The sequence below is a fragment of the Grus americana genome, chromosome 3 (assembly GCF_028858705.1).
Source record: "Grus americana isolate bGruAme1 chromosome 3, bGruAme1.mat, whole genome shotgun sequence".
NCBI lineage: Eukaryota > Metazoa > Chordata > Aves > Gruiformes > Gruidae > Grus > Grus americana.
This window is the reverse complement of record NC_072854.1, coordinates 19,838,853-19,900,160: the sequence shown is the minus strand read 5'-3', so window position 1 is coordinate 19,900,160 and position 61,308 is coordinate 19,838,853. Positions and strand designations below refer to the sequence as shown.

At 40.8% G+C, this 61,308-nt stretch overlaps 1 protein-coding gene across 3 annotated transcripts; it reads left to right on the top strand.

Moving 5' to 3' along the window:
• The first annotated feature begins 2,788 nt into the window (after positions 1 to 2,788).
• COLEC11 (collectin subfamily member 11) lies at positions 2,789 to 54,557 on the top strand. 3 transcript variants are annotated; one of them, XM_054819259.1, is made up of 7 exons: positions 2,789 to 3,256; positions 19,055 to 19,210; positions 25,128 to 25,199; positions 37,643 to 37,714; positions 38,444 to 38,497; positions 39,842 to 39,937; positions 54,050 to 54,557. In XM_054819259.1, exons 2-7 carry the CDS (start codon positions 19,081 to 19,083, stop codon positions 54,289 to 54,291), a joined length of 666 nt encoding a protein of 221 aa, XP_054675234.1. In that variant the 5' UTR covers positions 2,789 to 3,256; positions 19,055 to 19,080; the 3' UTR covers positions 54,292 to 54,557. The 3 variants fall into 3 exon arrangements, with proteins under 3 accessions (XP_054675234.1, XP_054675232.1, XP_054675233.1); XM_054819257.1 differs by lacking the exon at positions 54,050 to 54,557 and adding an exon at positions 40,094 to 43,090 and having other exon boundaries at positions 2,808 to 3,256; XM_054819258.1 differs by lacking the exon at positions 54,050 to 54,557 and adding an exon at positions 40,112 to 43,089 and having other exon boundaries at positions 2,819 to 3,256.
• Positions 54,558 to 61,308: the final 6,751 nt, after the last annotated feature.

Below are 61,308 nucleotides of genomic sequence, written 5' to 3'. Positions count from 1 at the left end.
CAAGACCACTAATGAAGTTGAAGGCCACATTTTACACAGCTACAAACAAAGCTAAACCCATGTTGCTGTTTGTGCACTGACCTTTCCCACCAAACGTCTTGTGTTTTGCACAGAAGAGGTGGTAAGGACAGCTTCTGGTGTCTCCCTGTCCATAGCAGCAGAGTGGTGCTGTCTGTCCTCTGGGGCTGTGCTGGGGGAACAGGGTTCAAATGGGTATCTTCACAAGGACAGCTGTAGAGAGTGGGTTTTCCCAGGTGTATTTTGATGTTTAATGTTATTTCCTATTTTCTTGGCTAAACAATTAGGTGAAGCCAAAGGGAGTGGGACACATCATTACGTTGTCTTGGGAGCAGAGGAGGGGATGCACACGGCGTGCTGGTGTGCCGATCTGAACCATGGAGGACTTGGGCATCCGCTGCATCTCCTTGCCTCGTTTTGGGAGTTTGCCTTGGGAGACTTTCTAAGGGCTGGCGAGCAAGGCAGCCCTTACTTTCAAGAACTGGAACAGCATTTGTGATGGCCTGTGATAAGCTGAGCTCCAGCAGTTAAGCTCAGATATTGATTAAGGAATTTGGGTATTGGCAATTTTCATCCCCTGGGAAAATCTGATGGGGAATGTTGCTGATACTATTGGATGTTTTGCCAATGGGAGAATTAGGGCCTTGTCATCCTCTCATAACAACATTTTTAAATAGCCATTGTGGTTTTAAATAGGTATCATGTTTAATGCTTTTACAGACACAAAGATGATGCCAACTGACTATGTGGAGAGTAGAAAAATTTGCCTGAAGGCTCCTAAAATGTATAAACATTTTTTCCTGTTTTCTAGCAGATGACTTGTTATTGTCCTTTTACAGCAAATTTGCTTTTGTCTGTGTGGTTTTGGTTGGTTTCTTCTATCTGTAGTTGTGTCAACATGGTGTTTAACCTGAGCTTAAAGGCTGGGTGAATGTTGGGTTGTGGGTCAGGCTGAGGTAGCTGGTCTGGCTGGTGTGTCTTGCTGTGTGCCTGAGCCTGTGAAGGCTGTCCCTCTGCATCTGGCAAGGGTGGCTGAAAGGTTTGTGAATCAACTCTTGAAGTGCTAGTTTCTCAGACAGGCATATTAGCATAATGAAAAACTTTAGTTTAATAGCCAACAGCTGTTGTGACCTGGTGATGGCTTAAGCTGCTCCTGTGTAGTCCATGCATCAGTAGCCCGGTTTGCACATACTAGCCTGATTTAGATAATGCCCCAGTGTGGCTACACAGCTTTCCAGTTGGCTTTCTGGGTGGGCGAAGGATGCTTATGCCTTTCTGTAAGGGGACTGCACCCTTTTCTCTCTCTTAGGTGAAAGAAAACCATGTACTTGCTTATTTTGCCTTTTCCTAGAGAAAACACTTCCACCGCATTTATAGCATTTGCCCTTTCCTTTTGAACTCTGGTCATTTATGTTTATTTTTCACTTCTGTTTCCCCAGTGTTTAATCCTACCTTTTCTACTAACTTTCCCTGAAGTGGCTCTATTTCTCCCTTGAATTCTGTTTCTGGCCTCAAAGTTATTTGCCTGTGTTTACAGGGAGAGCAGATATGTATGTAAATGGACGTTGCCTTTGCCATCGTAATATGATCTTCAAAGGCTTGGACTGCAGTCACTTTGCTGCATTCTTTACATCAAACATTTCTCTTGGCAAGTTGCTGCCAACAGAGTGCTGCAAGGGCCCAATCCTGCTAATTGCCTTCTGCCTCCACTGAACTAATAGGGCTTGTATGCATAAAACTGAACTTTCAAATTAGAGTTTGTGTGGTTCATACACAGTTACATTCATGTTCTACCATTTTGTCCTTTCTTTACTGGTGTAATCTGGAAGCAATCATCAGTTCTTAACTTTTCATGATTATTTGGTGTGTGTTTAAAATACAGGAGTTTATAGCAATGGAGGAGGGTAGCTAGGTTCCAGCCCAACATGGAAGCAGAGCGGTTTAGGAAAGGTCTGACTTTATGAAGGTAGCCCACAGTGAGTCCTGAGTATGAGGCAGCACTACCTCTTCAGTGCTGTGATACCTGCGGTACCTGTTTTTGTTGTCTTCACCAGCAAAGCTGCTCAGCCTGTGTGGCGCTGTGAGCTGGCAAAGCGGGAGCTGCGGTGGGGAAGGAGGCTGCACACCTCAGGGCCAGGGAGAGGACACGACAGGTTGTGAGGAAAGCAGGAAAAAGAGTGCATCAGTACCATGTGTCATCAACTTGTATTGCAACCCCCACCACAGCTATTCATTAGAGGGTATTAATTAGTATAGTCATAAGTAGTACTGTGTATTTGCCCTGGAAGTTGAGTGAAGCTGGTAATATCTGTTGAAGTATAAACTGCTGTAACAACAAGAGGGAGATGTTCTCAAAGTCCTGCTTCCCACAATTGGCTGCCCCCAGTTTTTTCCTGCCTGAAGATATGTGCAGTACTGCAGTTTACCCGGGGCTCAAACTAGTCTAGGTGTTTAAGATGAAAACCAGAATTGTATAACTATTTGGAAGCTATAGTGAAGGATTCCTATCTCCTTTTTTTCCCCTTCCGATTGACATAGAAAGTGATATCAAAAGGTGTTAAAAAAACCCACAAACAACACTCCAAAAATCCAACCCCCAAAATTTCATGAAGAAGCCTGCCATATGGATAATTTAGCATTTATCTTACTTTGGAGCATTGAGACTCAGCTCTGAAATAGTTGCATGTTTTACTCGAGTCAAGAATGCTGCAGCCAATTGCAAGAATGGAGAGAATTTCAGTAAGGGGAGAGTGTGTGAATTACCCACGCAAGATGCTCACATTTGGTGCTGCATTTTGTGTGGTTTTATGTTCACTGAAGCAAAGCAAGAAAAGTGCTGTGCTGAGGCAGTGTGCGCGTATGGCTTAGAGCTGAATAGATGTAAATGGTTAAAAAGGGGTTCTCTGCTAGAGAGGAGGAGGGGAGAGTAAGAGTGCATTCCCAAAAAAGTACATTCCCAAAATAAAAAGCTTACATCATGGACCTCTTCAGCTTTCCCACACTTCTTTCCTAATTATTGTCCTGCAGGACAGCTGATCTATTTCAAACAGGAAGCTGTTTACAGATAACACTTGCAACTGTTTTGTCTGATTTGTTGAACTGTCGAAAAGCAAAAGACAACCTCTTTTCAAATTAAAAACTGTCAGACTTCTGTAAACAGCAGCAATGAGGTTCATCTGTGCAGTGTCCCTGCAGGCACAGAGCGTTCTGCAGTTCCCGTTTTCTCAGCAACCATAAGGTAAGAGACTTTTATACTTTCACTCTGTAGAAGCACGTAGAGGAAAAAGCCTGGGTGTTTGTTAGGGGGTGCCTTGTAAGTGGCAGAATATGACTGATGATCCCCACGTAGTAGGGGAAGGTAAGGGAAATAAGAGCTCACTCGAATCTATCAGATAACGTTGGACTGTTCTGCTGAGAGGCGCCCATGTGGGTTAGATCACTGAATTCCTGTTTAGTGTGGGGTTTGTATTTAAAACGTACAAATGCCATTGGAAGAGCTTGCTTTCCTTTGAGCAGGGAAGGACAAAGCAGTATATGAACTTTAATTTTTCCCACAATTGGAACTCGTTGCAGTTCATTAATCAGTTGTGATTCCTAGTAACAGATAATCAATATCTCAGTTTAATTTTGGAAATGCTAAGTGCTTTTATCCATCCCTCTACTTTTATACCTAAGCGGCTGGTTGTTTTCTACTTTAAAAAGTGAGCTTTTTAATACAGCTGCTAAGCAGGGAATGAAGACTGACATTGCAGAAATGAAGTGGATGACAGAAGATCCAGAAAGGGCTAGAATTACACCACTGATTAATTAAGAGTAAACTCAGTGTAAACCAAATCAAGTTGGAAGTAATGGTATACAGGAAGGTTTAATGAAATTTAAGGATGTGTAAAGTTATAAAATCTTGTCTAAATGAGCTGGAATATGAGCATAAGCCATACTTTAGTAACCAGAAGGCCACATGCCTGCTTTTCAGTCATGGGGTATGAAAAGCAGGATTCATAAAGGGAGTGAGTTTCCATGCAGACCTCTGTGCATTCATACATATGTGCTTGATGTGGAGGGGGGTGAAATTTAGGAAGGGGGTTATCTTCTAGGAAAATCAAATTTCTGGGAAGAACTGAAGTACCCGACTTCACACTTGTACAGTGAAACAGAAAGAGCCTCTGGACTGGAAATACTACAACTTTGATCCTTGGGTATCGAAAGATTTGAAAAATATAGCAGGAAACTATTGCCCGATTTTTTTTTTTCCCTCTCTGTAGCTGAGATCTTTCATATTTTATATCTATACAATTGTTTACACGATCATGATCATTTAAGGCATAGTAATCAGAGAATAGAAAGCAAACACTGGTTTAAAGGTCTCATGACAATGGCATTAAGATCTTTTAATCTGTGACAACTTGTTAGACATATCCTTAAATTTTATTAGTGCTTCTACTGATGCAGCATAAATAAGGTATGCAGATATTGTAGACAAGGAGTAATACTTCCAAGTATTCCTTTTAAAAATGTTTGGACCATCTTTCAGAAAATTCTTAGATGTATCTGTTAAAATGAAATGGATGGGTTTTATACATGAAAGAGAATATGTAGCTTAAATTCATGGTAAAAATGGCATTTTAAACATGGCATAGTACTACAGTCAGCAGAGAATTGCAGTGTGGAAGCAGCAGAAATCTACTGTGTAATTTCTAAGTTGTACATTATGTTGAAGGACATTTTTTCTGATTACTTTTGAGTGATTTTACACTTTCTAAAGCTTTGTTTAGTCAGCTTTAGGGCTGTCCAAATACTCTTGAACGAGAATCCTTTTGAAGGCTTTTGGCAAAGTAGCTTTTTTTAAGAAAAGCATCAGTTTTCTGGGGTAGTTTAGTTCTTTTGTCAAAGTATTTTGGCTGAAAACCAGAAGAGTTGAGCCAAAAATATTCTCATGGTGTCTCCTGGGAAGTGTAGTTTGTGCTTTGCATTGCATTTCACTACTGGCTGGACTTCGCAGCTGAACCATGTTTCCCGTAAGGCCGCGCGGTCAGGGGCTCACGTTCTGCTTTCCGTTGATGAGAGGAGCATTAGGATGTATTTTGGGAAAAGTAGTCCAGTGAAAGAGGCACAGACTGGGCTTGTAAGTCATCAAATGTAGGAAAAGCCTATCGATAATTAGCTAGCAGCTTCTTAAAGTTCGAATGCTTCCTTCTGGTTTGCATGTGAGCCACAGACCATCCTGCTTATGGACCTTGACAGTAGGACCTTTCAAGAGAGTTTGATGTGTCAATAGAAAGCTTAAAGCCTTCTAATGTTTTTAGCCATGCAAACACCAGTACAAGGGAGAGAACTTTTCAAAATATTTCTAAGACTTTGTTAGTGCTTCTGTCAACTTCCATGCTAAAAATATATGTATTTTATATATTTGGAACTGAAAGCTGCAAGGGAGTGTAGCTGGATTTTAAGAGCTAGATAAACTCTTAAGAGAAAAACAACCTACTAGGAGCATGAAGCTTTAGAAAGAGGTGATTTTGAAAATCAAGGTCTCACCTGTCTAAGTGCCTCTTCAAAAAAAAAAAAAAAAAACCCAACAAAACCAACTAGTCCTAGGTGATTTGCCTAGTTGTGTAAGTCTGCGGGCAAGAAGAGAATTGAAGCTGGTCTGTTCAAGCTCTTCATTGCTGGACCAGTCTTTTACTTGTTTATTAAGATCCAAGGATTTATTAAGATCCTTAGCTACTGTGACTGGATGCTGCTCCTTAAAACTGTATCAGAAAATTGGTTAGAAGGTCCATAAGGTGTCCTGGAGGCCAGAACAGAGCAATAAGGCAGAGAGTGAGGAGTTTCAGGGTTTACATTGGTTTCCTTCTGCACTGAATCATAGAATGGTTTGGGTTGGAATGGCCCTTTAAAGACCATCTAGTCCAACAATAAAGCACTTGAATGAAACGTGGAAGTGAATAAATTGTTTCACAATGCTGCAAGTTAGATACCTGGCTCCAGACCAAGAATCCACAATGTTTATGTGCTATATGGAGCGAATGGAGGAGAGCTGAGCGCTGAAGAAAATGACTCTCCACAGCCAGCAAAGCATGTGATGGCCACAGCAGCCGGCTGGAAAATGCTTGTGAGGGGGATGCTTCGGGATTCCCTTTGGATGCAGGAGCGGGTAAATGCACCACTTTTAGTGCCAAGGGCCTGCAGAAGTTGAGTTCCAGAAGCTGGAACCTCGCCTTGAATGTGTGTGCCCAGTTGTTCTTCAGGCATGGAGTCTTTGAAAACTGTCTCTGAAAACAGTTTTCTACAGTTCTCTTTGAAAAATGGACTACTACCACCCACCTGTCATGTAATAATCTACTGGCTGGGGGCACTTACCTGGGAAGCAGGAGATCTGCATCCAGTTCATTGCACTGCTTCAAACCCACACCTCCCGTCTGCTGGATAGGTGCCATCGTCACTAACCGACACAGTAATATGGAAGTGGGACCACTGAACATCCAAGATTGTGTCCACAGCTCCCAAGACAGTTTCTGATGTTGATACTGCTTTGACTTTAGAAAAGAAAAAAGACCCTGAACAGTCCAGGGAAGTCTATTCCTTTGGCATGAGCACTCCTATAAGAAGCTAGTCTGCAACAGAAAGGCATCTCCCCACCATGTTTTGAAGGGAGTGGCAGTGTTTTCCGTTAACCTTCCTGTTTACGGTGTGCTTACAGGAGACTGAAGGAGTTTGGATGCATTTCCTTAACGGGCATAAGCGGGTTAGGTGGGGGAATAGTGTCTTGTTACCCTCTTCAGGCAAGATGTTGGCTCTCTGGTCTGTGCAGTAAGAAGAGCTTAGGCACCCAGGTAAGTTTTCTGACAAAACCTCAGGAACCTCCTGCCTCTTAAGGTGGTTGAATTGTTAGGAGAAGGTTTTGGATGCTTTGTTTGGACTTGGGAAGAGGCCACAGGTACAGATTCAGTGGCAGAGTTTCCAGTGTTGACTTAAGCAGCTCTCATCTGGAGGTTTAGGGCTGAAGAATGGGGGCAAAGGATGGAGAGTGGAAAGAGAAACTGCTTCAACTCTGGCTGTTTTTTGAGTGGGGACCTTGAAGAATGAAACTGTGTCAGGTTCATGATGCCCATCTTTGGTCTTAAGCATGGCTTGCTTTGTGTTTTGGTTGTTTTTTGTCCTATTAGTATGATTCACTAACTGTGTAATAAGCATAAATAATAACAAGAAATCCTACAGATAGCACTCTAAGATTTTTGGTTTGAGTGATTTTCGGGCTTAGTTGTAGATCCTGGCAAATTTTCCTGTCATGGTGCTGATGATTTTAGCAGATATTGAGACTTGCTGGTAACAGGCATGCATTTATTCATCTTCAGTGGACTCCTTAGAAATAGTCTGTGGGCCTCCAAGAGACCATGGATCAGGAGTTGATTTGGTCTCCATCTGGTCTGAATGCTGGGGGCAGTCTGCTCATTTCCATGCTGTAAGGGCTGGACAATGAAGCTTAGTGAAGGTAATGCTTGGCTGCCTAAAGAATGCACTGTGCAGAGACTGAAGGATTCATAAATCATTCACCTTTACTAAAGGTGGCACCAAAATAACTCGCATCAATTTTAAAAGGCTTCACAACACTTCTTTCTTTAAATGAATCTTGTACACCAAAGGCTGTTGATTATATTGGAGTTAAGGGGAGACAAGAAAGCGTGGAAGTTTTTTGTAAGGACATTATTTAATATAAGTAGAATTTTATTATCATCAGAGAAGGATTTATAAGAGATCATCTAATGTTTGGGAATTAAAACACAGAGCTTTGGAAAAAAAAAAAAAGTAAAGGAACTGGCAATGTTAGATGGCATGGTAATTACAGCCAACCAAAATAAAAACATCAGACAAGAATGTAATGAAGGCTTAGCACAGGAAACAGCAAAAAATGTCTTATTACATAGGAAAAGAAAAATGTCTCTCAATGAACTGTCTCGTCAGAAGGGTGTTAACGAGAAAACCAGTCTCTGATGGCTGACTGGTAGTGGAGTTATGTACAAGAAATGTTAAGGAAACGGGCACTGAGACCATGGCAGAGCAAGAGAAGCACTGCTCCTGCATGCTGCAGAGAATCCAGGGTGGTGGATTTGTCACCAGCATCCACAGATGCGTTTGCAACATTTCTCTCCAGTTGTGCAATGAACTTGCAGTTTAAAGCCAATGCAGGGATGAGGTGAGATGGTGTAATGAGAGCCATGTTATGAGCTGCAGCTGAAAAACATCTTTATTGGGGGTTTTCTTCCTTTGCTGTTTAATACCTTCATGTCAGAATTGCCTTTCATATAATTGTGACGTGCCAAAACCTCTATAGTCACTCTCTACTTTCCTTTCTTTTTTATTAATGTTATATAAAACTTTCATGAGTGCATGAACATATAACAGTAATATATAATTAAATAGTTCAAAATTAGTTTAAAATCCTTAAACAACATACATAGCTAATTCCTTATGTCTGCTCCATTTAAATAATTCTGAACATAATCCTAAATCTTAAATCTTCAAGGGAGAATTATAGATTTTTTTTTTTCACTACCATCTTTCTTGTGAATTTTCAAAGGCAGTCTTTGAAAGGACAAGACATATGTCTTCACAGAGCATTCACAGATAATCTTTGCTTGTTTTGTAGAGGAAGTAGAAAAGAGGAACCTGATTTGTCTAAAGAAGTCCTTGTGACATTCTTCTTAGAATGTGAGAATTTCTACCGGTTTCCAAATATCTTCATGGCTTGAGTATCATGTCTCCAGAATTATTCAGGTTAGACTATTTAAGTTTAAACTGTGAAGACAATAAATACAGTTGCCTCTGCATATGACACACAAGTTTTGTGGAGGTAGGTAAATCATTTATGTACCAGAAGTGCTTTAAATGCCCATTGACTTTCAAATAGACCGTGCCCACTGCTACATCTACTTCCACAGTGCTATGGGTATGATGGGAACTTAGTACACTGTTGAAAGAGAGTGCTGTCTATAGAAGCTGGAGCAGTTTTACTATAAACTTGAAGCCTTCTCATCTGAAAAGAGACCAGCTGGACATCCCATGTCTTGCAAATCCTGAGTTTATTTTCTGGATGGCATGTGTCAAGCTTGAGTAAGCAACACCAGCTTGATATGCCCACGGAAGTTGCTGTATCAGCTACAACAGTGCATGTGCATGCTTTTGTGTAAAACAAGTCTGTTGGCACTTGATGCCAGGGTCTGTCAGGTGCTTTGTTAAGTGGTTCTGGTCATACTAGTTTTTACTCTGTCTTCTAAGCAAATCTCTATTTAAACATGCATTTGCCCATTTAGACTTAGTTTGCACGTAATTGCATTCACATTGTTCCTTGATTTTAGGGAAGATGATGTTAAATGTTGCAAATACAGTGTTGAATACATGGAGTTTCTGATATGTTCAGAGTTGATTCCTCGTACCTTTTTGGCAGCACTGAGTAACGATGGCAAGTCTCGTTTTTGTTGTTGTTCATTCTTCCTTTGTTTAAGTCAATGGGCAAATGCTGGGATTTCAGCCAGGCCAAGGTCAGTGTAGTCTTTATCACCTCTAAAACCTTTTCTTTTATTAGTAGCTGCAAAATCAGAGCAGTAGCATGAGGTTTTGTTCCTGTAAGTGCCCTATAAATGCTGAACAGATACACACAGAGGTTCAAGAGATCGCTGTTTAGCTGGTGTGCAGCCTCTTAATTTGTGTGCAACTAGTCTCCAGCCATGTTCTAGCTGTGTGAAAAATGCATCTGCTGCTATTGTTAGAGAATTTGCTGAGTGCCAAAGCAGGTGGAGATGCCAGTAGTTATCACTTACTTAACATAGCTTGTTATATTCTTCCCTAGAAATGTGCATTATTAAAATAAAGAAATCAGGGCAGTTGGTTAGATGGAAGGACTTTAATGAAAAACTCCCAAAGGGAGTTGTCACTCTCCAGAATCTTTTGGTAGCAGAAGCATCGTGGTATACGGATAAAGGAAGTAACACCTTCAGTTTATATGAATCCAGATAAATGCCCTTGTCTGCAAATTGTGTTGTACACATTCTCTCTCTTTCTAAATTCACATTTCTTTTTCCAAATGAGATGAGATTGTCAAAAGCATCTCAAACCTGAATGCAATCTTGTTGTACTTATTCTCAGTTTTTTAAAATATTTGTAGACCAGTCCATTGTACATGGCAAAAGATTTCAAATGCACATGTTGTGATATATGTAAGAGCTGCTCTGGGAAATGTTTTGCCACTGAACAATATTCTTTCAGCCGGCTTTCATTTGGCATATGTTATTAGTGGGATCATGACTATTGCCAAAGATACAGACTGATTAGTGTAAAGTCTGCTGTGGCATACTAGTGTAAGAATACTTTGACTTCTGAGAACTTCTTTAATGTCTAGGCATCTGCAGGAATTGCATATCATTGCCTGTGCTTTTACTAAGTCAGACCCACACAAACTTTTTTTTACTGTGTTTTGCTTCTACAACCATTTCTATGTACCAACCATCTACTTTCTCTTAATCTGGGGAGCAGTTTTGGTAGGTTCCCGTTCCTTTTGGTTTCTTTCCCTTTTGTGCCCTTGGAAAGGTGTTTCAGGGCTCTAGGAGTGAAAGGACATTGAACAGCACTATTGCTATCAAGTTCACCCTTCACTTGCCCCGTGAAGATATGTGGCTGCATTTCCTGTGAGGCTTGCTTTTTGCTCCAATGCTCTTAAGTTTTCTCTTGTGTTGAGGCTTGGCCGTTTTACTGAAGGTGTTGCTGGTCTTTATGTTGCCAATAAAATTTATTTGCCCCCTTTTCCAAGGCTCCTGGGAGCTCATATGAAAAGTTCAGCACAGGATCACATGGAGAGTGTTACTTGGTCTCTGCAGATCCCCAGCTTGAGAATAAAAATAACTTTTTGTTGAAATTGCATTGACACTGCCTCAGTTCAAATGCAAGATTTTGATCATGCATGCTTATGTACCATGGCGTTTTGTTATACTGAGGATATCATTCCGAGAAGTATGTCCCTGTCATATGAGGATAACACTCTTGGATCATTTCCATGACTCTTGGTGGCTTGAATGCTATTGCAAAATGTCTCATCTTGTTGTATCTCCTACAGTCTGTACCTTTTGCTGGATATTATTTTCCATTGCAGCCTGGTATTTTTCCATCTCTTTTCTCCTTTTAAAATGTTCCCACTCTAATTATGTTCTGTTGGGTGTGTTGTGTTTTGTTTTTTTTTTTTCCTTTGGTGAATTTAATCCCTTTACTTCTTTCACTTATGCATCTTTCTGTTTTCTGTATGCTGCTGGCATGCAGGGGCACAGTTTTGCAATGTGCTGAAGGCCATCTCAGCTGCTGCCAAGGGCATTTCTTTCCCTGGCTGGCAACATTTTTCACAGCAATGGATGGCCATTTTTTCCTCACCAGGAACCAAGGAACTAAATCAACTGAAAAATAACATTACAAAAAGAGGAATAGCTTTCTGCTGGCGTAGCAGCTGGTGGTAGCTCACGATGGGATCAGCTGGCGGCCGGTGACAGTACAGAGAAGGGGAGGGTAATGTGTGACTGCAGCGGGGGAGCCAGGCTGCTGGCAGCCCTCCCATAGATTGGCGTAGCTAATTAGTGATAGTGGGACTCTCCTCACCTAACTTTACATATGTATAAGGCCAAGTAAGTCACATTGAGCAAAGAATAGGTATCTCCAGAGTCAATTATCTGTCCTGTTTTAGGATGAAATGAATCCCCACACCAAGGTGCCTTTCTCTGACTTATTGTACAGGGAGCTCAGGGTGATTTTCTCAGACTGGGCACCTAAACCAGAACAGTTGATTCCCACCCACAGGTCTGTTTATAACTTCTGCTAGCTCGAGATCTGGATCTAAGCAACATCGTCCTGATAAATAGGCCTCTCCTAATGCCAGCCGTGCTCTGTCTTGTGGCTCACTTTTTGAGGTGCGAGACCTGCAGCATTGGGTAGGACTGGGTAGCAGCCAAGCGGCTTCCCTTTATTCTTAGAACCTCCTTTAAATTTGATCTGACATATATCAAGAATGACACCCAAAATCACAAACTATTTCTGTAAATTATATCTGCAAAGAAGGCTATGGCAGAAATCTTGTCATCTGATAGGAACTTTGATTAAAACATTGTGGGAGAAATTTTGTTTAGTATTTCTAGTTATGTCTGACAGATACACAGACAAAGATAAAATTCTACTTGAGTTATTGTGAGAGATTTGGCACTCAGGGCAAGAAGTCACCTGGGTCCCACCTACCTCTAGTTACAGGTTTTGAACACATATTTACCCCTTTCTGGCACTATTTTTGTCTCACCTTTGCTGAAGCTCTGATTTTATATTTTCAGCACAGAGGACAGTAAGTTAATTCTGACATAAACTCATTGACTTCAGCAGAACTACATCAGGAAGAAATTTGTCTCAATTTTAGAAAACATTCTTCTCGATGAAAAGTGAGGCTACTATTCCTATGTATGACAAGGGCACCTACGTTGTACAGTCAGAACTAATAGTCCCTTACACCTCACAACCATTGGCTGAGGAAATAACTCTACTGAGCCAGAATGAAGTGTACTTTGGGGAGTAGTAACCAATGACTTCCTATCAGTTAGGCTTTTAGGTAACGTTAGCTTCCCATCAGCTTAGACTCACTCTCTTGTCCTCTGCAGCAAACCTTGCTGTGCTTCAGCATCATCAGGACCTGAAATGTGTTACGTCTCTGCTTTATGCTGCTCCATGCTCCATAGGTTTCACAGAGGCTTCTTAGTCATGGCAGTTATGGTCCTCATTTTTGCAATTCTATGGTATTAACATTTTGGTTTTTTTTTAATCTTTCAAGCTGTTGCTTTAACCTTTAAATCAACACATAGAATTTAACTTGAGTGTTGCAATGTTATGAAAATGATCACCCATTGTTTAAGCAGCTTTATCATTGACTCTGATTTTTATATTCTGACTAAATGGTGAACTCTTGATTACCTAAGGTAATGCACGAGGGAGCCGGGAGGACAAATGAGAAAACGCTTTGATAAAGTAAAAGCATAGCTACACAAAACATCTGTAGGTTAGGATGATCAGCAAGGCTGTAATGGAGAAAGAAGAGGTCAGTGACACAGGTTTCATCTCCAGTGTGAAAGACATCCTCTCCAGGGAGTGATCCACAGCCCCCGGGGCCAAGGGCTGAAAAGCAGCTTGCATGCATGGCACTGGAGGGTTGTCCCTTCTGCCTCTCCCCACTTCCCCCAGAAACATATCCCTGATCTGCTCTGGGGCCTTGTAGCCCTGGGACTTAATTGCTGGGTTTTTTGGTTTGTTTTTTTTTTTTTTTCTTTAATCTGTTCAAAATGTTTGAAATAATAGTGTGAGGTCTGTGTCGCAGCCTGACAGCCTGGCATTTCACTGGCATGATTTTGTGGGCATGTGTCTGTTACGATGCAGCTTAGGGCCTGCCGGGGTGTCTGAGGATACACAGGCTGCCAGATAGTTCTGGGAGGTGTTGGGATGTAGATGATGAGGACTTGAAAAGTCAGGGGAGTGAAAACTGTTGAAAGCTGTTGATGTATCTGTAGTGCTGACTCAAACCTGCTTGGGAAAATCACCCACCAAATGTGGCTGTGGCTCTGCAGATTCATGTGCCTGTCTGTACCAGGGACATACTCAATTCAGAATATAGAAAATTCAGCTCATCTCTGAGAATGAAATATAGTTTTAAAAATAATAAAAAATCATAATAAAGAGTGAAACCAACTCAGTAATGGTGAAATAAAAACAGCTCGAAGAAGACTCCCATAGGATTGTACAGAGGATTACAGCCACTCTGTAGCTGTTGGCTGGCTGAGCATTAATGCCAGTGAGCACCATTTTCCTTCCACATTTCTCAGCCATTTGGATTCAGCTAGGCAGATCATCTGTGTTGTTGCTTCTAGGTCCAAAATAATGTGCAATAAGCCACCGGCCCTTGTGGAGCAGCTGCTGGCAGATACAGGGTCTTCATGCACGAGGTGTTTGCTGGCTGAAGTGATCTCCAAGGTTTCCATCTACAGCTGGGGGGGAGTGGGGGAGCTCAAGGAGTGCTTGGTGCCAGCTGGCCTGGCCGGTCCCACAGGAGTTTTGAGTGAGCCTGTGGTCCCTTCAGGATTCTCTGATGACCTCTCAAGGACTTGTCACCTGAAGCCTCGCTTAACAAACCTCTTCTCTCTTGGAAACTGAGGCAGATTCTCTAAAGCTTAAAGGAAAGGGCGTGTTAAATGTTGCCTTTTCCTCCTCCTCTTCATTTTTTTCCAAAGCTTTCAGCTTACGCTGATTTAATGGCCACCATTATAAGTGCTGCAAATTTGATTCCTGACCCCTGCATAGACAGTGAGAAAATACTAATACTTCTACAAGTGCTGAACATCTCTACATTTCTCTCTGGCATTGGTCTTACCAATGCTGTAGATACTCCAAATACCAGGGCGAAGATAGTGTTTGAAAAAACAGGCTGGCACCTGTATCCAAGGACCAATTTCAGTGGGACTTAGTTTTCTAAATGTCTTTATGAATCTGGGTCTGAAAGGACTCGAAGGTAGGTCAGAAAGGCAAGGAATTTTCCGGGATTTTAAAATGAAAGGTACTGCTGTAGCACATACCTGGATATCAAACTCTTACTTCAGTCATATAAGGCAATTTTAGCTGCAGAAGAGAAGGTTTCTTTTTAAAGCAGGAAAAGGTGGAGAAAGTGATATCCAAAGTGCTTTTGGTTTGATTTCTACTACTAATGTGTCCTTTTACTGCAGCTGCAGACTCTGTAAAGTGTTTAATCTGCAACCTCTTCAGAGATTTCCTCTGTTAGTGGCTCTTCTCAGACCAAGGTAACTTCCTGAGTATTCACACGAGTCTGGGTGTTATGACCTGACAGACACTAAGAAGCTCCGTTTTCTAGAACGAGTCCATTTTCTCTGTGAGTTGAGCTATTGTGAGGTAGTGTGAAGTGTATCCCCCATGTCTCTGAGGCTTGTAAGCCCTGCAGCAGCAGCAGGCAGTGGGGAATGTGATGAAGCTTCATTGGAGGTTCTTTTTCCCAGAAAATCCTTCATATCTGGCTGCTGAGCAGAGCCACCAAGCAGCCCTGACAGTTCTCTGCTGCTCAATGCCTGTCTCATCTCTGAGCTGTGTAGGAGTTTGCAAAGGCAGATTAATATTTTAATGTACCTGGAGGCCTTGGTCTTTCACTAGTAGTCTGGATACATCTAAAACCTTGTAAAATGCAACCAGAGGAGATGATGCTCTTTTTTATTCACTAGTGCAGAGTTTGGAGCACCCGCCTAATTTCAATTCCTTCTTCCATCTCAGGCCATTTTGTTCCCCTTGCTGACTTGTCTGTCGAGAATCCTTATCACCAGCCTGTTGGGTGCTCATGCTGAAACTGCCGAATTTCCAGGCTTTCAGCTGTGCGTCTGAACCACTTGGCTTGAAAGCCTCTTTGTCTGATCATCTTCTGGATCCTGAAGTTCCCCCGCTACAAAGAAAAGGTGGGATGCCCTGCCTAGGATGTCCTGCAGGCTGGTGGCCAGATGGTCTCCTAGGCTGTGGAGTGGGAGCTGCAGGCTAAGGCAGGCAGGACCCACGTCTTCTGTTTGCTTAGCCCACAGAGCATCAGTCTGGCTGTTGTCCAGGATGGTCCTGCTCCCTGTTCCTCAACCATGGCTGCTGCTGAGGATTAAACACCTATGTTCAGGTGTCTGGAAGAGACTTCCAGGCATATGTGTCTGCCATGTCCTCCTGGCTGACTGAGGCAGCGACAACTCACTGCTTTCCCACATAGGGAGCGTTGGTCCCTAACTTGGCACTGTGAAGCCTGTTCTTGCCATGGACCCCCTTGCTTTCCAGTCTACCAGCACTGACTGTTCAAGTGCCAAGTCTGGCCCTAGAAGCCTTTGAAGGGGAGATCTGGAGAAACACTCTTCTCCTCAACCTTTCCTCTTAGCTTTTTTTTTTTTTTGTTGCTCCCTCTTTAGCTTGCTGACTGTTGCAAATCACGGACCTGGCAAAAGGAGGCAGAACCATCCACTGTGGATACCGTTAGTTCCTCTAGGCCACAAAGTACACCAAGATGCAGTGCCTTGTACTGTGGGATTAGGAATCTCCTTTTGGGATGATGTGACCAGATTCAATCTTAATGTATGTGAAGTAATTTGTTTGGTATGCACATGAAGATATTTGGGAGAACAATGCTATCACAGAGATCTGATACTTCAAAACTATGTCAAGACTATGGTCAAATAGTTTGTATAACCTTAGAAAACAGCTGTAAAGTGGCCAGTGGCCTGACCTGGTTTCTAATAGTCCAGGATGTCTCTGTGCATAGGCAAAGGAGGCAGTAGCCCAAGACAGCAGAGATCAACAATGCAGCAAATGTTTTCCTGTTGGTTTTCTGTCAGAGCCCTGGGGAGCTGGACTGGTTGCTGCTTCTCAATAGCAGAAGCAGCTTTACATCCAAATTTCCATTACTACTCTCTCCCCCCAACTATTGCTGTTCTCTATGTCGACCTTAATGACATGCCTTCTCCTCCAGCTTTTGTTCCTCATCCTTGGGTGGAAAAACTCAATTTTGCCTGCACTCTTGAGAAGCCTTGAGTGATGTTGCCGCAATTGTGAAAAAACTTAACATGGCCTAAATATTTGAGCAGTCAAGGTTTGTACTTCTGTTGGTTTCTGTGCTCCTGGTGATACCTGAGCTTGGTATTTTAAAGCTGATTCAGGCATGTATATATGAGCTGCAGTCATCATAGTTGTGGTAGCATAAGTAAAATTTTGGGAACTGAGCAGTCTTGAAGGGTGGAAAAAAAAATGTTGTAAGCATCTGTATGAGTGAGTGTTGTCCCTCCAGAACCTGTACCCTGAGCTATGAGAGAAGACTTTGTAAATGGCATTAGTCCTTAGAAGTCTGACAGGAGTGTTGGTGAGGGTACAAAATGCATTGCTAGTAAGATTGTTTATATTGTCATCTGCTAGACTAAATGGTAGTGGGAAATTGAAACAGAGACCTTGAAAATAAGTGTTACATTACAGCTTAGTGGAAGCTTCTTTTTTTTGGTCCACATTCTCCTGAGCCTTCTTTCTGGTTGGCGTAGTTTGTCTGTAAAGTAGTTTGCCTGTCCTGTTACTGGAGCACGGCATGTTGTGGATGTGAAAATCCCCAGATAGTCTCTGTTCCTCCCTTCCTCCATGGGAGGATTACCCAGCACCAGTGATTTTTCCCTAGGGTTTCCTGCCCCACTGTAGCCCATTAGACTATGACTGTATCAAGATCTCTTGACCCAGGAGCTCTTCCCAGGTCCAAGCATAGACCCCACCTTTTTCAGGCACGGTCTTCCTTGTGTACCTCGCTCTCCTTTGGAAGAAAAGTTGGGGAAGAGATTTGGGTGAAAAGGGGCTCACAGCATTCAGCAGTCTGTACCACAAATCTGGATGATCAGTGAGAACTGGGGGGTGGGTGTGCTGTGGAGCACCCCTGCCCTGCAGCATGGACGTAGCATCAGATGGTGTAGCAAGGGCATTGTGAGGCAGAGCAGCCACTCCTGTAACTCATGCCATGCCCTCCCTATATGAGGAGGGAGACAAAAATCTGCTCCCGTCTGACCTCCCTGCTGCAGTCTATTCATTTTATCTCCTCGAGGATAATGGAAGCACAAACTGGACAGCAGTTCAGAGGGATAAATTATTCCCCCAACTCCAAAGTCATCTACTTAGTCTTGCAGCTAAGTCATCTATTAAACATATCGGAGTTGATGGTGGAATTTAAAATTAGAGCAAGGCTTTTTAACAGTATAGGCAAAACTGAATTTTGCGGCACATGGAGGGCAGTCTGCCTTCCTCTTCCTCCATCCCTTAAGTTTTGGTATCCGCTTCACCAGCTCGTTCTCACCCTGAAGCTCCTTATTATCCTGTCCCTGCTGAAGGGCAGTTATGCCTTCAGGCTGTCCCCAAAATAACAGATCCACCTGCAGCATGTTGAGACATACGAACCCTCATACTGGCCCCACACCTGAGCCTAATCATACTTGGCTTATTTTTGAAGGGAATCGGCAAGTGGAGAGTAATATAGCCCAATCTTCTTGCTCTATATGTAAAATGCACATGTCTGTTGTGGCAATAAAAGATGATATACAGGTACTTTGTCTTGAAACCCTGATGTGACTTTCAGCTTGTTTGTGTAATACAGAGCCTTGGTGAGAGCAGGACTAGAAAAACATATCAGAAGTACATAAATAACACTTTTGTCAAAGGGTATTTCTACAGACCCCCTAAATATCGGCTTTTGATGGTCCTTTCACAGAAACTCCATTTCTGTACTGCTGTTTTCTGAGAGATCTCTTCACAGCATAATATCAGGCAAGCCATTTCACTTGTAGGCTTAAACAAGGATATGTTTCAGAGGTGAATCTTTTCAGGATTTATTGAAGACTCTGATGTAACTTCATTGCATGATATAGTGAAATACTATCTGCCTTCCACCCTCAATGAGTTACATGAGGGCTATTGTATCAGACAATTTGCTGTGCACAATTTCAGTGCTCAGGTAGATGGGAAGTGAAATTTCAGGCCTTTAGGTTGGTCTCATCTCCACGAATTGCCTCTGTAGAGCAGTATGCACTCTAAGTGGCAACTTAGTACTAACATATTTCCGTGCAAGCCCATGTACTATATTTTCTCCTTTGACTTTTCCAGATCCCTGCCTCCAATGAGAAATCGTGAACACAGAATTGCCTATTACTAGCATAGTTTAGTCTCCTACTTCTTAACTAAATTTCTTCTGAGTTTTATGTTACCCAGTCTAACACCAAAACAAGCTGCTGAATGCGCGGCTGCATGTTTCATATATGTCTGTGGAACATACAACCTGCTCAGAGGACCCGCATGCGTTCTTCTCATGCTGTATGGGTTATGGCATGCAAAAATATATTGTATTTGTAGTAGGATGCTGCATATGTTCAGAAACTGTTGAAAGTCCTTGGAATTCTTATAACTGTTTATTCATTCTTTTGTTTAGGAGTCAGTGACCTGTAAGTGCTCATTATGAAGAGAGATCTGGTTTTCTTGGTGACTCTAATTAGCCTTGCCTTCCTGTCACTGCTAAGGTCTGGATATCCTCAACATATTGCAGAGGAGTCCTGCTCTGTTCAAATTCTTGTTCCAGGCCTCAAAGGTAATGTGGAAGTCTACTCCATCATTCAACTACTAATCCTTTCTTTCTAACAGGCTCATTTGCACCACTGACTGTTTCTAACAGAGACAAAGAAGGTGCCTTTCAGTTGTAATCTTATTGTCCAGTTTGTAGCCTCTTTAAAAACAGAGTTTTAAGGTTTGTGAGATGAACTTCAGTCTGTTAAAATGAACATGGTTCACAGAATGCATGCCAAAGTTTCCCAGACTTGCTCTTGATCAGTTGTGCTTGTTACTCTGAATTGCTGCCTGGTTGCTTTCTCTGTGTTTATACTCATGAATGGTACACATACCCAAAGACTGTAAAATCAGGCCCTACTTTATATCTGAGAGTTTTTCATTGCCATTTTGTGATGTACTAATGGGAAGTATTTTGTATTTAGTAGTCATCTGCTTGTCTTCCCTTGATTTTTAAATGCTCAAGTGCTTTTTAGAAGAAATAAAAAATTAGTTAGATTTTTTGTCATTTCTATAGCTCCTGTTGACAAAATCAACATTTTTACAAAATATGCCCTAAAACTGTTGTCCCAAAAAGATGGCATAATAAATTATCGATCTTTTCATAACACAAAAATGTATTAAAATACTTTAGATAAGAAAACAACAGCTGGGAAGAATTAGCATTTTAAAGCAACAGACTAGGTTGGATAGGGCTTTGAGCAACCTGGTCTAGTGGACGGTGTCCTTGGCCATGGCAGGGTGATTGGAACTAGACAGAAGGGCAGTCCCTTCCAACCCAAACCATTCTATGATTCTATGATCCATTATGGTGTGAAATCCTAGCCTTGTTTAGTCAGTAACAGTAATTCTCGTTATGGACGCTATGGTATTTCTACTGGAGTGTAACACCTGTGAGCGTGGGGAAATACCTGTTCACTAAGGACAAACCCCCCCCCCCCCCCCAATTTATCATTAATGATAAAAAAAGTGCATTGTTTAAGAAGTGCACAACTAACCTTCCATTTTTTCTGGTAGTTATGCGTTGTAGTATCACAAAACTCACCTAACAATATTGATGCCACTAATGTTATCTAGTACAAACCTGGGCTTTCCCAGTTGCCTGAGGACCATAGTATGGACTGCAGGCACTGTTTCTGCTGGTTGGCTCATTGATGAGGGCAAGGCTCAGTTCTGTCCTGCAATTTTTCATACAGTTAAATTGTGAGTACAGCCTGGCCACAGGTTTGGCTGTGGTGTAAACTGCCCTCTCCAGACGTTGCCCAGTTCGGATGTGTTTGCTCTGTGCTGGAAGCAAGAGAATGGGGATGTGGGTTGTGCTTGGCCAGTTGGCTTCAAGACCAAAAAAAGCTCTCCTGTTTTATTTATTTATTATTTATTATTATTATTATTATAGAAGAAGCTTTGGATACCTCAAATGAACCAAAATATATATGTTTTTATTTTACTTCAATTAGTGGCATTTGAAGTCTTAATAATATTTACAACTTCTGCAGATGTTCTAGTTAGAAAGAACAACACTATATCCAGGTCTTCTGAGGTTTGACTAAGCCTTAAGTAAAGTTGTTTCATTTGTTTGATATATTTGCTGTGAAACAGGCATAAGATAGTGCTGTTGATGTGACTCACAGAGAGGAACAAAATCAAGTTAAATATACGTTGTCTAAAGCTACACAGAAGATCAGTCAAAGGGTCAGACCCCACAGCACTGGAGACCAAAGCTTTGAAATGATTTTTCATTGCAAAGAAGTTGACAGGCTTTGACAAATTTTGTAGCTTCTTTGCCTTAGTTTCCTTATTTGCGTAATCAGTCAAAATTAACATCTGTGATTACCATTTTTATGAAAGGACCATTATTATTATTATTATATACAGCAAAGTTTTGTAAAACATATAACCAGAGCAGGACCCTGGCCCTTTGTCAGAAGGCAATCCTGAGCCAGGAAACAAGAGAGGCCTGAAAACCATCATGTGTTAATGATTTCACTCCGCTTCATGAGATGTAAGCCTTGAAAAGTGAGAGAGATTGATGTACAAATTCAGTGAAGCACAAAATGGCCTGATACAGCCGTAGTTAATGTGAAATCCCTAAAAAGCTATCAGTGCTCCAGCTACGCTGTCAGGGGGACTGGCTCAGAGAATTGGTAATGAGATACTGCTGTCCCCCACTGGCACAACTCCAACCCATTTCGGTGGCCAAGGCTTCCTTTAAACTGAGCATATATATGGCTGCATGCCCAAATTTCAGCTCCCACGCAGTGGGATTTGCTCACTGTGGCTTTTAGATCTGCCCCATCTTCTCCTCTGCTGGGCTGCCAGCAACATCTCCAATGATGGAGGAACAGAGCCCCGCACTGCTGCTGGGCATGAGCCTGTTGGGATGTGGGAAAAACAGGTATGGGGAAGAAGTGGAAGAACTGAGGGAGACCACAGGATGTGTGAAAGGGAAAAAATAGCAGGAGAGGGTTAACCCTAAGATGTGGTGCAGACAGTGGAGCCCAAATGGAGTGGTGAAGGAGAGAGACACCAGGGAAAAGTACGCAAAAGTGGGGGAGCATAATGGGGAAATTGTAGAAGAACAGGATGAGAAAAAGGGAAAAGAGAAAAGAAGGGCAGAAGGAATGAGACTGACTGGAGAGACTGGAAACTAAAAAAAAAAAAAAAAAAAAAAGAAAATGACACAAAGCCAATTAGGATCCCACAGAATAAAAGGAGGAATCGGAAGGGGGATGAGATGAGAATGGAGGTAGAAATGGAAGATGAAGAAAGCCAGTAAAGACACCAAGAATAGAAAAAGGCACAAATGAGTTTAAGGTCAGCAGCTTAGGTCTTAGGGACTGATTTTTATTTTTTTTTTTATAACCTCAGCAGTATAAAGGAGTAAGATGAAATGCAGAAGGGAAAAATACCGTGGCTCTGAGAATCTAGACAGCAGACTGTTTTAGCAAGCTGACAATATTAATAATGGGAAAAGTGTGTTGGGTGTGAAGGAGGGATGGATGATGAAGCCTCACTACATTGTTCACTCATATTCTTCCTAAATTCCGGTTCCTTTTGATAGGCATGTGAGAGTGAAGTTACTACTGTTGGGGAGAAAAAAAATAACATGGGACAATCCTTCAAAGCTTAAATTCTCAGTTTGCCAGCTTGTTTTGTCTTCCTTCTAGAATCTAAAACAGGAATTGTCTTAATAGCCTCAGTGGCATACAATACGTAAAAAAGTTGATGCTACATAAATAAAATAAAACAAAACCAATTTTTTTACACCCACACTTGATGTGATTCTCTCACACAGAATATGAGTAATGGAAGAAAGTTATCACCAGCCAAGGAATGCTTAATAGCTCACATAGTTAATATTTGGTGTGCTATTTTCATTATAGTAGATAGTACAGCTCAGGGAGGGTAGGCAGGATGCAAACATAATCAGAGACAAATCCTGTCCCAAAGAATTCACAAAAAGAGGCAAATCGACAGCAGTGGTAAGATAGATCATCTGAATTATGAAAGATCTCCCTCAGTCATGACAGGAGAAGAAGCTTGTAGTAGTGTCGGGGTTGTGCCTGATACCTGCGATCCTGCTGCAGCTCAGTTTGGTACCAGGGCTAAATATCTTTTGGGGGTGTTGGTCATCGCAACGCTATGGAGCACCGCTGGGCACATCTTGCCCCGTTTCAGCCATGTGAGCAAGAGCTGCATTGCGCTGTGGAAAAAGGTAGGAAGGTAGGAGTGCAGTGCAGCTGGAGCAAAGAGCCATCTGGGAAGGGATGGAGAGGAGACTGAGCAGGAGGAATGACTGCAAAGGGACTGTGGCTGGCGGAGGCCATGCTGGAGGAACTGGGCAGGGACCACGATGCACTCGCTGATCCCAACCTCCTGCTTCAAAGGGACTGGATGTACTGTGTGGCAGAGGGGCTGGAGACCAGAAGGGGGGCGCAGAGATGTCTTTCTCTAAGTTCATGTGTTTATTTTTTTACTGATTCAGGATTCAAAAGTTAGTGTTAATTGGTGATAAACTAAATTGATTGAAATTCCTTGCCAGAAAACTGTTTTGTTGTCCATGATACCTGTACAGGCTTTGCTTCCTTAGCTTGCACAGTGCTCAGAGTACATGCAGCAAAAATAGGGACGTAAACACAGCAAAGCTGAACTGGACCACTGATCAGTCCCTCTTGGCCAAGGTCTTGCTGCTTAAAAAAAGCTGATAACAAAAAATGCAGAGTGGTCTATAGCTGGGCCTGTAATGGGGTAATCTCCTCCCGGGGAAAGTTTCTTAAACACCCACACTAAGGAATGCAGTGTCATCTTATTATAGGAATAAATGCAGGCAAGTGTAATGACCTGAAGCAAGAGTGATCTATTTTATTGATCCCTAATGCACAGCTTTCACTCTGAAGAACGTCTAACGCAATAGGCTGTAATAGCCTGCTCTCAGCCTCCAGAGAGCTGGGAAAAGTCATTGTCAGGATTTATCTTTGGGAAGCAAAGAACTTATAACCAGCCCTGAGGGGGGGAAAGGCAATCATACAAAGCCTATTGGTTACCTGATAATAAAAAAGTGACGTTCCCAAATGTGCCAAATAATACCTTGTTTCATACTAACAATATTATTCACTGGGGATTATGTGAAGTTTGTTCTCATTAAGGTCAGAGAATGGCCTATTTTTGCATGTCTGAAGGCAGGAAACATGGTCTGGAGCATGCTGGCTGCCTGAAGAAGGAAAATACAACAGATGGAGGGCCAAGTTCAGCTCACAGCCACCTATGTCTACAATAAGAAAAGAGAGGGAGAGCCAGAGGCTGCATATTTGAAAAGTATCATGTAGTGGCTTGTTTTTACATGTCATGTCTATGGTCCCACTCTGAACCGCAGCTGCCAGTTATGCCATAGAGCAGAGCTTGAGGGGTGCGTGATAACCATCGACTTTCCAGCTGTGGTGCCCCTTCAGCTTCCTGGAGAGCAGCTAATGCTCACTGTGCTCTGTAGAAATACAGCACTGGGGCATGAGGTGTGTTGTGCTAGCTCTGGCTTTTAGATCCTGGCGTTTTCTTTTCTGTGGAAGCTGTAGAACTTTCTTCTCCTTCATATAAATCTTTTTTGTAAAGGTGGCTATGTAAATCATTCTTTAAACTTCTGTTTGTTTAAGAGATTTTCATTGTCAATGGCAAACTACAATAGTATTGCATTAGTAGGGGGTGAAACAAGCTAAGCATCCCCAAATTTCCAATGAAAGGCATCAGGGAGGCAAACATTTACAGAAACTGATGTTTAAATAAGTTGAATATAATAATGTGCTGTGAGCCACGTGCATGTAAGTACAATGCACAATGTCGGTACCACAGTGATTAAAAGGCACAGTATATAACAGAGAATATGGATTAGGAGATAGTCTGTCATGCTTAAAAATGATCCTCTAAATGATGGGTGTAGCAATGCCTTCCTATAGGCCTGATCCATTCTTACTCCATAAATAGCATAAACCTTTTTTTTTTTTTTTTTTAATTTGAGGTTATAGTTAAGCCATTTTCACTTAAGACTTAAGCATGTCCTTAGCAGATACTCAGGAAGTGTTGGGTGAACACAGGCCCAGAAGTTTGTGTGAAGCTGGGGCCTAATTCTGAACCTTCTACTTTGAATTGTGTTGTTGGGCGTTTTGGAGGTTGATGAGATGAGTAACATCCACAAAACTAGACCCATTGTATGAGACTTCAGTAATGTATTGACTTTGGTTTTGTCAGTGTCTATGCCAATTGCAGGAAACCATTCTCCACGCATCAAGCAAAGCTGTTAAGTCAGATCGCATCTGCTTTTATTTTTTTCCCCTCTTGTTATAGTAGGTTTTTATTTCCTCTGGGGAGAATTACACTCTTGTCACTGCCACCAACAGAAAATAGTCCTGGTTTAATATGATTCTTCTTTTTGTTTCCTTTTGTGTCAACAGGAGAGGCTGGAGAAAAGGGGGAAAAAGGTGCTCCAGGTCGTCCAGGCAGAGTCGGGCCTCCAGGAGAAAAAGGTAACTTTGTTAAAGAAGGTGTTTTGAAAGTCATTCCTGACCAAATGCCGCCTTTGCTTGTGAAGTGGTGGTGATGGGGATCCTCTCCCCCTTTTCGGGGTGACTAAATTATCCTTGGGCATTTTCGTGTATTGTTGTCATGTTTTAACTCCGGTAGGCAGCTCAGCCCCACACAGCTGCTCACTTGCTGCCCCTTGGCAGGATGGGGGAGGGAATCAGAGAAGTAAAAGTGAGAAAATTTGTGGATTGAGATAAAGACAGTTTAATAGGTAAAGCAAAAGCTGTGTGTGCAAGCAAAGCAAAGCAAGGAATTTGTTCACCCTTCCCATGGGCAGGCAGGTGTTCAGCCATCTCCAGGAAAGCAGGGCTCCATCACGTGTAACGGTTACTTGGGAAGACAAATGTCATCACTCTGAACGTCCCCCCTTCCTCCTCCTTCCCTCAGCTTTAAATGCTGAGCATGATGTCATATGGTATGGAATATCCCTTTGGTCAGTTGGGGTCAGCTGTCCCAGCTGTGTCCCCTCCCAACGCCTTGTGCACCCCCAGCCTACTCGCTGGCGGGGTGGTGTGAGAAGCAGAGAAGGCCTTGGCTCTGTGTGAGCACTGCTCAGCAGTAACAAAAACATCCCTGTGTTATCAACACTGTTTTCAGCACAAATCCAAAACATAGCACCCTACTGGCTACTATGAAGAAAATTAACTCTATCTCAACCAAAATCAGTAGTCACTCATTTGTAGACTAACTATTGCTTTCTGGTCAAAAAGATTCATTTTGGAAAAAAAAAAATGTGATTTTTTTGAAAAGGTTTCTGTGAAGAAAGACCTCATAATATCATCTTCATAATTTGCCTCCTGCAAATGAAAACCTCATATTCGATCAGAGGGGAAAAAATCATGAGGCTCAATTTTCTTGTTTCCTTTTGTTTGTAAATGTGAACGCTCACAATACCTTAATTAAAAACACTGAGGGAAGGCAGTAAGCCATAACAGGCAGAGATGGCCATGAGTGATTCCACATTTTTTGGATCACAGTTCAGTAATATTTATGGAAAGATGGTGGTAATGCTGTTTGCATTGTAGTTCAAAAATATTTGGAGCTCTTCAGAAGAATGGTGTTCAATAGTATTCAGTTATGCAGCTGAGAGAAATGTGGCATTTCTGTCTTGCAGGAAATTCTGTCTTTTCACATTTGTTTTTCTCCTTAAGCAAGGAGGAAATTTGACATTCATAAGTTTTCCAGGAGATGCACATTCTGAAAAATTCACATTAGGAGTAGCCAAACCCCTTTATTTCAATATTGAAATTAAATATTTGACATTCCTGTCATCAGAACGATGGACTTAGTTTTTACTGAACTGAATTTACAAGCTTCCTTTCAAAGCAATCGTAGTGGTAATTTATACTTCCTCATGATGATGCATGATCCGTTATGTAGTTCTTCGGGGCAATTACAGGGGTCGGATACCTGCAGTTTTCCCTGGGACCAAAATCCATAGCTAGAGCTCTTCCCCCTACAATGCATTGAAAAATTTATAACTCTTATGGGGGGATGTGCATTCAGTCAGTGTATTTCCTTTATGGAGATGTACCCTTCAAGGATGACTCTTATAAAAAAAATATTGGAAACTAAAATTTCAACTCTTGCAAGGTAATGCAGCATGAAGAGAAGTTAAAGTACCACAGAATAATTTAAGTTAAAAGGTCATAAAGAGCTCACCTAGTCCAATCTCGTAGTTAAAACAGGGCAGACTTCAAATTTAGATCAGGTTGCTCATGATCTTGTCCTGTAGACTTTTGAAAATCTCCAAGGATGGAGATTCCACATCCTTTTGAGCAGTCTGTTCAGTGGTGTCATCGTGAAAGACCTTTTCCTTAGGGCCAACTGAAATTTTTCTTGTTGTAACTTGTGATCATTGCCTCTTGTCCTTTCGCTGTGTGTCTCTGAGAAGAGAAGGCTGCATCTTCTCTACAAATCACTTGTAGGTAGTGGAACACTGCAATTAGGTCCCCCCTTACCATTCGCTATTACAGGCTAAATAAACCATCTTCCTCAGCTGAACTTCAGTTTGCTTCTCTTGTAGAGGGCACAAAAATCTCTGGGTCCTTTTATTCATGTGAAGGAGTTTTTTAGCAAGCCATTGGCCAGCCTTCATCAATGCATCGCAGGTGAGGAACTTAGCATCCGGCTGAATTCATGATATTCCTGTCGACACATTCCTGCAGCTTGTTGATCTCCTCCTGACTGGCAGCGCTGCACCCTCATCAAGTTTGCCAATGACACCAAGCTGTGTGGTGTGGTCGACATGCTGAAGGGAAGGGATGCCATCCAGAGGGACCTTGACAGGCTTGAGAGGTGGGTCTGTGTGACCAGCAGGTCAAGGGAGGTGATTCTGCCCCTCTACTCTGCTCTTGTGAGACCCCTCCTGGAGTATTGCGTCCAACTCTGGGGGCCCCAGTACAAGAAGGACATGCAGCTGTTGGAGAAAGTCCAGAGGAGGGCCATGAAGATGATTTGAGAGCTGGAGCACCTCTCCTATGAAGACAGGCTGAGACAGCTGGGGTTGTTCAGCCTGGAGAAGAGAAGGCTCTGGGGAGATCTAATTGCAGCCTTCCAGTACCTGAAGGGGCCTACAGGAAAGCTGGTGAGGGACTGTTTATCAGGGAGTGTAGTGACAAGACAAGGAGTAATGGGTTTAAACTAAATGAGGGTAGATTTAGATTAGATACAAGGAAAAAGCTATTAGGGTGGTGAGGCACTGGAACAGGTTGCCCAGAGAGGTTGTGGATGCCCCCTCCCTGGAATTGTTCCAGGCCAGGTTGGATGGGGCTTTGGGCAATTTGGTCTAGTGGAGGGTGTCCCTGCCCATGGCAGGGGAGTTGGAACTAGATGATCTTTAAGGTCCCTTCCAGCCCAGGCCATTCTATGATTCTGTGAAGGCAGTCACGGTCACTGCAACTAAGGCTGCTGTTGACTGTCATATTCCCAAAGAGGGTATGTGAATAACAGGCCTAGAAGACTACCATCTAGCTGTAAACCCAGTACCTGCATTAGAAAATTGTCCCTAATGTACTTTCTGGACTGATTGCTCCTCATGGTGCTGCTCTCCTAGAAGATGCTGAAGTAGCTAGTCTCTAATTATGAAGACTCTTCTTACAGTTGTTAAAAGAACTCCCAGGACATCCAGTCCCACTTCTTGACAAGACAGTCTGTAATGAATGCCCACCATGATGTTCCCCTTATTGGCCTCCCCTCTAAATCTGACTTACATGCTTTCAGCAGACCAGTCGCCTGTTAGGAAGCAAAGCTCCGTGCATTCAAGGTGCCCACTGTGCAGAACATAACCCTTGCCCTGTCTTCCCTGCCTGTCCTTCCTAAAGAGCCAATATCCATCCACTGCACTACTCCTGTTATTCTGGCTGTCCCATCATATGCAGGCGATTGATGTCATTAAATGGACTCTCAGTTCCTCCTGGTTGTTTCTCAGGCTGTGATCATTTTTGTACAAGTGTTTGAGTTGGGCACCTGGTCATACTGCTTTCTCATGGGGAACTTGAGAGCCTCTCCCTTCGTGCTGTCTTGCATGTTTCTCTAGGTTGGCATTTTGTCAAATAATTCAAAATGTTTTGGACTATCTGAAAAGTGGAAGTACTATTTTTTCAGCCGGGACAATCCATGATGTAACATTTCATTTATATATTTTATACAGCAAAATTACATTTATTTGGGCAATTATTATTATAAGGAATGCTTGATTAATAATTATGATAATTTTCCAAAAGTCCAAAATTCTGATGAGACTGAAAGAAGAAGCACTGAAGTGAAAATTCGCTCTAAGAAAACATACTTGAAACAGAAAAGAGATGAAAGAAAACTGAATATTAATGCATGCTGTATCAGTATTTTTCCAGGCAGTGCCTTCAGGTTAAACACAGGCAAAATTCCTTCCTGCTTCTGTAGCAACAAATTTTTTCTGCTTTCCTTTGTGCATCCAGATTTGACTTGATGCATGCATGTTCTTGAAATATTTGGTAAACAAACAAACAGCTTTATTTTAACCAGAAATTTAGGACGAAATTTCTACAAACAAGATCCTGTTTAAAAATAATTCTAATTAACTAAACTTTTCATTAATGCTGTACATTTTGTAGATATTTGTCGTCTTCAACTTCTTTCCACAAATGCTTCTTCAAAGAAAAATAACTTGTTACCTTAAAATCCGTTTGGACTATGTGGTGGCAGATTTCATCATGGTACTATATCCATTGTATTTTCTGATTGTCACAGTGTTGACTGGATAAGCAAACAGACTTCACAGATGTAATTTGTACCATATGGAAAGGACACAGAAGGACATCCAGCCTTGACCTGGAAAAACCTTTCAGTCTCCTCACCTTTCAGTCTCTGGTTAACCTCTGCAGACAGTGTGTAGTGCCCAGACCTGAAGTTAAGCTCATGCATAAATACTTTTTAGACTCTCAAGCTGAATGAGAGTGACTCAACTGTATATTCTCTTCCAGCAGTCCAAGGGTTTTCCTGTTTGTTATCCAGAAGCTGGAACTTTGAGGCAAAAATAAAATATAACAATATTCTTGGGAAAAACCATGTGAGCTGCTAACACTGAAATATCCAACACATTCCCATCTTTTTCATATTTGGTTGTTTATCATCTTATTTATGGAGGGGTAAGAACTTATTTGTTAATCTTATTTGGAGGTTGATAATTTGCTCATTATGTTGTTCTCAGAAAAGACCAGTTCATCACCTTTCTCCTGGACAGATCATCTAATATCCATTCATGACTTGCTCTTGGCTTTTCTTTTTTGCTCTGTTTTTGATCTCTTGATGGGCATACACCACTGATGTCCTTTAAAGTAGTGGCCAAGTATTTTAAAATCTCAGTTGCTGTAAAGCTTAGACCTGTGATCTAGGTACGTAACACATAGCTTAGTGGATAATGAAAGATGGATAAAATTGTTGCCTCACTTTGCATTTGCCCCTTTCTAAGAGCACACATGGATGATCACAGCAGCCCTGTTTCTGTGGAGTTGTCTGTTAAATTGCAGTCACTGTGTTAACATGTGTTTGACTCTCTGTATTTCTGTTGAAGCCTGATAATTGTTGTCTTATTGGGCCAATATTTGGCTCCTTCTGTTGACGGAAACTGCTAAATTTAATTTTATTTTTCTGTTATTTGAGTAAGTGAAGGTTTACATGATGGAGAAACATTCTTCTGCAACATTTGTAGAGTTTTCTACTTTTGGTGTTAATTTGCATTATTGGAATCACCGTAATCTTTTCTTTTTTTATTTCCCCTTTCTTTGTTTCATTTCGCAAGCAAGTTCATCCTAAGAAAATGTGCTTAGTTTCTTTGAATTCCTTAGGTATGTAATAATCAGTGAATAACTAACCTACAAAAAGAAATGTTTTTCTTATGCTGTATTTGACCTGAAATGAACACCTCAAGATTAGAAAGTGCTGCAAATGTTTTTATCATATCCTTGTGATATTTTCAGATTTTGGTAGTTCAGAAACTGATAAACATTAAAACTTTCTGATGCTTACCTGAAATAAATCTGGTTCTGAGTGTCCTGATGTTTCAGGGTGACATCAGACATCCTGATGTCTTTGGGTACTGATTAAGGTTAAATTCCACTTACTTTCCTCATTGCTTTTAATTAATTGTATAGGTCAATTATGATGCATAGCATGTCAGCAGAATATAAAACTGTGTTGGCCTTATGTAAATCACAGAACACTGGATTAAGTACAATGGCTGATTCAGATGAAAGTAGTGTGTACTGCAGTGCAGTTTTGGAGTGTGAAGTTAGTAGATGTAACTTTCCCTACTTGCACTGATTGCTGTACCATGCACTCCCATATTGGGAGTGAACTCAATTATTTAACTGAGTCATGATCCAACCTGTGAGGCCATAACTTCCATGTATACAAATTTCACACAGGTATTTCAATAGCAGTACAATACCGTGAATATTGCTAGAGTAGCATGGATTCTGCTTACGGCAATCAAAATGAGGAAAGGGTGAAGTTAATGTTGGAATGCATAATCAAAGTAACAGCATATTAAAGATGTGTCCTTCAAGACATTTTAAGTTTCTTGAGCCATAACCATTTGAAAATACATTATTTTAATATTTTAATTCCAGCCTTTATACATCTTACTTCATTTATACTTAATTATAATGGTATGTGAAGCAGAGTCACATACTATCCTTAGGCTTGGAACTCCACTGTCTCTACCTTTGCAGTGTTAGCACAGTGGTTTTGGCTTTTGCCAGCTAACACTTTCCCAGTCAATTCTTGGGCACATTTTGGGAGCTAACACAATGAGCAGTTTGCAAGTGATTATCCTGGCTTGAAGAGTGAGACAATGTAATATTATAGAGTGTACCATTCTTGGCCACCTGGTTCCCACTGGCAGGGAGCAGTCCCAGGCATTTAGTTTACTAGTACAGGCATAGCCTCTGAAGTAGGAGAGAAGACTCATTAATTTAACTGGATTGGAGCCAGAGTGTTCAGTCATTTGTATAATCAAATGCTAAAGAGAGGTAATAATATCTTAATTTATATTTTAGTATTACTGATTGCTCATTAATATGTAATCAATCAATCCTTTACATTTCTGAGTCAACTTTTACATTAATTTATTGCTCGCTAAGGAGTGCTGTAGGCAGGATTCCATATAAAAGTTCTGACATTGACAGTTGTGGATTCACAAAGTGGGTATCTGGTTCAAAACTGTCTGTCAGTTCCACCCGAACTCAATAGGATTTTGAGAAACTCCATGCTAAACCGAGTGGACAAGAAGATGGTAGATGGGCTTCAGAGTAAATAAATATGTTGCCTAGGGACATTAGGGATGCATAATTTAATCCATACTTACAGGATGTCAAAAACCAGAACTGTCACTTAAAACTCAAGAACTGCTCTGAAGTCATTAGCAGCAGCCCCAAAGCCAACATAACACTGCCCATCATCAGAAAAGATAGCAAGGACAAAACAGGAAGCTCTTTTTCACAGCTAACTTTGCTCTGTATAAAAGCCTGACATGCACTGCCTCAAGTAATGAGTGTGATTCTGGCCTCTGTCCATCAAGGACATGAGAGGTTAGAGACGGGCACCAGAAATGTGAAGAAGATGGAGGATCTGCATAAGGAGAAACTGGACAGTATGAGACTTTTGCATCTGTAGAGAGTAGTCTGAGGAGGATATGATCGAGGTTACAGGATCACCAGATCCCAACATACCTGAACTAGGAGGCACTCAATGAAACTGCTGAGGGACTGATTCTGCAATAGACTGCAGGCAGTTGCTGGGGTTGTGTGATCTCCCTGTATCTCACCTTCTGCTGCCACTTTAGGAGTCAAAGTCTTGGGCTAGAGGGAGCACTGCTCTGAACAAGCTTGGTATGCTAAAGTAATTCTGGCAAGATATGTGTTTTGTAAGGGCAGTTATTTGTGTTTATGTATATCTGAATATAAACTCCCCCTTTCAGGAATCGACCACGCTATTTCCATTTCTTTTGTTTTGAATGTACTTTAAAATCCTTTAAACTTTTCTGCTGCCTTCCTAGATTGGATTTTTTCTTTCTGTCTTTAGTTTCCTTTGCAAATTTTCTAGCTTTTCTGATTTCTAGTGAGTATGGATTGATAATAGCTTCCTCTTTTTTTTCCCCATTTGTAATACAAAGCTTTTAAATCTTCACTTTGTCATTAAGATACCTGTCTAATATGAGTGGGGTGGATCGCTGCTGAGAGGTGTTTATTTCTCCATTGCCTACCAAGGGAACTTACATAAATAGCTTAGACTAAAAACCTAACTTTCAGGTGGCTAATGCTGGGTGAAATTAATTTGCCCCAGCTACATAAAATGCCACCTGGGATTATCCACTGTTTGTTCATCTAAGATGTAACTGTGTTGAAACCACTGTTCCCTAGCCAATCACCAACCTTAAGTGGTATGGATAATTCAGATTATTTAGCCTAAAGCAGTACTGTAGTCTATTGGTGTATTCAGAATTTTCTGTTTTCCAGTTGCCAATAGTTTTAAAAAGTTAAGTATCCTGAATGTAGATTGCTACCATACCATAACATCATTATATCCTTAAAAATACTGTTCTCATTCAAGTCAGGGTAAATATTTGCATTGGGAATACTGACTACTGCAAGACTAAGGAGGTACACTGGGGGAAAGACGTGGTAAGCTTGGTCTATATCTTACATTCTTTTTCTAAGTATCCTCTGCAGATTGCCGTCTAAGACGGCACTAGTCAAGAGACCTTTGGTCTGGTTTGGTACACTTCTACTTTCCTTATTAGGTAGGTGTCCATGATGTCTGCTATATCAAATCCTGAAGAATTTCTATCATCTGATTTGTATTCAGATTCTTAAGTTTGGGAGTGAACTACTTCCCTTTGACACAATTCAATTTGTCTGTGACATGGTGAACTTGTGTTTCTGCTGTATTTGTCTTTTTATAGAATCATAGAATGGTTTGGGTTGGAAGGGACCTTAAAGACCATCTAGTTTCAACCCCTCCTGCCATGAGCAAGGACACCCCCCACTAGACCATGGTGCCCAAAGCCCCATCTAATCTGGCCTTGAACACTTCCAGGGATGGGGCATCCACAACCTCTTTGGGCAACCTGTTCCAGTGCCTCACCACCCTCACAGTGAAGACGTCTTCCCTCATATCTAATCTAAATCGACCCTCTTTCAGTTTAAAGCCATTACCCCTTGTCCTGTCACTACTTGCCCTTGTAAAAAATCCCTCTCCAGCTTTCCTGTAGGTACTGGAAGGCTGAACACCTTTTTGACAACTTTTTCTTTTTTTTAAGTAGTTTTATACTTTCTTGCCTGTTCTAATTAATCCTGTCTGAGGAGATTGGCCATACTGTATGAAGGCCCCCATTTATAGTGTTGCACAGAACCAAAGCCCTCATTTTTTCACTGGTTGTGCAGCCGACCATTCATCTTTGGTATTTTATTTCTTCTCTTGTTTGTGGGCCTGAAAAGGCCACCAAGAAGATCATTTAGAGTTTCCTTCTCTTCAGTTCCTTCCAAATTTCTTTAAGTCTCCTATAATTGGTTCCAGTGTATACTACCTTCATCTGAGAGGTGACAGATGACATGTTTCATATTCTCCATTCAAACTTTCTGTTAGATTTCCTACTTTTAGTCTATGGAGACTTAATTTCTTTCATTGTCCTCATTTCTTTCCAGCTCTCACTTCCTGATTTCATTAAGACTCTTTAGACTGCATTTTTGGCAACCATAAGGCCACTAAAAAGGACTTTACAAAAGGTATTAAAACTTTTGAAACCCTCCAGGCAGATGGGTTTCTCTTGAAACCTTGTGATTTATTCTGCAGAAGCAGCAGAATAAGCAAGCCCCTGGAGTAGAAGCAGGGGTTAGTCACTGTAAGAGAAAACCAAATCCAAACAGTTCTTTTAATGAGCACAGGATACTTAATGTATGTCTTCATTGTTTGAGATAACACACTTCTGAGCAGATCACATAGCTTTTACTGGCTATTACTGAGAATTCTGGGCAATATTTGTGAGAAAGAAAGCTAGGTCATTTTATATATTATATTTTATTTATGCATTATATCTATATGTTTATTTAATTTCAGGTGTAACAGCCTGAAAAGAGTTATTATACATCAGAAAGCATTCAAACATCTGACAATCTGTTATGGTAATCTCAATTCATAAATACCCAAAGCAAGAAAGGTCACTTTCAAAGCAACTTGATAAACTCATTGCAAGCTGATACTTCAGAGATTTTTCAAGGAAATGCCCTCTCAATATTGTATCTTTAAGGCAAGTCTGGAATCTGTTCTGAAAGTGAAGCTGTATTCCATAAAGTAGATCTTCAGCTGGCTGAGTGGATTACTTATATTCTTCCAGTAGGAATATATAGCATAAGATAAAATTATTTTTTGTTTCTGGTGAAATTTCCTAATTGAGTCCGTGTCCAGTAGTGACTGAATCTGATCCCTGTTAGAAACAAAAGAAAATTATTGATTGTAAGACTTGCCAGTAACTAATTAGACCAACAGAGCATCCACATTTGGCTTCTCTCAGTTCGGAGGAAATTATTTCTTCCTGACTCGTGCCATCAAGTGACAGTTACTTCAGACTTCATGGAGTAATACAGAGGATATCTCTGAGCCCAGTGGTGATCAGTTTATGTTCTGAAACTTCTCATTGATTACACTTTTAAGTTAAAGGTAATGATGAAATCAGACATAATTTTATCCAGCTTTTAAAAGTATATAAAGGAAATATGTGACTGTCTGTCCAGTTGCAGTAACAACAGATCACAACGGATTTTCAGTTGATGTAGATCCACAACTGGGGCTGAGTTGTGTGATGATTTTCACAGGTTCAGTTACTGGATCCCTATGGTAGATTTTCCTCCCAGTTTGCCTCATTGATTCCTTGTTCTTGTGTAGCGGAACAGTGCGTATCAGATGTTGCTTTGAGCAAAGAAGCAATCTGGGCTGGGACAGTCATGGAAAAAACTGAATCAGTATTTCCTGATTCAGTCTTGGGTTTCTGCAGGATGGGAGGCTCAGAAAGCATTTGGCTTCTCAGCCCTGTAGTCCCTCCATACCTGCTCTCCATTAATACTGTGTGGGACAGTAGGAAACCTGTCTCATATGACGTAGCTGTGCAACTGTGCCATCTCCAGACTATGTTCCTCCTTGAAATCGTGATACAAAGAGGCCTAAATCTGATGGCAGAGTATTGATTTCCTCAGTCGTTGCACCCAGGAAAGAGTATCACCAATGTACGCTGAAATGTGGTATTATTTCCTGAGGCTCTTCAGGCCATGGGAGCTACAGCATCGGGTAAACTCTGGCACATTCACTACATAGTGAATGTAACAAAATGCCAGGTCTCATTTCATAGGTGTCAGAAAGTCTACCTAAAACAAATGAGGGAATGCTCTCTAAACCAATGCCAGAACCAACGTATCATTTAGAAACAATAATCTCTATAAAGAGGTAATTGCAGCTGGGACAAGTTTAGACTACATAGAATTTATTGATTATAAATGGCCTGGCTTAACCCAAAACCTTCAATCACGTGTAAACCTGCTGTACTTACTCTATTAGGTGACTAGTGCTTAGTAACATTTGTCAGCTGCTGATCCCCTGAACTTGTAGATGAGCATTGTAGGTATGGGGTTGAATAAGGCTTTGCTATTACAAGTTAAAGTTCTTGTCTCAGATTCAAATCATAAGCTAATTATTTTTCATAATGTTTGAGAAATGCCATCCAGAAAAGCCATATGATGTGACAGGCATGTTTCATCTGTTTTATTATTTGAGCTCTGGAGGAGCTCAGATAAATGACATCAATACTTGGACTGTGGCACACATTTTATTAGTAACAGTGCTTTACCTTGGTTTGTGAAGACAGTTATGGCAAAGAAACTGCCTGTTCCAGTGCAAATTCTGTTTCCCCTGAGGCCGTTCTAATATTCACTTTAAATCACACAGAAGAGTACAACTAATAGAAAAGAGGTCAGTCAGACAAAGTAAGTGAATCAAGCTGTCTTACATTAGATTTCTGAGTATGCTTCGTGGACAGATACAGATAGGTGACAGTGGCTGGTTCATGCAGATCTGCTGACAATTTCAATTGACCTTAAGAGGTGGATAGTTGCCTTTTATTTGTAAAAACACAGCTGAGGAAAACGATTTTTTAGCAGCTCCTTTGCTGCAACTGCACTTTGATGTGTTCTGTAGAGCTGTCTTTAAAATTAGTAACATTCAGCATTGCTGGTTTGAGTTCAGACTTTGTATGAACATGTTAATGTCTGTGTATATATGTATATATGTCTATGTAAGATTTCCATTAATTTTCATTTTTCATTAATGTAATCTTCAAAAGCAAGAGCAAAGAATAAAGATGTGACTACTTCCACAGAGTTTATATGGTATAAATAAGCCTTTAAGCCCAAATTCAGCCTTCAGTTACAGTGGAGCCACTGTATTAGGTGAAACTGTCAGTTGTGCTTGGATCCTTTAGGTCTTCTCAACTCCGTGATAGTTTTAATCCACTGATCCATGTTTGAATGGAATTCCCCCTCTTTTTCAATGTAATTCTGGCATGATCATCTGAGAGAAGTTTGCAAAAGCTTTTCCAGTGGCTGTCAGCCAAGATCTGTTTTCATTTACACCTGCATGCCTCATTAATGTCAATTGCTTTGCAAAGATTAAATTACCATCTAGGTTGTTGTATATAAGTTCTTCACAAGGAATGAACTGGACCTCTGGAGATCAGTGAATATTGGGGATATAGTGTGGTTTTGCTCATTGTAAAAAACTGATATTGCAAATATGCTGGAATCTGAATGAATCAGACTACGTTGCTACCTTGTGTCTTTTGTCTTTCTGTTATATATAGGAGAAATGGGGGACAAAGGACAGAAAGGCAGCATGGGACGGCATGGAAAAATTGGTCCTATTGGTTCGAAAGGTATGCTTAGTTCAATTGTTTCTCCATTTGTGCTTCAGATGAAAAATCTGTGATCATTTACGTGTGAGAAAAGTTTAGTGATTGAAAAATGATTAACAAGTCTCAGAGTTTACTATAATGAGTTTCTCACACTGTAGTCAGCCAGATGACTGAGATGTCTCAGCCAGTTACCTCTCCCTCTGACAGCAGTATATTTAGCCTCAAAGCAGTGTAAGAATCCTGCTTTAAGGCTAAAAAAAGAACTTTGTGCACCATCACACAAGTGTAGACAGTAAAGAGAAGCAGATGGGAAGATGCATTGTATTTTGGCAGACTTTTAAGAGTCAGAAGACTTGAATTCTAATCTTGCCTGCCCCATAGGCTTCCTATGTGATGTTGGTTAAGCCATTTGGACCAATCTTTACATAAGCATATAGATTATGAATCTAGATTTAGGCTCCAGCAGAGCATATCCAGCCCTTTTCCATCTACAGCAACTGAACTTATTGATTCCATGAAGTTCATGAATGTCAAAAAATGGATATTGGTACATATTTTTTGTGTTTGAGTTTCATAGCTTTGGCTGGCCTTTGTTGTGGAACAACTAGGACAGAAAAATCTTTATTTTTGCTTGGGTATATTTCTACTTTCCACATTTGAATATTACTGGAGAAAATAATAAACAAGTGCTAAATGAACCATTGACCAAAAAAAGCTGCCTTAAATTTATATTCTTTTTCTTGTTTTTAGGTGAAAAAGGAGATAATGGTGACATAGGACCACCAGGTCCTAATGGTGACCCAGGTAATCCATGACACACCTTCTGTTTATGAAGGATTTTACAAGATGCATGCATCATCACCAAAAATACATGCCTGTTTACATACTGGGGGAAATAATGAAAAATTAAATGTTTGTGTAGCCACTGTAATATTTTCAAATTGCTTAAAATTATTGAAGCTGCAGTTGTTGCTGGACTTGTAGCGTATTTGTCAAACAAATGTCTCAGAGCTCCTCAGATCAGTTTGATCACTCCAGGAGACTAGCGGGAACTGAAGTGCAACTGTCCGTATCATTCATCACCGGTGCAAAGGGACATCTCTGAATATCCCACTCTGGCTTCCAGCCAACACAAAGGAGCAGGTTGGAAGCTCCTACCCCTCCATGGATTATTGTTATAGGAGCAGGAGATTACCAGGAATACAGATCTTCCGGAGAAAAAGGTGAAAGCCTGATGTAAGAAGCGTAAGCCTTAGGAAAGTGGCAGATTCAGATTTTGCCCAATTTGTCCCTCCCTGGCAGGGTGTATTAAAGGTGTACCAATTAGTTTTCTCATGAGAACATAATTTGTGACTCTAATTCTTGAACCAGAGTACCATATACCTTGTCCTCTAGCACAGTTTTGCAGTGTAAATACCCTGTGCTTAGACAGACTTAGAGTCCTAAGCTAAGTGGGTAGCCAAATGCAAATTTGAATAATTAGACACAGAACTGGAAACTGTAATTGATCCTCATTTGGACGTTTGAGCTCATAGATGTAACAATTATCCTTTCAGTATTCTCATTCAGATTATCTTTGTCAAACCAATATCAATTTGGGTTAATAGATGGTTTTCTATTGTCCTGTTTTATTGGAAAAGGTACAGTAAATTCTGTACTTTCAAAGGTACAGAGCTACATTTTGCAGGTAATTATGTGCATTACATGGTTGGAACATTAGCCTTTTGGATCTGCGGTGTTATGTTCCTCATGAGGAACAGGCGAACAATGTGCTGTGCAGATTTTTGCTGTGGAAAAAGAGTTCTTTGGAGAAGACTGAAGAAAATAATTATACTCAAAATGGGAAATTTTGACAAATTTTTTAGTAATTTATTTTTTTTTTCCAGGGAATGTCTGTCCATGTTTAGGTTAGCACTAATCACGCAGGGCTGAAGCTTCATGGGAAGTGAACTGAGCTGTTCTGGATAGACCCAGACACCCATGAGAACCATATGATGGTGCAGCATAGCAAAGGCTATAGGTTTCTGACCTTTATTTGCAGGACAGTCCTCTCCAGGGCTGCCAGGCTGGGCCTTTTAATAAAATTGCTTAGATAATTATTGTAATTAGATAGCTTTTTGATTTTGATGTATCTGCATCATTTCACAGGAATCCCCTGTGAGTGTAGCCAGCTAAGGAAAGCTATTGGTGAAATGGATATCCAAGTGGCCCAGCTGACAACGGAACTAAAATTCATAAAAAATGGTAGGTGAAATTTATATAAATATTTTCCTTTCGCATTACCGCATTTTACCGGTGGAATTGCTCGTAGAGAGCGTCACCATCCCGCATCTGATTTGTGAAGCTATTTTGGGGTGTACAGTAAGTTGGTTTATAGAAATGCGAGTGCTCACTTTTCAGCACTGCCCTCCCCCGCAGCTGTTGCTGGTGTGCGTGAGACAGATAATAAGATATATCTGCTGGTGAAGGAAGAGAAAAGATACAAGGAAGCCCAGCTCTACTGCCACGGAAGAGGAGGGACGCTGAGCATGCCCAAAGATGAGACTGCCAACAATCTGATCGCCTCGTACATCAACCAAGCCGGGCTCACCAGAGTTTTCATTGGGATTAACGACCTAGAGAAAGAGGGAAATTTTGTCTATTCTGACCGATCGCCCATGCAGACCTTCAACAAATGGCGCAGTGGGGAGCCCAACAACGCTTATGATGAGGAGGACTGTGTGGAGATGGTGGCATCTGGAGGGTGGAATGATGTTGCATGTCATATTACCATGTATTTTGTGTGTGAATTTGACAAAGAAAATGTCTAAGCTTGTCTGCTCTTTCTTTATTTTAAGAAAAGTTTTTAAGCTGATTGTACAAGTTACCCCATGTTTATAGAGTACCAGTGATATTTTGCAAGTATGTGGCATCGGTGTTGTACAGCTGTAAATACAATTTAGGTATTTCAAATATCAGTATTTACCCTTCAGAAGGGAAGAGCAGTGATAAGACATAGCTTGGTTTTTTCTGTAGGAAAATATATGTATTTAGATAAAAATGTGATTTGGGGCTAAATTCTGCCCTCACAACCGTTAACAGATGCGATTGCATGACTGTAAGGAAAGGCAGAATTTGGCCTCTAGTTGTTCAAATGATTATTTCTGAAGAATTAGATTCCTGATATTCTTTTATCTTTAGCAAAATTTGTAGTTATAAATGTTAATTGCTTGTAGTGCTACAGGGATATTTCAGCAACAAGGCAAATATTTCGTATACTCCAGTTAATACGTACAAATATTACTGTCAGTTTTTCGGATGTGACGGTGTTACAACTTCCTTTTTTGAAAAATAGCCAAGGCAAACCAACAAATCAGGAGTCCAACCAATTTTGTAATGTGTCTTTATTAAACCGTTCACAGATGTGTGACAAGGACACACTTAAGTAAACTGAACTTTAGTGCGGAGGGAAGACAAAATTCTTATAATTTAGTACTGAAAAAGGGATCCCAGCCAGATGGGTGTTTTGGGCTTGGCTAGAGGTAAAAGTAAGATTTTGGTTTTCTGCATTCTTTAGTTAGAGAATGTTTCAGTGCGTGAACTATTTCAGGTCCCAAATAATTTCTTAAAGTAAACGCATTTCAAATTTGTGTAAGATAATCTTGGTGCATCTTGTTACAAAACAAACAAAATACCAACCCTCCACAATTTAAGGCAAGCTTCATAAATAGACAACAAATCTCATACAAATGGTTTAGCTAGTAGTTCCTTTGGGTAGGAAGACAGCTTACATGTTTAATCAGATTGTAAGGGTGACCCCCTGAAAAGCAGCAAATGCTTCCAAAATTTTCCCGATTGTGTATATAGCAGTAATAAGTAATTTTGCACAAATAATTTATATACCCAATTTATAATTGCATAGGATGTAAAATGTGATGTATATTTGAAAAAAAACAACAACATAATTTTACAAAGGAAATGATTAATTACTTTGGATCTTCCTAGGAGCCAGTTGCATGACATCTTATCTTGCTGTTAGGCAGAGAAAGATGATTGCAAAATCTCTGTGTTTTGTCAGGAATACCTTGCATGGTGTTTAAAGATGATTTTTGAGGAGAAATGATACTTTTTATAACATAGTAATCAAAATATGTATCTGATCATTATGGGAGATTGGTCTACAGGATGTCCACAGTGGATGTGGCATGTGGTCCCAGAGGTTTCCCTACAGCAAGGCAAGACCCACTCATATCAAGTCTACAGTGCTGTGGTATAGAAACAATCAATGCCCATACAATTACGTTCATATCCACAGAGTCTGAAAATATTTGATGCAAAGCTATTATTATATGCCTAAGGAAACAAAGAATTTTGCTTGCTATATTTACTCTGTGAATTTGAATCTGTTTTATATACATATGTTTGCTATTAATTTTGAAGATTAGTAGCAAATTCCTATAGTATTTGATTATTGGCCCATCAGAACCATCACTCTAAGAAATGAATGGCTCTTTGATTGCTTTACTTTCTTTCTAATAAAGGTAGGTATGATTCCTATATGTTAGGCTTTCTTCCAACTGTATATTGAAATCTATTAAATAATGTGAATATGGTTCTACACTAATATTCAAAGACTCTTTATGGAATTTTCAGGGAGCTAACAACTCCAGTGGAGCAATTTGTTTGTTTAGAATAGCACCTTTTGAATATCATGATTGTTTCCTGGCTGCTACAGAAATCCTCAGAAACCGTTTAAATCTCCAACATACCTTTGTCGCATCATTGTAGCTATATTAAAACAGTCCAAACCTGAGTTACAGATATCTGGAGCTCCCTCATTATGCATGTGCTGAAGTTTCTAACTGTTTATTTTTCACCCAGGTTTTGAAAGTCTCTGTTGTAATGTTCGATTTGCTCAGAAACATGAAAAGAGGCCTTTTGAGGAGGTGGGAAGCTTTTTCAGATGCCAAATGCTCCTATTTTACCTGGAAGTCACACCACATTTATAAAGATTGCCTTGATGTTTAGAGCATTTAAGCAGTCTCAATTTCTATTAAAATTTAAGATAAAAAATAAAAGCAATGTAAAAAACATTTATTTCCCCAAGTTTTCATGTTTGTCAGGATATTATTTGCAGCTCTTGAAATACGAGATAGAAAGGAAATTAGTTGTATTGTCAGAGCCCTGTACATTGGCTGCAACAGTCCTTATTTCACCATTGGGGCAAGGGGAACAAGGCTAGTGTGTAAGGTCTCTAGCTGTCCTGCAAGGAGCAAAGACTGCACATCTGATATTTACCCCTGTGAGGAACTGGCCAAGAAATAATGGAGGGATTGGAAATGAATGAGCCCTTCATCATTTCTTTCACCCTCCAGTTGCTGACCCCTATAGGTAGACCCTTGCTGGAAGCAGAAATCAATGTTGCATGTAGCGCTCAGCCTGCACAAAGGTTGCTGACATGCATGGTAAGATTTCCATTACTCTCAGTGGTATTTGAGCTACTGTTTTAGGAAAAAATCAAATTATAAGTTAGTTTTATTTGGGGTATATTCCACTTTCAATTACCTTATCATAGAATCACAGAATAGTTTGGGTTGAAAGGGACCTCAAAGACCATCAAATTCCAATCCCCTGTGCCATGGGCAGGGACACCCTCCACTAGACCAGGTTGCCCAAAGCCCCATCCAACCTGGCCTTGAACACTTCCAGGGATGGGGCATCCACCACCTCTCTGGGCAACCTGTTCCAGTGCCTCACCACCCTCATAGTTAAGAATTTCTTCCTTATATCTAATCTAAATCTACCCTCATTTAGTTTAAACCCATTGCCCCTTGTCCTGTCACTACACTCCCTGATAAACAGTCCCTCACCATCTTTCCTGTAGGCTCCCTTCAGGTACTGGAAGGCTGCAATTAGATCTTCCCAGAGCCTTCTCTTCTCCAGGCTGAACAACCCCAGCTGTCTCAGCCCGTCTTCATAGGAGAGGTGCTCCAGCTCTCAAATCATCTTCATGGCCCTCCTCTGGACTCACTCCAACAGCTCCATGTCTCTCCTGTACTGGGGCCCCCAGAGTTGGACGCAGTACTCCAGGTGGGGTCTCACAAGAGCAGAGTAGAGGGGTGGAATCACCTCCCTCGACCTGCTGGTCACACTTCTTTTGATGCAGCCCAGGACACAGTTGGCCTTCTGGGCTGCAAGCGCTCACTGCCGGCTCATGTTGAGCTTCTTGCCCACCAACACCCCCAAGTCCTTCTCTTCAGGGCTAACTTCAATCCATTCTCTGCCCAGCCTGTAGTTGTGCTTGGGATTGCACTGACCCATGTGCAGAACCTTGCACTTGGCTTTGTTGAACTTCACGAACATATCTGTTTGGCAAGCACACACTGAGATTTCCCAGACTGTTCTTATATGCTTTACTTTCGATGTATGATTTTTCCTCATAAATATTCCCCATAGCACCTATTTATTTTATTCTTTATAAGGGGGTGTGTTGGTGCATTTTAAGAAAGCAACAATAATGGGGTTTTTTTAATATCTATTTACCCATCCATGCTCTTGAATGACTTCTTCACAAAAAAAGCTTATTTCATTCAACTATGCTCTGTACCTTTAGGTGCTAAGGCTGTGTTGTTGTATTACTGATGTCAGCACCAGATCTGCATCCCCCTTCTAGGACATGACCTGGCAAAGGTAAAGCATTTATCTGGCTGAGTTCAAGGGAAGCTCCTTTGCCCTAGAGTGCCCAGCGTCACTGTGGACATCCTGGGAGAGCACTGGATAATGTCCAACTCTGATCACCATCCAGATTTGCCACTCCACATCCTGGCTCTTTGGTGGAAGGTGCTGCTCCCACCTGCCTTGTTATCCTGCTTGGCTTCTGGTTCACCGTCCCTCGCAGACCAGCTGGTCCTTGCTGTGCCCTGACAGCTGACACAATTATCGCTGAAAATATGGTTTCATGACAGGCTGCGGATTAGCAGCAGAAGTTCTCCCTGGCTGTGAGTTTTAAACTGTCTTAAGTCACAGAAAAGAACTGTAAAAAATTAATATTTATATGTGGGATATAGAGCATCCTTATTCATATAAGTAAAACAGAGTGCTTCGTTTTTCATAAGCTCAGGAAATGACAGTTCAAATATGCATTACGAAATAGCAGCTGGTTGGACTTTTTTCTTGCAGTTTTTGATGAAAAGTGAAATAAGATGAAATTAAAACATTTTTTATTGTAAAATGTGATGAAGGCTCAGAATGGACAAAGAAGTTTTGAAATAGACATTTTTCAAAGTGTTTCCTTTTGGAATTTTCAGAATTTCATTTCTGAGTTCTTAAGCTTCATTTTGACCCATAAACAAATTTTATTTTTATATTATTGTTAATGTGTTTTGCACCATGTCAGTAACAGTATTCAGTGTAATTCTTGAAATATTTGACTTTATTAGTTATGTCTTAATTTCCAACGGGAACAAGTTATCTTTTTGAGACTTCTCTTTGCCATACTGAAAGAGCTAGACACTGGAATCGTTTTCTCCTTCTGGGGCTGCTGAGACACTGTAAACACTCTGAATACAAAGCAATAGGTAGTTCAACCAACATTAAGTAGAAGATACTCTTACTCATTATGAAAAAGATTAATTTAAGTATTATGCCATATAACTGGCAGTTTATGCACTATTACAAGTGTTCAGTCATTAAATAAGATAAAACAAACACAAGCATGTTTAAATACGAAAATTTTACAAATATACTTTCATCTTGAATTAAAACAAAAAGATGTCAAAATAACCAAATCTCCCGTAAAGCAGAAATTCAAGGTTTCCCCTAGGTCTATATCCAGATCTAGTTTTTATGGGAAACTCAGTGACTTGTAATGCTGGTGGCTGAATCAAATCCTAGAGTAGAAAGTTAGCCTACAATGCAAACACTGATAATATACGACCCCACCCCTTGCACTTTTTGGCCTGATTCCCCTTAGCCTTTATTTTTAATAATGCTGCTCACTTAGCTCCATATATAAATGTGTGCATGAGTTTTTGTCCCAGGAGTAAATTTCTTTTCGCTGGAGATCCTGTTTTTCAGTTTTTGGTTTGCCTTTTGGTGCCAACAGGTCCATGTCACTCAACCTGTCTGCCACAGATTACAGATCAAGAGATGGGGTTTTTGTCCACTGAAGGAGCTGGAAATGCAAGTGTGTCTGTGAAACCGCCTGTGATGTGAGAGGTACCGTGCAGGACTGGAGCCAGCCCCTCGTCCTGGGGTCCATATTTCTGGTAGGGGAGACGCAGTCCAGCCTACTGAGAGGAGAACTGACCTTGTTATTGTGGGTAAAAAGAAACCAGAGTCTTAAGATTTACTTAGGGGAAAAACTGTGTAGTGAAGAGTTTTGACTATTTACTCTACAGAGGAGCTGAGAGAAAGAACAGTTTGTTTTTAATTTTGCTGTGTTAGGGGAGTACAAACTAAGTGAATTGGGAGAGAAGGGGTTTTGTGGAGAGGATGATAGCTGTGTACTCAAGGTGTTTTTCTGGATGCGTGTCTCCTCCTAGCCGTGAGCTTTTCAGTTGGGTGAGGAGGGGAGTCCTGTCAAGAGGGAGAGCAGGAAATGGAAAAGGTGGGAAAAGCAGCGAGTGGATGTGCAGAACCGGCAGCGAGTGGGATGCCCATGAGGCGGAATGTAAATGTTACCTCCAGCCATTCTCCTGCTTCCTGCTAGGGAAATATAATTATCCTGCCCTTTCCGTCAAAACGTCTCACTATAGCTTTGAATGGGTAGCTGCAAAATAGAGGGAGGTGACCAATTTAGCATAATGCCTCTGTCTAAATAAAGCCCAGTTTGGGTCTATGGCAAATAGTAGCACCCACTATGTTTTGGGTACATTAATGTATGAAATCACTAGGGATATAATTAAGCACTGCTATTCAAAGGCTAGCTTTGTAGTATTGATGCCTTTCTGTACATTCTTTACATATGAAAGTGTGAATACTGCCAAGAATTCAGCAACGGAAGGTCTGACGTACAGCTGAATGATATGTGCATTACCATACTATCATCTAGTGGCAGTAAGAGGCAAAATGATGGAGCTGAGCTGCAGTTTGCTTCTGGTTGCATCAGAGTTACCATGATATTGAGTGCAACCACTGATGTGGTATTGAACAACTGATTTCCCAGCTCTGAAATCTCTAGTCAGCTTTCTTCTCTTCTATGTGAAAAGATTATTTTGATTTATAACAAAGAGACGTGCACTGATTTTAAGTCCAATGCCCAGGTGGGAGTTTTGACTAAGAAGTGAGAAGTGTGCCCAAATGAGTTCAATTATCATGCCTTGGAGTTAAGAAAAAGAAAACAAGTCAAGCTGTGCTCTGCAGGCCAGCATCTAAATTGCAGGTGCAGATCTTCACCTGGCATCAATCAACTTCAGTGAAGCCAAATTGATTTATACCTGCTGAGGATTTGGCACAGTATCTTCATAAATTCTAGATTTATGCTTATTTCAGACAGAAAGAGAGAGAGAGCTATTTTGATGTTTATAATTTATTCTGACTACTGTTATTCAATGTCTGATCTGGTGTAACAGATACCTCTCTCATGCAAATTCACGGGCTGCAATCAGTTGTGACACAACTATTGAATGTAAAATAGGTGTATGTTGTGAAACTTTACCCTTGAAAATATACAAGGGGTATGATGCAGAACACAAAAAAGCAGTAAAAGCATTCAATGTAAACAATAAGTCCTCTATCATTTTATATTCTTCTGTGAAAATTAAACCTTTGCTTTTCTCCATATTCCACATTGATTCATAGGAGTAGACGGGTGCCACCTAGTGAAGAAAAGATTTGTTGCATATCTAAACAGCCACAAATCCAACTTTCTTCCTGCTTCATTCTTTTGTATGATCAGAATGGTAAGGACAGACAAACATTTTGGAAAAGAGAAATTGAGCAACATGTTCAGTTCACTGTGTTTGTAGTGCACGCTGAAATAAAAGAAGGTATAAAAATATAAAATACTGCTTTTCTTATTACAAAGTGCCCTGCACAGCTTGTTTTATTTAACCCCATTCCTTGATTTTTCCCCAGCATCACTTCCCTTCTCTAGATAAAAAAAATCTAATATAGTAACTTGTGACTTATTTAGGTAAAGTTCAATATGTCTCCTAAATATCCCCAACTACATTAGCAGAAAAGTTTATAGTCGACCTTGATGTAGGTGATTCCTTTTATGTGCTGATTTTTGGCTACGTCTTACCAATCAGAAGGTTCTGAAAGTGGAAGATAAATTCTGGATCCCTTAACCTTGCACTGAAAAAACATAAATGCATTGCAGCTGATATATGGACACCATGCCTAACACCTAGTGACAACATTTCTTTTTTTAAAAATACTCTTTGAGACTTCTGTCCAGGTCTCTGCAGCATCCTCAGTTTTCTTCTTAAAGCTTCTCTTCCTTTTGCATCTAGTCAGACACACAAGGGAAGTTAATTATATACTTTTATTATATATTCCATACCATATTATCTTGGAAATTGATTTGCCTGTGCAGTTGTTTTGAATCATAAGCAATTTAAAATAGATGAATCTCCTTTAAGTCTAGACAGATTTTGCTTTAGAGTAAATAGAAGATCAACAAATCTAACCCATGAGACAAATCTGCTTCATGATTTTAAATTAAACTGAAATGGGCTGGTTGCTAACGGATGAGAAGTCAGTGTCCATTGACCTTATAGTTCAGATGAAGCAGGGCCCGAGTTTGCTGGCGCCAGGCTGTACTGTGGCATCTCCAGGATTAGCTGACACCAGGGATGATACCTGGTCTGGTGTTTTGTAGGCCTTACATTTGGCCCGTTTTACACGGGCCCAAATCTATTTCTGATGCCACTTGCAGATGATTATCTAGCAGTGCCTGCCTCGGGCTTTGGCTGCTCCTTCTAGCATCGGTGTGAGCCCGGTTTTCGGAGAACAAGGCTAATGCAATCACATACTGTATTTCCTTCTAATAACTTTGAACCTTTTAGCCATTTTCAACCAGATGTGACAGAAGGTCTCAGGGGTCTGTAGTTTTTAAACATTTTGTGTAAAAATAGAAATGGGTAATGAACAAAAATTTCCCTCAGTCCCTCCTGAGGAAATGGCTGCAGTGTGTACTCTGTTGTTGAACACCAAAGAGTCATCTTGGAGACAGACTATACAAAATCCTAACCACAGGAAAAGATTTGATTAGAACTTGTCCTTTTTAGGCACTGTAAACTGGAGATAATAGTGACAGATACTATAGGAAACCATCCTTTCTTGGTCCCATTACTCACAGAACAACTCATCTGTTCTGGGATGTCCAGTTGATGGTATGCTGGCTGCAGTGAAAAGGGACAGTTAGATCACCTCTTATTCTAGAAGAGAACACTTTCTATATGTGTCTCTTTGAATCAGCTTCACTGTGATTTGAGTGCAAATGATATTTGATCATTTTTTTCACTTAATCCCACATTGATCCCATGCCTTTTTGCCCCTTTGTTGAGATCACTAACCAGGGATGAAGACAGGATTTTCAAAACCACTCAGCGTTGTCCTGGCTCTCCTGGGAGCAAAACCAGGCACCAACAGAGCCAGGCAATACAGAATCCTGCGCATCCCACCTTTTCTGCTGGAAATGTGCGCTGCATGCTTTATGTTTGTATTTTTACAATGTTTTATGCCTGTTCTCACTGGCTGTATTTTGCTTCCCTTACTCTTTATCTTTTTTATGCTCAGATGGGATATAGGCAAAAAAATGGCCTTCTCTGCTGTTTAAACAAATAATGTATATGTGTGATTGTAGGCTACAGGTAAGTGCCTTCACAGATATCCATTTTTAATAGTGAGCAGACAGGAAAAAATAATTTGTCATAAGATTACAGAGAAGAATAAGGGGGAATATTTAAAGCTGTTATGAAATTTTTAAAGATCTTAAGGGGTATGATAATGATTATGCAGACTAGGTTTATTACTAAGTATATAATGAAAATGAAGAGAAATCAAAGACAAACACACAGTGGAAATCAATATTAACTAAGGTATTATGTATTGAATTAGTCTAGAAAAGAAGAAAGTAATATTTCATGTAAAAAGGATAGAAGGAAAGCAATCATGGGGCATAATTAACTGGGCAGTTCCTTACTTTTGTGGCTTTTAGTGAGCCTATTTAACACTTAATTACCCTGAACTGATTTTTTAAAAAGGTTTCCTCAAATTAGGTACTGTTTTTTTTAGCTTACAGGTTGCTTTGCTTGATCTCAATCCCTGGCTTGATCACCAATCTCCTAATAGAGAAGGGCTCACCTGCTGTAAGTGACAGTGTGTTTACTGTCCTGGGAGCACCAATACAGTAGACAGCCTGGCCTGGTAGATGTTTTGCTTAGCTAAGGTCAAATTTTTTGCATCCCTTGAACAGAGGACAGTGGATAAACTTGATTAATGTCTTGGATGTCTTGAGGTGCCTCAAAAGGCAGTAGGTGCCTCTGTGTGAGGCAGCTGAATTGAGCCCATCGTGATGACCAGTTTAGCCTTCTGCTAATTACCAATGACAGCTTCCACAGGAGATTTCTTCTGGCTGTGAGAGCTTACGCTCCATGCACATAGGTCAACACCTAAACGTAGACTTGTAAATGGAGGTGTCCAGATCCCCTTACTTCACCTGACTGCTCCTGGTTTGCCAGAACACTTGGCTCAAGTTTGCCGAATGGGAGTTGTCTCCTCTAGTTTTAAACATCAGCACTGTATATATCTGCATCTGAGCTAGTCACATTGCCTCTCTTTATAGTCTGTGGGGAGAAATAAGTGCATTCGGGGTATGATTCATCTGTCCTATTTTACATGTCTAAATTGGGATGGGAATGTTCCTTGTTCTGACTCCTCATTTCTTTCCATTGCCCTAAGGTGAGACCAAGGTGACAAGCTAAAATGCAGACATTTCTGTCTGCTTAGATGAAACCCACCCATCAAACCTGAGGAGCTTCCACCCCAAAATACCCATTATATAGAGCTGCCACTCAGATGTTTCCCTTGCTGACCAGCTGTGCTTGTCGTATTATGAAGTGAGGCTACATGAGGTTGTGAAGGAGGTGTGCCCTCCACTAGAAGAGCATAACCTGCTGCAGGTGACTTTTTGTCACATGGTGGATGCAGATGCCCATTCTATCATGCAGCCCAGTGTGGTACTGACTCACGAGTCACACTCAGGAAAAAAAAAATCAGTGCTCTGCCTGCAGAAAATAACTCTTCTTTCTCCCCTTCCTAAACTGGCAGTTATGATCACTATGTCAGAGGCAAGCTGAATTTCTTCTTACCTCTGTTTCTTGCATGAGATAGAGAGAATAATGGTTGCCTGGCATTGTTTCTTCCTTCCTTGCCACCTGTGATATGTGTCTTTCCTAGTCTGTATTGCAAAACAATAAATAGCACCTCCAGAAGAGACAACAGGCAGCAGAAAGAAGAAACCACAAGCACAGCCATGGCAGAGATCATGTCAGTGACTTCCATGCACAGTGTCTTGCTTGACAAGTTTCCGCAACAAAAGCTCGACAGAGAAGCACTGTGGGCGTGCTCCATAACCCAGAACATACCATATTGCATGTGTTAAAAAGGTTAGAGACTTTCTGCTTGTAAATGTAAAATCAAATATCTTCCAGTAATACAGCTCTAGCTAGGACTCTTCTGGGTTTTTTTATAAGCTGGTCCTCAATGCTTCATCTAAATCTGTGAGCTAGGAGACAGAGGAAAAAGAAGAAGGTTCCTTTTGCATGGAGACTGAAAGAAGAACTCAGATGGGGAGACAGAAAGATCTGAGGGCAAGCCTGAAGCTCTCAGAACAAGATGGCTGATGGGGGTAAAAAGAGGAGAACACTGCCGAAAAGGTCTCTGGAAGAGTTATGATGTGTTAATGGCAGAAGGTCTTGCAAGCATAGTGCTGTTTCTCTTTTGGACAGGAAGACTCCCAAGGGGCCTTAGTGAAGGGTATCTTTAGAGCATAAATGTGCTTACAACATAAACAACTTTTTAATACAAAAGAGATTAAAAATCCCTTCTCTTTTTTTGTGGAAAAAAAAAATCTGGGTTTGGTGGCTTTTCTGAAAGGGTTTAGACTGCCAGGGGAGGAACATGCTGCAAAGAATCTCCTACAACACACTGTGTGTGTGGTATCTCTGCCCTTTTAAGTGTCCACTGGGGAAAAATGCCATTGTGGAGGACGGTGAAGGCATCATGTGGTCCTAGCACAACAGTCAGTGCTAATCAGCAGAGAGAGGGCTCTCCAGCATCATCCTTGGAGAGCAAAACTGCATTTGGACTACCCAGAGGACAAATGCCTGGTGGTGCATCATGAAAATGTTTTACTGAGGTGCTGGTACTATATAGGCAATGTATTTCTTTTTAATTTGATGGGAAAAGCTTTTGTCTGCTGTGATGAAATAGGAAAGGCTGAAAGATTTACTACCTCAAGGTTAATTGCAATCAGATCTTTGGTGCAATTAATTTTAACAGGGGAAGAGAATCACAGGCCAGAAGAGAGAAAGGGCAAGTTACAGAATATTTAGATGAGTTAGAAATGTCCTAGTCAGCAGGGTCAGGTGAAATTTGGTACAGAATACTTAAGAAAGTTGCCAAAGCAATTGCTGAACTATTAGTGATTGTCTTCAGATGCTTATGGAGGGTCAAGAGGTCTCAGAGTCCTAGAGAAGCTTTCACATAGTACCTGTATTTAAAGAAAAAGAAAAATACAGTAACACATCGGGCAGCTTAACTGGGATACCAGAGCAAATAGTTAAGCAATTAAGTAAAGGCACCAGGTAGATAATAAGTGATGGAGACAATCATTGTGGATTTGTCAAGAAAAAAATCATGTGAAATTCACCTTTATATTTTTGACTTCTTTGCTGATCTGATAGATGTAGAAAATCAGTAAGATGTGGTATTTCTTGATGCTTACATTTCAAATGGGGAATAGCTTTGATTAGTTCCTGATCAACAGTTGGAAAATGTGACCTGTGAAGTAAGACTAAGAGCTCCATTTAATCTAGAAAAGAGTTAAGTAAGGAAGTACATGATGGAAGACGTAAAGGATCTTTATAAAGGAGAAGATAACTGATCATTTCCAGTGCCTGCTGACGACATGGCATGAAAAAATAGGCTAAATGTGAAGCCAACAAGGTTTGGTTTGGATACCAGGAAAAATCTAACAAAAGGGACTGTTAAGCTCTAAAAGAGGCTTTCTAGTGAAGCAGTGGTATCATTATATTGTTGTTATTATTATTATTATTATTATTATTACAGTATTTCCATGTTCTTCACTGGAAATATTTCCACATTAAATGCAAAAAATTCTTTTGGGCTTGTTTTAAAAGCAAGATAAACTGGATTAGGACCCTGTGCAGAGGGAAGGACTAAACTAGTGATTCCTAATACTGCTTTAGCTAAACCTCCCTCCTGCTGCCTTTGCTTCTTCCATGTCCTACCACTTCTGACTCCTGCTACTCCCCTGCCTGCCTCCCAGCCCCTGCTCTTTCCTTTTTGCTGCCGTCCTGCTCTCCCCACACCAGCCTACACTGCTGCTGTCTTCTGCTTGCCTCTTAATTGTCACTTCCAGCAGTGGTGGCTGGGAACACAAAAGGCCCATAAAAGATTGTTGTGACTGGCACACCTCGCCTCTTGGAAGCCACTGGGCTATATAGTTTCTTCTGGTCCCTTCCAGGTCTGTATTTCTGTGCTGCCATGATGCTATGACTTCTTTTCCTGGCAGAGTGTAGCATGACATAGACAGTGCTTGATAATGAGTGTGAAGCAGAACTGTGCAAAAAGGATTTTGAGCCTTCTTCTCAGTCAACTGTATGCTGACCTGGCCACCTACCTATGCCTGCCCAGCATCAAGGATGCACAATTATGCTGACTTCCAGTAGCTGCATGGAATTTATTATTTCCCTATCCGAATCCCTTGCAGCTCTTGTTTGCAGCTCAGGCACCTTTGGGCTGGCTCAGCACCAAGGGAAAATGAAGTAATAACAGGGTGAGTCTCCCGTGGCTGGTAATGCAAGCACGAGTGCTGTGCTGTGCTCCTGGCAGGGCATAACACAGGCCAAAGGCAGCCAGGAAAATGTGCCCCAAATGAAATCTTGCTGTTAGCATGTTAGACTAACTTCTGCAATATTAAGATATAAACAGCCATATGTGTTTACACTGCAAAAAGAATTATACCCACACACACATACAATATCATTCCAAAATAAGGAAACATAAACTGTTAATGGTTGGCCTTTTAGAATCAATAGTAAGTCCAGTGATTGCTTGCTGCTCAGATGTATAATTTTGCTTTGGTGTCTCCATAATATTTTCCAAACTTTAATCTCTTAACAGATTTTTCTCTAGCACATACTAGAGAGGAAACAGGCTGTGTGCTTCCAGCCCAGAAAGTCAACTGTGTCCTGGGCTGCATCAAAAGAAGTGTGACCAGCAGGTCGAGGGAGGTGATCCTGCCCCTCTACTCCACTCTTGTGAGACCCCACCTGGAGTACTGTGTCCAGCTCTGGGGTCCCCAGTACAGGAGAGACATGGAGCTGTTGGAGCGAGTCCAGAGGAGGGCCACGAAGATGATTTGAGAGCTGGAGCACCTCTCCTATGAAGACGGGCTGAGACAGCTGGGGTTGTTCAGCCTGGAGAAGAGAAGGCTCTGGGGAGACCTAGTTGCAGCCTTCCAGTACCTAAAGGCAGTCTACAGGAAATCTGGAGAGGAACTGTTTATAATGGCACGCAGTGATAGGACGAGGGGTAATGGCTTTAAATTGAAAGAGGACAGACTTAGATTAGATATAAGGAAGAAATTCTTCACCGTGAGGGTGGTGAGGCAGTGGAACAGGTTGCCCAGAGAAGCTGTGGAGGCCCCATCCCTGGAAGTGTTCAAGGCCAGATTGGATGAGGCTTTGGGCAACCTGGTCTAGTGGAGGGTGTCCCTGCCCATGGCACGGGGGTTGGAACTAGGTGATCTTTAAGGTGCCTTTCAAACCAAATCGTTCTATGATTATGATTCTATGATAAGGTGTTTTTTGGTTTTTTTTAAGATTTCTAAGTAATATTTCTGAGAGATTAAATTACATTTCACAGAAATGTAAGGGTATTTCCACTAGAATTAATTGTTTCAACTTAAATATTTGTTTTCTAAAGTAATTTAAAAGAAATCTTGTAAATGTTTCAAGTAATGTTTCACAACATTTGCTTGTATTTAGCATAATGCCAACTAGCTTTATCTGATAGCTGTTGGTACTTGTATGGGAAGAGACCATGAGTAGTCAGTCCTTTCCATAGTGCACATGCTCCTCACAAATCCACAGACCTCTACCGTAATTCATCCCTCTTCCTAGTCTATTCAGATGTTGCTCCCCTGTTTCAGGACTGTGAGTATGACCCTATTATTTCTTCTTCCTCTGCTGCTGCCCTACTCCTTTCCCCACATTGCCATATGTCCTCCTGCTTAGGAAGTAAGTGATGGATGGCATCAACTGTTGGACTCAACCAAAAGAATGGCAGGGGCAAGACAGAATACTTTTTTCTTAGAAGGCTTCAGTGGGCTCCACAATCTCCACATGGACCTCCCCATGCTCATTGCTTTAGGTTTATGTTGTCCTCCAAAGCAGTGTTCTGACAACCGACGCTCAAAACCTTGGAAGTGAATTACTAAATCTCTGACTGAAGAAAGAGCACAGCAATTTCCTGTATCCATTGCTTGTGTCTCTGATGCAGATAATGTCCTACATCAGCACAAAAATATTTTCTAGGGTAAACCTGGCCATCTTAAAGTGTAAGCTATGCAGGACATGGATTGAGGCCCCCTTTTTGCCCTGTAGCCCTAGCACTGGGCTTTCTATCCAGTCAAGGCCTCCAGGACTCACTCTTACTAGTAAAAATTATGACTGTGGTATGTATATCTTTTGATAATATGACTCCACAAAGTTTTGATTGCATGTGAATTCTTTGATAATGAATTAGGATGTGCTATGGGTATTTTGATTGCTTTGCAGCTGTAGATTCATTTTTATTTCACAATCTGCATTTGTACAGTTCTCAATGTTGCCACACTTTCATGTGCTAAAAGCAATATTTGCATTTGAAGTTTACAGATTGTGCGTATCTCTTTATCTTAGTTACAAAAAAAAAGTTATATTCTCTATATGTCTTTTTTGTTCAGCAGGCATGATCAGTCCATTGCTCATCTGTGGGGACCTTGCATTATCTGTTAATGTGATGTAAACCTTTCTTTGCTGGAAACTGTTCCTCATATACCGATTCAAGCAGCATGTTTGAAGCAACATAAAAGACTAATTTTGAAACAAAGTAAAAGACTGATTATAAAATAAGTGTTTTTGTCTGTGAAAGGACAAACTTTGCGAGTCATTGTTTGTTTTACTAGTCCAAATGACCTTTTTTTAGAGATTGTCTTTCACGTAAGGACTTTTGGTCCTTAGTACCCATTTCTGTGATGTCTTTCCTACTGGAAAGGAGTAAAATTGTCAAGAAAACCTAGATAAAATAAGGACCCCATCAAAAGTGACATTCTAAACTTGTGGGAAATGTCCGTGAAGGGCAAGGCTCCTCCTCACGAGCCCCAGCTGAGCTCCTCTGTTCTTCACCATCTCTGCAGCTGTGGGAAGGTGGCTGCCCTCCTCAGTGCTTGATAAACACTTCAGCATCCATTAGAGAAAAAACATGAAACAAAAACACAAAATAGGAGATAGGAATGACTCATACGAAGAAATAAAAGCCTTGTATTTCAGGTAGGTCTTACTGATTTTAAAAGCTTATTTTCTGTTTGCTGGGAAGCAGTCTGTAACATCCACCTCAGAACTGCGGTCTCCCCTTCTCCGTGTTACTCAGCACATTTAACATTTAACCCCAGGAGGTTTTAACACTCTCACCACCTGTGTAAATCTCACCCTGGCAGAGCCCACATGCATGCAACCCGAAATGACCGAGTTATGCAAATGACATTCCACACCAAAATGACTCCGTTAAAAAGGCTGCCATGATTTTTATTTTTATTATTTTCCTTTTTCCTCACTACTTTCACCACTCTTTCTGCCCTGGGCCAGGCCAGGCCCTCGAGGCCTCAGGCGTTGCACCCGGGGCCTCCCTCAGGCTGAGCGGGCAGGCTTGGCAGCTGGGCGGGAGTAGGTGGGAAGCCATTTTCTGGCTCCCAGCTGCACCCTGAGGGGAGGCCTCAGGGCTGTGTGGTGCCCACCCTGGGCTTGCCAGGACGATGAGGGGCCATCATAGTGCTTGGCAAGGAAGGGGAGAAAACCTTTACGAAACCTGCTAGTGACTGTGCTTTCCAGGCCTTCATCCTTGGCCTGAAGAGCCTTCTCTGCAATTCAAACCATCTCAGGTGATTGGGCTTAAATGTCGCCCGCAGAGGGAAAGGGCTGCCCATGTGGTTATAAACTGTCTTAGCATTACCAGGACTTTATCATTGTGAATTACTGTGTATCAGCCAAAACGGGCTTGAAAATGCAAAAGGGAGAGTGAAGAGAAGGAGGTGTGAAAATACACTTCCCTACCACACTTTACAGTGTAAAGGCAAATTGATTACTGAAGAAGACACCTAAGCAAGTTACTCCTCTGGGAAATAGTGCCGATCAAAGGGTTTTTTTCTTAATACTGTAATTAATTTTTCACCCTGCAAAGTTTTTAAGTGCTGATGTTAAAAAATTGTCTGCTCTCCTACGGAGCACTGTAACAAAGTTTCACTGTTCCTGCTCTGAGAAGGCACGATTGGGACTGTCAGTAGCAGCAAAATAAAATTTTGATTTTTTACTAGTGAGAGCGATGGTGCTCACAGTGGACAGTAAATTTTAACAAGAGAGGTCACTGAGCTTTTAGGATGTTACATGTTTTATCCTGAAATGCTGTGCAAATAATGAATAATCTTCCCAAGTGCACAGACAACTCTGTTATGTTTCTGTTTTGTCAAGACAGAAGCTAGTCAAAACTAGTAAGATTTATTCAGTTTTACTGTTGCTCTGAAGAACCTTGGAGTATAGTAGAAATAGTCAAGAGCCTTGTCAGCTTCATGCATGTATTGCTGTTACTGCCCTTTAGGGAAACTGGAGCAACAGAAACATCCAGTGGCTTTTTTTTTTTTTTTTTTGCTTACACAGTTTATACCATATTTAGAAAATAGGTAATTTTTGTATCAGATTTTTGTTCTTAATGGAAGCTGATGCACATAGTTTCTTGAAAATTCTGAAGGTCTCTTCATACATCAGTATTGCCAGCAGCAGCACAGATGCAGAGATGTAGACAAGAGAGGGCTTGGACAAATAAGCCTTAGTCTTAAACACCAGAGGCTGGTGTCTCTGGCTTCTGGCTGTAAGGAATCCTTAACCACAGCCCTTCCTTGGAGTTATGTAGCTGCTTTGATAAGCATGTTAGCAACCAAAACAAGTTTTTTCTCTGTCTCCTCATGCTCCATCTCATTTTTGTGCTTGTCTGGCACAATTTTTGGCAGTGCTGTGCTAGTTTTTGGCATTTCCAGTGGATCTGAAAGTTGCAAAATTTTAACCTGCAGTTAAGCTGTATTGAGGAATCAATCACTTCCCTGTAAGACTAAAAAATTTCTTGTTTACATGGACAAGATTAGCTAGTTGGCAGATCTCAACTTGAACAAAATTAGTTTAACTAGTTTAGATAGCCAGCATGAGCAGTTGCTTAGCTGTGCTGTGGCACTGAAGATTGCATAGAAATTTTGGTCAGATTTCACTGGAAAAAAGACTGCAGAAATAAAATATGGTGCTTTTTCTTTTTTTGGCTTTTTTTTTGACAGAGAGTTTGTTGATGTCTGAACTGTGGATTTAGAAATGTCACTGCCATGTTCATAATGGTGCCTGTCTACTATGACTATTACATATAGTATCTCCATGGATCAGCCTGTTTAGACAGCCAAAACCATTTCAAAACTCAGATTTTAACTGACCGCTTACAGAAATCTGTACTGGAACTGTGGAGTAAATCCATCCACGAAACTCTCTCTATACTTACATATACATACAAATACAATATATCAGAGCAGGCATCACACAAATAACCTGTAGACCAGAACTTGACTCACAGTGATTCTCTACAAGTATGTTAGTCATTAGGCTGTTGTGTTGCAGCCTAATGATATGTGGTGCCATCACTACCTGCAGTCATGAGAAGATGTATAGCAGTCTTCAGTGAGAGTTTTGCACTCAGGACTGAGAGCTGATAGAAGGCATTCTCTCTCCTTGTCTTAGTAAATTATTTTGCGTAACTGTACTTCATACAGTTACACGTGGCTATTATCTCTTGCTGGCTACCTGCAGGCAATTCCTGGACGAAGAATGGGATTTCTGAGTAGCCCTTTTTAAGTGTCTTGAAGCCTCCAAACATGGGAAGCCCTATGCCTGATGGGTTTTTGGATTCTGTGGTGGTCACAGTGCATAACATTTAGTTTCCAGTTCTGGTAAATTGAAGTGATGATACCCATGTCCTTAGTTAAGGATTTCATAGTAGAGGTCAAAGTATTTTTAGATTCTCTACTCCATTTGGATACAAATGAACAAATTTTATCTACTGTGTCTTTTTTCCTCTATAGTTACATTGAAATAGGAATTAAAAAGCCTGAGGGGAGAAGGAAAGAAATGACGGTACGTGTTTAATTATGAATACTGCCTGTTTAAATTACTATGAAAAAATACCCATTCATTACTTTATGTTTGTATAATTTATGTTTAAAAGTTATAATGTGCTATTTCAGGGAAGAATATGATATGATAATAATACCAATTTACCTGAGATTAATTATGTAAAAATTTGCATACAAAGATAATGTTACTCTTGAAGTTTCCCTTAACTTTCCTTTGTCCATACCATGTAATTATTTAAACATCACTTGACTGGCAATAAATATTTTCCATATTTTTAGGAATTAAGAGTAATTATTACTCTTCTGCATTCTTTGCTGTAGACTGTACAAGTAGAAGTTCAGACAGTGTAAGCTAAAGATGACATTTAGTGATTAATCACAGAGTCATGGAATTGTTGAGATTGGAGGGGACCTCTGGAGGTCATCCAGTCCAAACCACTATTCACAGTGGGGCCAGCTAAAGCAGTTTATTTGGTGCCATTTCCAGTCAGGTTCTGAATGTCTCCAAGGATGGAGACTCTGTCTCCAAGGATGGAGACTCTGCAATCTATCTGGGCAAACAATTCCAGTGTTTGACAACCCTCACTGTAAAAAAGATTTTTTTCTTTCTTACCTGATCTGGGATGGTTTTCATCTCTCAGCTGAAACTGATGCCAGGTAAGTAAGGCCTTCTCATTTTTATGCCCCACTATGAAGTCAAAGAGACTTACCTAGATCACACGGACATTAAGCTAGCTTATTTGGATTTGAACTGCCACAGAGGATAAGAAACACTCAAAATTAGAATGTAAATACCATAGATCATAAACCTAAATCTAGTAAGGCTTGGTCACACAGAATACATATAGCCCATTTTTCTAACTGCTAGTTGTATATGATTCAGCTACCATAGGGAGTTTTTGAGGCAGTATTGATACAGATAAAGTGATGTTAAACTGTATATCCTTACACCATTTGCTGCCATATCTCTGCTGTATTTATCATTATGATAGCCTGTTATTGCCTGAGATGAAACAGACAAAGTGGAGGGCTGTGCCCTACTGAAGTCCGTCTGAATCCTCCAAATAGGTCCTGAGTGGTTTATATGGCTTTTGTTGGAATTTAAGTAAACCAAATGTCAGGTTATTTTAAGACTGCAGGAAGCCCTGAATACTGTGTGCATATGCAGAGTAAGTCTGTTTCATATATGCAATGAGTGCAATCAGTACTTTGTCCAGTCTTCTCCCTCTGCAGAGAAGGCAGAGTCCAAATGACTGGATATATGTCCAGTCTTATTGAATATTTCATTTTGAGTCCAGTCTTGCTACACATTTGCTGTATAGTGTAGTCTCACCCAATGTGATATAGATTGCATACCATACAGAGTTCCTTTGGGCATGCTTAGCCAGTCAGAGTTTGTCATTCTGAATGGGATCTTTGCATTGTCTCATATGGCACTGAAGGCAAACAGGATTACATTCATAACAGTCAAATGGGAAAGGCCTTTGATAAATTTCTACATTTTGAATTATAATTGGATTTTGATTTGACGTAGACATTTACATCTGCCTCTGCCATTGCTTTCACAGTAAAATATAGTGAAAATGAGCTGGGCTATGCTGCTGGCTTCACTGAATCTGTACCATGCTTACTGAGAATAAATAAATAAATAAATAAAGTTAATCCCAAGCAATTTTATATAAGAAATATATTTCTTGAAAATTTGGTTATTCCCTTGATACATACTTGATATAAATTACTAAACTACAGGTTTGTAAAATGCCATAGTGAAACCTATTTAAATTAACATTTTAATTACTGTGAATAAAAACCTACCAGTAGACTTATATTCTTGGATCTGCATTATCAAAGCTATTTTAATGAAACAAACATCTGGGTCTAATTTGAACAATAGTGTTTATCTTTGTACAGCTGTTTGTGATGTACCTTGTAAGAGTCCTTTGTCAATAGAGAGGATTTA

What these genes read in the sequence shown, in the direction of transcription:
- COLEC11 (XM_054819257.1), top strand. Translation starts at nt 19,081, where the DNA reads ATGAAGAGAGATCTGGTTTTCTTGGTGACTCTAATTAGCCTTGCCTTC. An exon ending in TGGTCCTATTGGTTCGAAAG is followed by an intron (nt 37,715 to 38,443) that starts GTATGCTTAGTT and finishes TCTTGTTTTTAG; the next exon opens with GTGAAAAAGGAGATAATGGT. An exon ending in ACTAAAATTCATAAAAAATG is followed by an intron (nt 39,938 to 40,093) that starts GTAGGTGAAATT and finishes CTCACTTTTCAG; the next exon opens with CACTGCCCTCCCCCGCAGCT.